At 36.8% G+C, this 72,089-nt stretch overlaps 1 protein-coding gene and 2 pseudogenes across 1 annotated transcript; 1 reads left to right on the top strand and 2 right to left on the bottom strand.

Moving 5' to 3' along the window:
- Nucleotides 1–16,463: 16,463 nt before the first annotated feature.
- Nucleotides 16,464–18,012, top strand: LOC149222812 (uncharacterized). Its single transcript, XM_089383171.1, has 2 exons — nt 16,464–16,945; nt 17,408–18,012. The coding sequence occupies exons 1-2, from the start codon at nt 16,628–16,630 to the stop codon at nt 17,882–17,884; spliced, it is 795 nt and encodes a 264-aa protein (XP_089239297.1). The 5' UTR covers nt 16,464–16,627; the 3' UTR covers nt 17,885–18,012.
- A 39,100-nt stretch (nt 18,013–57,112) lies between these two features.
- Nucleotides 57,113–58,402, bottom strand: LOC149222811 (mannosylglycoprotein endo-beta-mannosidase pseudogene; annotated as a pseudogene).
- Nucleotides 58,403–58,873: 471 nt separating this feature from the next.
- LOC149222810 (protein DJ-1 homolog D pseudogene) lies at nt 58,874–59,290 on the bottom strand (annotated as a pseudogene).
- Nucleotides 59,291–72,089: the final 12,799 nt, after the last annotated feature.

Raw genomic sequence — 72,089 nt, 5'->3', positions numbered from 1 at the left:
AGAAGAAAGCCAATCCTAAGCAGAAATCCAAAAGCTGGAAGCCTCATGATCCTCCCCCCATGGACGATTTTGATTTCAGCTCCGATGAAGAGGAAGAGAATAAGGAAGGTGTGGCAGCAGCGTCGGAACCGGATCCATCCTCGACAGGTCCTGTGGATTCATCCGTCCTACCAGTCTCACAGAAAAGGAACCATGAATCCTCCACCTCAGACTCAGACAAGGAGACCTCTCCGTCAGCTCATCTCAGTTTGCAAATCATGCCAGCTCAGCAAAGTCCTCTTGAGTGGGTCAAAGTTGGTAAAAAGAAGGGGAAAAAATGCCGAATAGTGGATTCTGCACATGTTGGGTAGAATCCTCTGTTCAGTTCTTGCTCCTCTGTTCCTCTTGTTTCTTCTTGCTCAGCTCTGCTCTCTTCTCTTTCTCTCTTAGGAGCCGAGGTGGATAGCCAATCCTTTCCGGCTGCCTATGTTCTTGCTTCTCTTGTTTGTAATCTCGTATTGTACCATACGTTCTCTTAATAGAATTAGTTTTTACTGAGAAAAAAAAAAGAAAAAAAAAATCAATTATACATATGTATTCCATAAATTATAACCCTAAGGGATAGCTCAATTGGTCGAGTTCTCATTGCTAAGTACCTTGTCAATTGGTAGGTCACGATGTCAAATCTACTCAACGCCCTTGAGGTTAGGCTTGACATATTAGGCCGACAGGTAGATCCCTTTGGATGGATTTGCCCAGATTATTGCCCATGGATGTATTCCATAGATTATAAAATTACTATTGTCTATTTTATAATAGGGTTGTTAGAATTTAAATTTAATTATCAATAAGTAATAGATGGATGATACCTTTATCAAATATCCACAAAATATTTATGTTTATAGGCATGTCTATTTTGGAATATAGATTTTATTTCATTATTGATAATTAAATTTAAATTCTAGAAACCCTAATCCAAAATTGGTTCGTAAGGTGGTTCTCTATTTCTGTTTCCCTCTCTTCTTAAATAAGTCTCTGATTTTTTACGTGAAATATTTTTGTGTTTATCTGTTCTTCTTTTTGTGGTTTCATAATTGAATCTTTTCTTGTAAAACTCCACTTCCTTCTCCAAGTTTTTAACCTCCTCCTCCCTTTTTACAAGTACTTCATTTAAAAGTTGCAAAGCTTCTTGATCATATTTTTTTGGTTCCTCCATCATCCTTTGGTACTACAATGCCTGCATTTTTATTTGTGATTTCTCCTCCTATGGACGTGTGATCATGGCCATAGCTTGACTTAAAACAACTGCAGAAGCACTACGCTCTTCTTCTAATTCTGTGTAAAGATTATTTAGAGACTTATGCTCTAGCTCAAGTTGTCATTTCAAACCATCAATTGCACTTTCACCCCAATTTCACTTAGACTAATGCCATCCAAAGAGTTAAAACCATAATCATTTCTCTCAACTAACAACCTCTTATGTAGGATACGAAAACCTTCTACGAAACTTGGTGTTTCAAGAGTTCTATACTCATCTACAATTGGACCACCTAATATAGTTTGATCCAATTCCTTAGATAAGCCTCTTTGCAAAATTTTAACTTCTTCTTAAGGTTTGTTTTCTTCCTCCCTTTCAGCAAAAGGATTCACATGTATCCTATGTGATTCTTCCTGCCTATTATTCGATTCAATATTTTCAGACCCTGCATCCTCAACCAATTCTATCTCATTCAATTAGCATCTTCAAGACCCACCGCGGGTGGAACTCCACACTGGAAATGAAATGAAATGATATTTTAAGGTCCACGAGACTAAAATAGTTTATGAGACCATTAGTTCCCTGTTTTTCACTTTTTGTAATTCAATCCTTTTTCGATTCAAATTGATGATGAGTTGGCCCAACCTTTCAACAATCCCCTCGCTAAAAAGACAATGCCAAGAAATTGATGCTAACATGTTCTCATAACTTTCTCTGATGTCTTTGAATGCATCACATTCCAAAATGAAATATTTTTCCGATTCCACTGCCCCAAACGTGTCAAATGTACACACCCGTTCTTCCCAAGCTTCTTTAGGCCTTTTCCGCCGTCCTATTTCACACCGAAGTTGATGTAGGTTGGTCCTTAATTGAGCAACAAAAACCTTTGCCCTCCACAGAATGCTAGCTCCAATGAACTATTTTTGTTGTAGATCACACATAGGGTTGAATTCCTCAATGTAGTACTTCTTCTTTCTACCCAACTCTTTTCCCCATACCTTTTTATGAAACTTCTCCACAACAAACTCCTTTATCTCCTTTCTATTTGTGGGACAAATATTGAGGTAGATATTCCATTTTTGCATCCATATGTAGTTTTGTTTCATCCATTTTTTCTTTCTTTCACTCATGCCTTCATTGAAGATAACATTAGGTCATCTACCTACTCTCATTTGTTTAGTTATTTTTAGAGATACTATGAGCTACACCATGGCAATTGCTTCGATGGGAGTTGCTCCTATTTCAGTCAACATTATCTTGTAAGGTACTGAATTTTTTATTTTTAACTTGCTCATGATCAAGCGTTTTAGGATTTTCTCAATTTGTTTCCATTTCGAGATGAGGGTGCTACTAGTCCACAATTCACTCCCATATAGCGTCACTAGACAAAATAGGAGTCCAAAAAACACTTTAATCATTTTCCAATCCCATAACTCTACCTTTCTACATCTTTTTTGAAGAGCATATAATTCTTTCCACCCTCCTAAAATTATCTTCTTTCTATAGTCTTCCCAATTGAATTTGTTGTTGAAATCAATCCCGAGGTACTTGTAATCATTTACCTAAAAAATGTTGTCTTCAAAGAAGAAAGTATGCTGGCTCTGCTTCCTTTTATTAGATAAAATCATTATTTTGGTCTTGCTAGTATTGACTTGCATCCCCACTGCTCTACAAAAATTCTCAAGGGCATATAAGTTCATTTGCAATCCATGGGCTGATTTAGAAATCAATACATCATCATCAGCATATAAAAGAAGCTTTATCATAAACTCCCCCAACTAAACACCATCTCCACCTTGCAGATTTAGCCACTCTTCCAATTTATCAATATATAAACCAAAAAGAGTATGGGATAAAGGGAAACCTTGCTTGACTCAAATGTCACTTCTAAAGATTTCTAAAATACCTGCTGAGGTTCTAATCTTGACTTTCACCTCTTCATAAAGTCTGTACATAGTGGCTCTATAATGCACAAGAATTTCAAGTTCTTCCATTCTACGCCACAACTTATCTGTAGGGACTGTGTGAAATAATTTTTTGAAGTCAACAAAGTAGCAAAATACTTCTTCTTTGTCCTCCCAAACATTTTCAACAATGTGTCTCAATGTGATACCCTGGTCCACTGTAGAATGCTTCGGCCTAAAACTCGCTTGTCCTCTTTCCCTCTTTTATTTTTGTAGAAAATCCTATAGATTCACAAGCTAATGCAATTTTATAAAGCAAGAGACAAGAATCTACTTCTACTCTTTACAGCGGAGGCCCGTAAACATCAAGAAAAAAATAATCAATAGAGGAAGAGAATCAAAGACACATAACACAATAAATATCTGAGGAAAGCTACAACTCAAAACCCCACTATCTGTTTTGTATTAACCCGGAAAATCAAGATGAAATTACAATGCTTGTTCTCTATAGAACAATCCCAGCACTCAACAACTCCAATCTCCAACTCATAAGAAAGGTCAAGGCCAAATCTTAGCCAATTCACAAGCTCTCCAAGTCTCTATTCCAATGTGTAATTCCTATGAAGAATAGCTTGTATTTAAAGGGAAATAAAGCCTCTAAAAATAGCGCAATCCCTCAAGGATCAATTCCTAATTGCATGCACTATCAATGCAACTTAGAAAAATCTAAAACAAATCGTACATTGTCCCTACACTCTAGTCTTAACTGGGTATTTCTCAGAATCAACATGCATGAGTTTCTAATGAGTAAATATTCAGTTAACTAGAGTAGCACCGATGGAATTCATTACTGTCACCACTGACTGTTAACTCACTATTAGTTCTCTCAATCAGTTTGAGAACTAATTTAACTAAACTGACTCATGAAACTGAGTCTTCTATTTTACAACTCACAATTAACTCACACTGGACTCCTACAAACTTGGGAGAACATATACATGAATTCCAAAAGACTTCCAACATGAATTTCCTAAGTTAAGTAAGTTTAATAAACTTAATTTAACTATTTTAAGTTGTTATGAGAATAGAATTCGAATTTAATTCACAGTTTAATTCAAGGACAAATTAAACTATAATTTCTTGTTTCCATTTATCAACACTCCCTCTCAACAAGAAAGGGATTATCAACTGCCCCGATCCTGTCTCTGTGAAACTCGAATTTACATCTTGACAATGCCTTTTTCAAGATGTCAGCATCTTGCTCCTCCGTGGGAATGTAATGTAACAACATGATTTGCCTTAATACACAATCTCTAAGATGATGATACCAGATATCAATATGCTTGGACCAATCTTGAAAGACTTGATTTTCAGAGAGTTTGATACAACTCTGATTATCACAATAAATCACTGTCATATCCATCTGTTGACCAAACAAACCAACTAGGATCTTCCTCATCCAAATAACCTCACATGTTGCCTAACTTGCAGCCATGTACTCTGCCTCTGTCGAACTGAGTGCAGCCAATATTTGTTTCCTACTATACCAAGAAACTGTCGTTTACCCAATACTAAATATCTCTCCTAATGTGCTCTTCCTGTCGGATGGACTCCTTTCTCAATCAGCATTGGTGAAGCCATCAAGCTTCACTCCCTCTATCTGTCTGTACCATAACCCAAACTGAGTAGTGCCTCTGAGGTATCTCAATGCATGCTTTGCCGCCTTCCAATACAACTTGGTAGGCCTAACCATTGCTTGACTAAGTTGGTTAACTACATAGCACATATCTGGTCGTGTGTTCACCAAGTACATGAGTGAACCCACAAGCTCCCTGTAAACAGTAGCTTCCACCACTTCCCCCGAAGTAGCATCCTCCTTCCTCCAATTACCAGCTAGAGGAGTCTCCATGGGTTTACCAATCTCCATGCCGAATCTCCTGAGTATCTTGTTGGAATACTTTCCTTGAGATACAAACAACTCCCCATCTACCTGCCATACCTCCATGCCAAAAAAGTAATGCATGATCCCAATTTCCTTCATCTCAAACTCTCTTGCAAGGTCCTCCTTGAAATATTTGATGAACTTCTCATCACCTATTAGTATGATATCATCTACATAAAGTACAATGATCAACAACTTACCTTCCACCACTATGTGATATAGGTTCTCATCTGCTTCACTCTTCATGAAGCCCAATCCAGTGAAGTAGCTATCTATCCTAGTGTACCAAGCATGGGATGCTTGCTTCAACCCATACAACACTCTCTTGAGTCAGAACACATGCGACTCATGGTCAAAGGTTTCAAAACCTTCAGGCTACTCTATGTACACCTCTTCCTCAATCATGCCATTGAGGAAGGCAGTCTTCACATCCATCTGATGGATCTTCCAACCCATCTGTGCTGATAGTGCAAAAATAGATTTGATTGATGAGTACCTTGCAATAGGAGCAAAGGTCTCATCATAGTCAATCCCCTCTACCTATGAAAAGCCACGGGCCACAAATCTAGCCTTATGCTTCTCCACACTACCATATTCATCTTGCTTTACCTTGTAAAGCCAACAAGAGCTCACAACTGACTTGTCCTCCGATCTCGGGACCACATCCCAAACACTGTCTCGAACTGTGGAGTCATACTCCTCCACCATTGCATCAACCCAAATCTGTTGCTGCATTGATTCCTAAAAGGAAGATGGCTCTGTCACAACACACACACCCATAAGTGCCATGTATCCAGTGTACTTCTTTGGTGACCTCCTCTGTCTGTGCTAAGAAGAGGGTGCTCCCACATTCTCCCGTGCATCATCCAACAATTTGTCAGCCTCTCTAGTGTGCTTTCTTCCCTCTCTGGAAGACTTCGCCTGAGTGGATGTCTCCACTCTCTGATCCTCTACATGTGGCTACTCCACATCAATCTGAGTCCCCTCAATCGTAGGAGCTAAAAGCTCCTCATTCACATGTAGATTAAGCTCCCTCTCAAGGGATACTCACATGGTCTTCTCCTCATCGAACCTAATATCCCTACGAACCATTGTCATCCGACTGGTCTGCATGTACACCTGATAGTTGTGGGGTGTATTAGTGTACCCCACAAAGTAACCCAACTCTGTTTTTGGCTCAAGCTTCTTTCGTGCATCTTTGGTCACATGGCAATAAACCGATGACCCAAAAATCCTAAAGTGACCAACATCTAGCCTCTTACAGAATAAGCCTCCTCTAGTGTCTTCATCTCAAGTATCCTATATGGGCTACAGTTCTGAACATAAACCATTATGTTGCATGCCTCAGCCCACAAGTGTAGTGGTAGGCCCTAATCATGCAACATCGCCCGTGTTGCCACTACTATGCTCTTGCTCTTCCTCTCGGCAACCCCATTTTGTTGAGGGTTATGGGGTGTCCTCAATTCTCGTTTAATCCCTTCCGTTGCACAAAAGTTCTTAAACTCATTTGAGACATTCTCACCACCATTATCACTCTGTAGAGATTTAACCTTCTTGCCAGACTCTTTCTCTACCAATGCTTTTAACTCACAAAACTTTGTGAAAGATTGATCCTTTTTCTGCATAAAAAATACCCAGAAATTATGAGAATAGTCATCAACAAATATAACATAATACTTTTGTTTGGCCATGGATTCTCTCGAGAATGGTCTACACACATCTGAATGGACTCTCTCCAGAATAGACTTTGCTCGAATGTCGTTGTCTCCAAAGGAAGGCTTGGTGTATTTTCCCAAAGTACAACCCTTGCATGTATCAAATTTCTCAAGCACACCTTTGGGAAGATAGGTAGATATTTGCTACAATATCTTCAAATTCCCATGATGAAAATGGCCCAATCTCCTGTGCCACAACTCGTCGATGTCTCATCTCAACATCTTTTCCGCTTTTGAACTCAAAGTAGCACAATCCTCTACCTCTATCTTATAGAGATTCTGAACTCGAATCCCTATCTTCTTTACTTGACCTATGGCTATATGTTGAAGGAATGTCTTTCCTTTGAAAAGATCACATCATAGCCTCTATACTCAAGCATGGCAACGGATACCAAGTTCTTCGCCAGTCTGGGTACATGCAAACATTCTTCAAGGTGAGTGGAGCCACATGCTCCCTCTGAAAAGTAATATTTCCCACACCAGTAACGCTATACTTACCATCATCACCCATCTTGATATGCATCTTAAGATCTTTCTCCTCCAATTCATTGAATAACTCTTTGTTGCCAGCCATGTGGAAAGAAGCTCAACTGTCTAAGTACCAGACACTTCTCGTCATTGAAGACACCATGCATGCAATGAGGGAAAAGTCTAATTCGAATTGGGAGGCCAAAGCCTCACCTGCCGCTCCTCTCGAGGAATTCTCCTTAGACTTCTTCAATGGACAATTTGTAGCAAAGTGACCCATCTTGTGACAATGAAAGCATTTAACTTTCGTCATGTCCTTCTTCTTACCTTCATGATAAGAATCTGATTTGGAACGAGAAATTTTACCTTTCCCCTTCCTCACCTTAATCGCTAAGGCACAATTCTCTTCATCATCAGTCTTTGATGAAGAGCCATCCCTGGTGTTCCTCCTGATCTCATCTTGCATCAAATCTGACCATAGTCATTCCCAATCTTGAAACTTCTCTCAACCATTGACAGAAACCTAATAACTATGCTAACTATTTGGGAGTCCAACAAGAGCAAGGCTCACCATATCCTCCTCAGAAAATGTGATTCCAACACTTCTAAGTTCATTCCAACATTGAGTGAACTTGGTCAAGTACTTTGGAATCATCTCGCCTTTCTCCATCTTGATTTTACGAAGTTTATCCTTCAGTGCCAACTTCCTTTGATCACTACTATTATAATACAAGTCCGTCAATGTTTTCCACATAGCATGCAGGGTTTCCTTTCCATGGAGACTCAAGACAATATGATCTCGAACTCCCTCAAGGATTATCCGCCTTGCCTTCGCCACACACTTCTTCCACTCAGCCAAGTTTTGTGCATCAGTAGTTGTTGGCTTAGGAATTGCTTGTTCAACAAATTCCTTCAAGCCATTGTCCTCTAGCACAACCTCCATCCTATCCCTCCAAGCTATGAAATTCGAGATGCCTTCCAAGGCATACTCAAGCCTCAACCCATGGAATGCCATCTACCGATCCTGAAGTATGTATTGCAAATTCGACTTTCACCTATAACCCAGAAACTCAAAACTTCGAAATCTCCTCTAGAGAGTTTATTTTAAATCAACGATATCTCCTTCATCCGAACTCTGATTCAGCCAATTTTTTTTTGAATTTGGCTATCCTTTTCCAAGGAATCCAGATCTACAATTTTTTTTTCTTTTTGAAAATTTTGCACATAAATTCTCAGATCTTCTCTGCAAACTCTCAGCCAAAAAAACAATATTTCTCCGATACCATATAGAAAATCCTGTAGATTCACAAGCTAATGCAATTTTCTAAAGCAAGAGACAAGAATATACTTCTACTCTTTACAGTGGAAGCCCATAGACATCAAGCAAACAATAATTAGTAGAGGAAGAGAATCAAAGGCACATAACACAATAAATATATGGGGAAAGACGCAACTCAAAACCCCACTATATGCTTTGTATTAATCCAAAAAATCAAGATGAAATTACAATGCTTGTTCTCTCTAGAACAATCCCAACACTCAGAAAATTTAATCTCCAACTCATAAGCAAGCTCAAGGCCAAAGCTTAGCCAATTCACAAGCTCTCCAAGTCTCTATTCCAATATGTAATTCCTATGAAGAATGACTTGTATTTAAAGGGAAATAAAGCCTCTAAAAATAACGCAATCCCTCAAGGATCAGTTCTTGATTGCATGCACTATCAGTGCAACTCAGAAAAATCTAAAACAATTAGTACACTCTCCCTGCACTCTAGTCTCAATTGGGTCTTTCTCAAAATCGACATGCATGAGTTTCTGATGAGTAAATATTCAGTTAACTAGAGTAGCACTAGTGGAGTTCATTAGTGTCACCACTGACTGTTATCTCACTATTAGTTCTCTCAATCAATTTGAGAACTAATTTAACTTAACTGACTCATGAAACTAAGCCTTTTATTTTACAACTCATGATTAAGTCACACTGGTCTCCTACAAAGTAGGGAGAACATATACATGACTTCCAAAAGACTTCCAACTCGAATTTCCTAAGTTAAGTAAGTTTAATAAACTTAATTTAACTATTTTAAGTTGCTATGAGAATAGAATTCGAATTTAATTCACAGTTTAATTCAAGGTTAAATTAAACCGAAAAGCTTTGCAAACAAAGGATTGATCATAATTGTTCTATAGTTGGATGGATTATTAATGTCTCCACTTTTAAAAAGGGGTATTGCTAGGCTAGTTGTCCAGTTGGGAATCCTCACTGAATGATGTTGTTGAATATTTCCATGATGTGCGTTGCAATAACGTTCATTCCCCATTTTAGATACTCTGCTTGAAGTTCAACCAAGTCCTTTGCCTTTCTTGTTTTCAACTTCTTAATTCCATTATCCACCTCTTATAACGTGAAGAGCTTTGAAGTTGTGTTGATCCTGGGGGGCTCCGCCTCAAATTCTTTCTCATAGAGTTGTCTTGCATATTCAAACCATTGATTGGCTGTAATATTATTTTCAATTTGCTTCTTCTTTGGTTGCAGTTCCTACCAGAAAAGCTTTGGATTATTCTTGCTTCAATATATTAACTATTCTCTCCTTGTTTGCATGAACTCATCTTTTTTCCTTTTTAGTATCTTGAATGAATTAATTAAATAAAACATACTTGTTGCTCTTGGATTCGTTAAGGGTAGACAATGAACATCGTTGGGGAGCTACCTTTTATAAAAACACCTTGGGTGTAATATATTAGTTTTCATATTTTTTTATTTAACTTATTAGAAATAATGTTAAATTAAATTAAATTAAGTTAAATTATATATATATATATATATATATATAAGAGTTGTTTTTAGTGCAAATTTTTAGACTTTCCTGTGCAGGAATACGACGCAAAATTTTTAGGTGAAATATTGATTTATGTTATTTAAACTGGTTTTTTCATTGTATATATGGATTCAACACCCTAAAAAACCCTAGAGCAATTTGATTGTGCAAGAATTACCCAACAAGGTTGTGATTTCAATAAATTCCTGACAGATTTTACACAAATTAGACTGAAAAAAAAAACCAGAAAAGCTTCCAAAAAATCGCACTAAAGACAAATATATATATATAAATATATAAATAAATTAAAAAGTATTGTTTTTGAAAAATATAATAATAAGAAAGGAATTTTTGAAAAATATAATAATAAGAAAGGAATAAATGTTCATGCTAATTAGGAGTATTTTCTAACAAGTTTGTTTTTTAAAGATATTATTTTAACCAGTATATTTCATTCAAAAAAGTTTCTTGACTCATTTATTATGATAAGACATTTGCAATTTGGATTAAAAATTATATTTAATCGAATTACACAATTTAGTTGAAAAATAAATTAGATTGAATGGTTCCATATATTACTGCATAACAACAAATGGATTAAATTCCAAAATAAATATATATATATAAATTAAAATTGTTTAAAATTAATAGATAATCTGTCAACCAACCAATTTCTTAATTATGAGCATGTTAATCTTTTTGTATTTCGTACTGAAAAATCTTTTTTTATTTGATAAATCTCTTTGTGAATGGATATTTTGAAATTGTAAATTGTGAAAAACAAATTATTGCAGCGCTCTGAAAATGGATGATCTATTTATATTCAACTCATGAGATTACATGGATTATCCCATTTGTGTAACCTTGCCATATTATTTGATATAAATAATATATATTATTTTTTATAAATCAAATACAATTATCAAATAATATATATTATTTTTTATAAATCAAATACAATTTTTTTTAATTCATAATATTGTAATAATAATTTAATTTAAATCAAGCTGTAAGGATTAGTATTATTGGTCGAGTCTTTATTATTAAAGTAATTTCTCAATTGAGAGCTCACTTTCTCTTGACAATCTGGGGGCTAGGCTCCATATAAATCTAGAAAACTTGAATTTGAAATCTCATAATTTACATAATACTTCATAACATAACTAGTCACCAACGATATAGCCAGATATAAAGTTCACCTAATTGACTTTCACAAGGTTTATGATGACTTTTAGAAAATTTGTGATTATTTTTGTTAAATTAAAAAAAAAAATGAATATACTAAATAATAAATTATGATTTTTCGTAAAAGAAATTGAGAAAAAAATATCTACTCATCAGTTATTTGAAAGATGAAAGTCTGAAACAAGTTTTATTAGAAATTTCCAAAAAGTAAAAATAAACCTGTTAATTTTCACAAAATAATTGTAAAATTTAATAAATTTTACAGATGTAACCAGATACAAAGTCTACTTGATTGACTTCCCTTGATTTAGTAGACTATATGGTATTTTTTTCTTTTAAATTAAAGAAAAATTATTTTTATATTTTAAAAAAGATAAAAGTGAAAATATTATATGATTAGGATTGCTATTAAATTAAACTAAAACCAAATTTTATTTTTTGGTAATGGATAAGTTGTAAAATTGTTTTTGCTGAGCCAAAAACTTGTTTTCCTCACACATATATTATATTTGATATATTAAATTATAACTTCGATATATTGTATTTGATATATTAAATTATTTATATAATGTAAATGGATTAATTTATATACAATTGAGTTTTTATTAAATTTTAAATGTAAATTAAATTTCATGAGAAAAGATTTAAAATTTAAATTATATTTTGTGAGAAAAAATTAAAAATATTTAATTTATGTGAAATTTAATTTTCATTAAACTTTAAATTAAAACTAAATTTTAGAAAATAAAATTAAAAATAAAATATTATATTAATAAATGTTAAATTAGTTTTTTATTAGCTTAATACTTAAAATAATTAATATATATTTGATGATGATAATGATGGTGGTGGTGGTGGTTAACGTCCGTTCAGACCAAACAATGGTCTATCGGACCTAAAGAAACAAATTATTTATTTTGATTTAAGATTTTATTCCTATGCTCAAAAAGCTTGGAGAGAAGCCTCCCGAGCTCACTATAATTTTGACATTGTAAAAGGCTAGGAAAGTCAGTATTGTAACAAAGATTGTGAAACTGAGATCTAATGTGGTTGTACACGGGGCACTCTAAGAGGAAGTGGTTTTCATCCTCGATGTTCCTATTCTCACATATATAGCAGATCCTTTCCATCCATGGCGTTTTAGGAACTGCCCAACGACCTGTTTCACTATGGAGCTCATGAGAATTCGTTCTAATCTTTGCTATATTAATTTTCTTCTTTGAGCTAGTTAAAATAGAGAGATATTTTTGATCTTTTAGGGTGGGGTTGATGACCTTCTTATAATAACTTAATTTTCTTTTAGCCGCTAAATCTTTCTCACACCACATTTTTTCTTTGAACTTAGAAGTAACAATATCTTTAATGTTATTTATGTTTTGCAATGCATCATTTTCGTTGATCTCCCAATAGTTTAACCAGGCCCTTGTGTCTTTATGCCACCCTCGATTGAGCCTTAGGTGGTTTTGGCTGGAATTTAAAGCTAGCTTAGGAAGTCTATGATTGTCTATGTTATTGAGTTTGTGCTTGTACAACAGAAACCTAAGCATAGCTAGGCTCTCAATAGGGGGAAGACCTGCTTCTATAAGAAGAATGGGATAGGGTGTATTACTTTTAATTTTCAGGTTATAAGTTATAAAACGCTTCTGGATTTGCTCAATATTTCTCCATGATTCTCTGGAGATGCTACAACCCCAAACCTCACAACGATATAAGATAACAGGAGTTACTAAAGTTTCAAAGAGGAACTTCTTTTTATCCCACATTACGAGGTTTGCTATTTTACAATTATTTTCAAGACCAAAATAAGCTTTCCACCCCCCATTAATCCTTTTCTCAATGTTATGGTTCTAGTTGAGCTTGTGATGAATATCAATTCCTAGGTACTTGTAAGAATACACTTCCTCCAAGTTATTATTGTCATACATAAAATTAGCGTAAGTGTCCTTCTTGGATTTGATAATCATAACTTTTGTTTTGTCAGTGTTAACAGTCATACCAATGGTAGAGCAAAAATCCTTAAGAAAACTGAGTTGCTTATCAAGATCAGATGGGCACCTTGCCAAAATAACAATATCGTCAGCATAAAGAAGAAGGATGACGACTATCCCAGCTAATATTGTGCCATCACATCCTGCTTCCTCTAAATAGCCTTCGAGCTTATTGATGTAACTTTTGTTTTGTCAGTGTTAACAGTCATACCCATGGTAGAGCAGAAATCCTTAAGAAGCTTGAGTTGCTTATCAAGATCAGATGGGCACCTTGCCAAAAGAATAATATCGTCAGCATAGAGAAGAAGGATGACGACTATCCCAGCTAAGATCGTCCCATCACATCCTGCTTCCTCTAAATAGCCTTCGAGCTTATCGATGTAAATGACAAATAGGGTAGGGGAGAGGGGGCAACCTTGTTTAACTCCGATGTTACACTTAATATCTTTCGACCACCCCTCATTGCTCTTTAGCTTGGCAATTACATTCTTGTATAACCTTATAGCAGCAGCTCTCAACTCGAGAGGAACCTTTAGCTCTTCTAATCTATTCCAAAGGTTGTATCTAGGAACCGTATCGAAAGCCTTTCTAAAGTCCACAAAGCAACAAAATAAATTGGATTTATCATTATGACATTCCTCCGCAATGATCCTAAGCGTAACAAGGTGGTCTGTTGTTGAGTGATGCCTTCTGAAACCTGCTTGGCCTTTAGCCCGCTTACCTTCACTTTCAAGCCATATGCTAAACTTCTTTTCCAAAATACTACCATATAACTTGGTTAAGAGAGGGCTGATCATAATTGTCTGATAATTAGAGGGGTTATTTGTATCCCCACTTTTAAAAATAGGGATAATGAGGCTCTTAGTCCAAGTTTTAGGGAACCCTTGCTTAATTGCTTGATTGAAAAGCCTGTGGATGTGGGGGATCAGGACAGGACCTCTAATTTTTAAGATTTCTACCTGGTAACCTTCAATGTCCTTAGCTTTCCCATTAGTGAGGCGATTAACCCCAAACTTAATGTCTTCTAAAGAGAAAACTTCTTTCGTTGTGAGAAGGGTTTCCAAATTATCCATGACACTTGGAGATTCATAAAACTTTTTAAGATAGGAATTCCAATCGTGAAGAGCAATTTTATTATTATCCTTAGTGTTCCTAGTCAGAATCTGCCTCCAAAATTTCTTAGGAGCTACCTTAGAGAGGTGTAAGAGATTCTCCTGTCTTTGACGAATGTACTGCCTCTTTTTTCTTTTAGTTAAGGCTTTGTATATTTTTATCTTGTCCATTTTAAGAGATTCATCAACAGCTTCCTTAATTTCTCTCCTCGCACTTTTACAATTTTTGTCATACCATGGATTGGTTTTGCTATTTCTTTTATTATTTGAAACTTCAATTGAGAACTTGTTAATAGAATATGAGAGGGTTGTAGTAAAATTATGATATACTAGATAAATGAAGCAAATTAGTTTTTAATTCATTTAGAAAGAGATCATTTTTATTTCTATCAAATATTAAGTTCTTTTGGCTGTAAGTATTATTTTCTAAGGGAACTCTATGCATGACAAAATTGAGAGTTATAAGTAAAGGCCTATGATCAGAGTCAGGTTCGTGGTCGTTTAAGATGTCAAAATTTATTATTTCGTTGTATAATGGGAGATCAGAAATAACGTAGTCTACCACGCTGCTACCAAGTCCATGGATACAGGTCATCTTGTTGGAATTGGACCACTTCTTTAGACCATTGCAAATTATGAGATCCTGAGCACTATATAGCTTGACTAGCTCCGAGCCAAACAATTTTCCCCGAGGTCTTCAGAGCTCCTTTTGTACCTGCTAGCCAGAGTAGGGTCTTCGTCTAACCAAAGAGGATTAGGGTTGGAATGATTGTTTAGAATAATAGCTTGGTTGTTTGAAGTTCGAGCATTAAAGTCACCTATTAAAAAGATGTTACCGTTATTCCTTAGACTAGAAATATCATTCTCTAAACCATTGTAAGGGTTAGTTTTATCTAGATTCTTCTTCTTATAGAAGTTAGAATTGATGGGGGGAAAATAACATATTGCTATGTAGGACTTTTTATTATTAATGTCTTTGATCTCTATCCAACTATATTGGTTGTGAGGGTCGTTTTTATAAATCCTAACATGGGGGGAGATGTTCTTCTTAATGTAACAAGCTATTCCCCCAATGCCTCTACGGGAGGATCGCTTGTTCCAGGTAGACCATAGCGTAAAACCATCTATGTTAGGGACCTTAGATTCTTCGTGCTCCCAAGTTTCAACAAGCAAAATAATATCAACATCATTTGAAATCCAACTTAGCTTGGGGCCTTTGTTCCATGGGAAGCCCCGATATATATTTATAAAATAAATAAATATATATAGTAGGTTAAAGAATATAATCAAATACATTGTATGTGACATTTAAATTATTTATGAAATATAAATGAGCTTCTGTATATAAAATTTATTTTTCATTTAAATTAAGGTTTAAATTCCAACCAAAAAAAGTTTAAACTCAAACCAAAAAAGTTGAAAATGAAAATTAAGTGTAAACTCAACCTAATTTATATTTATATTTTTTTAAATAATATATATGATACTACTTTTAGTTTTGTAAAAATTAAAATATTATTTCATTTCAAATATCTCCACTCCATTGAAAATTCAGTTTTATCTTTTTGTTGTTTTTTTGGTTAAAATATCATTTCATTTCAAATATCTCCCCTCCATTAAAAATTCAATTTTACCCTTTTTGTTTTTTTGTTAAAATATCATTTCATTTCAAATATCTCCACTCCATCTCCACTCCATTGAAAATTCAGTTTTACCCTTTTTGTGTTGAAGTATTTGATGTATTTAAAACTTTAAGAAAAGCCTCACCTATCACTTCACCTCTCCATTATTTCCTTTGGTATTTTAAGAATTACTTAGGCACATCGAAAACATGAGCCATGGTTGATATATTGGGATATGCGCGTGCCAACATGAGCAAATCCAAAGTCCGCCACGTGAAACCTCGCGCTACCTGCTTGCTCTCCCTTCTAATTGTCCACCTGTACACACTCTTTGACGAACACCAGACATTCTCATAAAGCCATATGGACGCTACTCAGCCAACCTGTCAAATACACGTAATCAAATCCATTTTTTTTAATTTATTTATATATTTAGTTTGTCCACGCTGTCAAGCCTTCCTGAATAAGAAGGGGAGGAGAACCATGTGTTTGGTGTACAGACTGCACCCTCATCTAACTTTCTCCCCCAATTGCTGCATCTTCTTCACACGCCATGATATTCAGTCTGTTACAGTGAATCTGTAAGCTCTGCCAATCAAGAATTGCTCTAACAGATCCAAATCCAGAGGAGTATTGATGGCCTCACAGTGCATGGAATCTATTCACAGCTGCCATTTCCAGCTCAAGACTCAGAGTTCAAGTTCCAGAAGGCAGTCAGAAGAATCATGCAGAAGCATAACCAGAGCCTGCAGGTTGCCATTAATTCCATCAAAGAAGAAATTCATGATTGATGTACCCGTTGTCTGCTGCAACCAGAAATCCCATGACCCATCAAGGGAGTTACAGGCTAGATCCATGTTCATCTCTTCTCTATCAGGCCCTGCAGACAGATTTTCTCCTCCTCCTCCCACTGGAGAGAAACTTGATCAATGGATGAAACAATCAATAATTGAGGTATTTATAATTTTATCATCATTCCCTAGGAGCAACATGTTGGGTTGAAACTAATTGTTTCTTTTTCATGCTATTTGTTTAGGTTGATTTATTTTGTTTTTTTGGTTAATTAAGATCAAATATTGGCATATAGAGTTCATAGATTTATCTGCTCATAGTTTCATAGTTATGATCTATCATAAGAGAAACTAAACCAACGACAATAAAAATTACTTATACTAGTTTTTTATCTATCAAAATACTGAAAGATATAAATTTAATAGTTGAATTGAAGCTTCTGTAATCTATAATGGTTGAAAAAATAACTTCAGCGTAAAACATAAAACATATTTGTCTACATATGATTTACCCCGAAATTATTCTTTTAAATATAGATTCAATGTTAACTATTTTACATTTAAACTGTCTCTGTTTATCTATTACTGTAAATGGTTTTATTGAATTCTATGAGTGGTGAGGCAGATTGTGAATCATATACAAGATGCTCCTTTTCTACATTACGTGTTCGACAAAGAATCTCCATTGCCAGGGAGATGGCAGAAAGTACCTGCAACTTATATTTCCCAGGAAGGAGGAGGAGCAGAGGAGAGGTGGGGCATACTTAGAAATTATATAGCACATATTTGTCCAGATGCAATGATCTATGTACAGAAGTTGAATTCTGGCTGCAAATGCAAATACTGCACTGCTCATGGTTATAACAGGAGAGGATCAGGAGAAGGAGAGCAGGAAGAAGGCAACACAGATATATGGGGTTTGATTATCCAAGGTAGAGGGAGTGGGGTCAGTTGCTGTGCTTCCTATATTCTGAAGACCACAAGGTTTGTATCAGCAAATGGGTGCTGGACACAATTCTCTCTGGTCAGAGCAAAATGCTTTGGTGAATGCCCATGTACTCAGTTTATTCGTTCATGGCTTTCCCAGTCCCACCAGCTCTGAATTTTGATTCACCTTCATGCAATTCATAATTGCTGCATCTTTTACTGTATTTCAATGGATGTTATATGTAATTATTGCTTGAATTTTTTCAGCAGAATAAAGGTGCATCAGATGATTTGGATTTTATATGTCATTATTGATTGAATTTTTTAACAGAACAAAGGTGCGTCAGATGATTTGGATGTTATATGTCATTATTGATTGAATTTTTTCAGCAGAATAAAGGTGCGTTAGATGATTTGATAACTTAGTGGTATATTTGATTTATATTTTGGATTTTTTTTAATTAAATTAAATTTGATTATTATTATTATTTATTTCTTTATTCATATTATATGAATTAAGTTACAAGTTTGTTAAGTAAATTATTTTGAAAAATAATAAACATAAAATTGGTTAATCTTATACATCATAATTTTTTTTTAACAATATTAATTTTAATATTTAAAATAAAAATAATTATATATATTATTATTATTCTATTATTTTAAGATTTAAAATAAAAATAATTATATATATTATTATTATTATATTATTTTATGGTCACTCTAAGTTAGACACCAAATTGGTGTGAAATCGGGAAATGGACCCATCTTAATGCAATAATTTGATTGCTATGTCTATGAAGGCATACATACTATATTCTTTCAATTTTGAACCTATAACTTCTTAAAAAGAAACACATACTCCTAACCAATAAACCTATATATATTATAAAGATAATATATTAATTTAAAATTATAATTTTTATTCTTTATAAGATTTATTTCCAAATTTTATTTATTAATAGTATAGCTATAACTACACACATACATACAAAAAAATCCAATTTACAGATAATCAAAAATTAAAATTAAAAAAAAGAGACAAACAAATACCAATTACTTATTACTTAGTTCCCATTTACAAATAATCAAAAATAAAAAATAAAAAAAAGAGACAAACAAATACCAATTACTTATTACTTAGTTCTTAGGTTGATGCATATCTAATGACAACATTGTTAGAATTAAGATTTTCTTATTTCCTATGAATTGCTTTTATTACTAAAGTGGCAATGCTGGCTTTTATTACCAAAGTTGTTATGAATATATTCAAAAGTAAATATATGATATTTAAAGTTAAGGTTGTTGTTGTTAAAGTTTATTATTTTTTATAATTTTAAGGTTAGATTTGTATTTTATTTTATGAAAAACAAAGAGGAAGAGATATAGAAAATGTTATTTTATGATAATAGAAATGATGTGAAGATGAAATGTGTATGTTTTTCTAATAATGAAATATAGGAAAAGAGGTGAAAATTTTGAGGAAAGATGAAGAAGGAAAAAAAAAGAGAGATGAGAGAAGATGAAAAAGAGAGCTGAATGGGCATGAATTTTTTCAGAAAGAAAATAAGGAAATATTGAAAAAGGAAAACTTGGGAGAGAAAATAATATGGGAAAAAATGGGAGAAAAGAGAAGAGAAGGGGAGGGGAGGGCAGCGGAATAAGAAAATGAAGAAGAAGGAGAGAAGAGAATAGGAAGATGAAGGAGGAGGAATAGAAAAAACGAGGGGAAAAAGAGGGAAATAAGAATAGGAAGAGGAAGGGAGGGGAGAGGAGGTGAGGAAAGGGGAGGGGAATAAGAAAATGAAGAAGAGGGAGAGAAGAGAATAGGAAGATGAAGGAGGAGGAATAGAAAAAACGAGGGGAAAAAGAGGGAAATAAGAATAGGAAGAGGAAGGCACAAAAGAAGGAGGATGGAAGAAAAAGGAAAGAAGGGGACCTAAAAAGTATTTGTTTCAAACCCAAATTCTCCCAATAAATTTGACAACTAGGTTCACACAATCTTTAGACAAATCTCAAATGGAAAAAGACTGCATGAATAATTTGAAATAAAGCTAAGAAAGTGACTTCAAAGTCATTTACATTCAAAAATGCAGTAGGAGGATCTAAAATAGGTTTTTTATCCCTATTGTATTTATGTCTCTCCCACATCCTTCATATGCAACCCTCTTGTCTCCTTTATGAGTTTCCTTCATCCATTGTCAATGTATCCTACGAGTGAATCCCTCTTGCATCCTCCCCATGTCCTTGTTTGATCTTGGTTGTATCTTTTTGGCATCCTCTTTTCAGCTAAGATATTTAACTCTTTTATATTTCTTATTTGTTAATTAATTCATTATTATAGCAAATTTAACAATCATCAAATTTATTAGTTATGTACTTAATTATTCACTTAATGAATCCTGAAGAGTTGCCTCAATCAATTGAACCCTCCAACCCAAATGATCCAGGTGGATATTAGTGGCCACCTGCCTATTCCACTTAGACCCCCAACATTGTTTCTTTCAGTTTATTTAATTGTAGCACAATTTACTATTTTTGGCAGTTATTTGGGTCGAGAACTTCCAGAGCGGTTTTGAGGCCCTAAACGACTTTTTTTGGAAAATAGACAAACTTGGAGCTTACTAAAAGAATTTGTAGTCAAAAGTTGTAGTACTCAAATAGATATTTCTAATGAGGTATCAATTTTTCAAACGGAGATTGTATGCCAAAATTATGACCCCAGGAAGTTTATGTACCAATTTACCCCAACAGAGGCTATAGACTTTTGGTGCTTCATCTCTTAGGGTTAGGTTTTTAGATGTTTACAGTTTTCAATAGTGTCTCAATAATAAATAGGCCTTTGAGCCTCATTGTAACACAGTTAAGAAGACATGTAGCTGCCACATCTCTTCTCAGAGATAAGCTACCATCGCCTGAGCTAGTTTATTTCCATTCTGCATGTAACCATTTTTAGTACTTTGTTATTAATGAATTGAAGTTTTGTTTTCATTGTAGCTTTGTGTTTCTGTTATATATGTATTTCATTTCATTCCTTCATCATAAATCTAGATTAGTGGTATTAAAGTGGTCTAGTCTTTCTTAATTTTTTGTGCATGTCCCCAACAAGGTCAGGGTGTAAGGAGTTGGGAATTGAATTAGTTGAGCCTTTGAAAGACCATCGCCACTGACACTGATGGCCTCCCATGGCGGAAGAAAATAAAGACGAGGGACCAGGAGATCCTATCAAATTGTTGTTCGAAGAAGCCCTCGAGCGGAAAAAGAACAAGATGATAGACAACTTTTCCCAGATCCTTTGGCGAATGCCCACGGGGGATGCATCTTCATCCAACAGTCATTTTGGAGGCACCACCCCATTCAAGGTACATGTTAACTTCGATATCCTTATATTTGAAGGTCAAATAGATGCAAATGTTGTAGATAAATGGTTGAATCTATTGGAGGGTTATTTTTCAATTCATAGTTTCTCCGATAAGGAAAATATTACTTTTGCACTGCTTAAGATTGCCCCCTATGTCAAGAACTAGTAGGAAACTTACTGTGAGAAAAGGGTTGAGGATCCCTCTCTGTTTATAGCCACACCCTCTTGAAATTGTTTCCGAGACACTGTCGAAGAACAATATTACCCTATGTGGAGCTATGAGGACAAGTACATACAATGGACCACACTATGACAACAAAGGGACCAAGATGTGCATGAGTTCACAAATATTTTTCATACTTTATGCATAAAGCTAGGGGTGAAAGACTCTTAGCGACATTTGGTGCTCAAGTACTACGATTATCTACACAAATACATTCAGGAAGAAATGGAGTTCCTCAACATCTCCTTGCTTGGTGCAACATATCGATATGCTGCCAAGATTGAACAAAAATTTGAACAAAAGAAGTGCGACTTTGGATCTGCGAATCATAAGTAGAGAGAGAGTACCCCCAAACTGCAGAACAAAGGATAGAGCCAAGGTGGAGTAGCCCAGAACAACCCATCGAAGCCGCAAGCAAAGAATGTCACCACGAAGACAAATAAGGGCATAGGAAAGTGGCGTGATTTCCACTAGAGCCCCACTCACAACACAAATGAGTGTCGTGCCAAGCAGTCATTGGTGGTCGAGATTAAAGCTTCAGAGTCCAATGCATGCTCTGATTCTAAGCTATAACCCAATAAGGGTAATGACAAGGGGAAGCAAATTATTGACACAAAATCCAGTACCATTGTTGCCACCACTAAGTTCTAGAAGGTCGAGCCTGAAGATTGAGAGGAGGGGGAGTGTCTCTTCCACTCACAGATGTGGGGGAAGGATTCTCCACTATAATTCATTATCTACACTGGGAGCCAAAAGAGCCTCATTTCAGCAAAGGTCGTTAAAAGGTCGGGTCTGCCAACCACACCACACCTACAACCATACACCATCGGGTGGCTCCACCAAGGATGAGATCTCTGTGTCAGCCAATAGTACTACCTTCCCTACAACATCAAGCCCTTCACAGATGAGTTACTGTGTGATGTTTCTCCTCTTGAAGTTTGTGATGTGTTATTAGGCCAACCATACTTGTGGAAACATCATGTTTATGTATGAGTTTGGGCCTTGCACTGTTATTATTACTTTAGGAAATAAGTTATAAAGGATACCAAAGGTAGCCCTGCCTACGGTTATATCTTTGATCTCTGCTAAGAAATGTAGTAAGATCATCTCCCAGACTAGGAAATTTATTTTCTTTCTGATTCAATCTCAAAGTAAGGGGAAGATAATGGCCACATCCATGGCCCTTGAGAAGGGTTCCTCCATGTAGCAGAAGTAGATGGATAACATCTTGAAGAATACAGGGACATCTTCTACTCACCCACAGGGGTACCTTTTAACTATCAAGTCAAACATTCAATCGATTTGACTCCCAGAGCACCTCTACCCAATGGGTCGACATACCAATGCTCCATTATGGAAAATGAAGGAAACAAGTGACGGATGTAGGAGTTGGGGGCACATCTGATGAAGTTCCTCACCTTGTGGGATCCCTATTGTACTTGTACAAAATAAGGATGGAACCAGGAGGCTCTGTATTAATTGTCGGGCACTAAACAAAATCACTATTAGGAATAGGTATCTAGTCCCACATATTAATGACCTTCTTGACCAGCTCAAGGGGGCCAATTATTTCAGCAAGATCGATTTGAAGTCTGGTTATCACCAAGTTCCAATCAAACCCACATATATATGGAAGACAACCTTCAAATCCAAGGAGGGCCTTTTTGAGTTGTTTGTCATCCCTTTCAGGTTGACAAATGGCCCTACAATTTTTATGAGGCTAATGGATGACATCTTGCAGTTCACCAACTCGTTCATGGTTTTATATCTGGATGACATCCTCATATTCAACAAGAGGTGGGAAGAGCACATGTAACACAATCGGTAGGTCCTTCAAACCCTGCGACATCACAAACTACGTGCCAGCTTGGAGAAATGCACCTTTGGCATGAGCCAAGTTCAATATCTAGGCTACATCATTGATGAGCAAGGTGTGCATGTGGATCCGACTAAGATCCAGGTCATTTGGGATTTCCTAGCCCCGAACACTTTGAGAGAGCTTCATAACTTTTTGGGCCTTACTAAGTTTTATCAAAGGTTCATGTTGGGATTATCTCATATCACTTTCCCGTTCAGTCAATTTACCAAGGGTGGAGCGAAAGCAAAGTTTTCTTGGTCTGAGTCTCAACAGAAGGCATTCGTTGAGCTGAAGCACCACCTTTTCTCTACAGTATTACTCACATTTCCAGACCTGCAACAACCATTTGAAATTGAGAAAGACACCTTCGACTATGCTATTGGTGCAGTTCTCACCCAACAAGGAAATCCAGTGGCCTATCATAGTGAGACACTTTCCAATACAATTCGGAAATACCCCGCCATGATAAAGAGATGTACTTTATTGTGAAAGTGTGCTAGCAATGGAAACACTACATTTTTGGGAAGGAGACAACCATCCACATAGATCACTGACCTCTTCAGTTTATACAGACACAAGGGAAGCTACAGAAAAATTGACATCAGAAGTGGTCTACATATTTGCAACAATTCCACTTAAACATTAAACACAAGAAGGGAAACACCAATCATGTTACAAATTTCCTTAGTCAGCCCCTAGTTATAGCATTGACTACTATTCTCAGCCCTTATGGCCATGAGACCTCTGGATGTCCGCAACTATACAAAATGATCCAAATTTCGCCACCACATACCAGATGCTAGTGGATGGAAAGCAAGTTCCATATTTCCAACTCTAGGATGCATTATTATGCTGTTGAAAATAGCAACAAGAAATGATAAAAATAGAAGTGCTAAAAATAACACTGCTATAAATAGTATTTTGGGCACTGGTGTTGGATTGAGCAACAGGGAATGAAAAATGGAAGTGCTAAAAATAGCATTGCTATTTTTAGTAGTTCGGGATGGATTCATATTTTAGTCAATCCCTAAACTAAAATAGTGAAGTAAAATTCAAATTTGAACTTAACAACTGTTTGAAAATAAATTAAATAATTCACCATGAGTTAATTAGTTGTGAAAAATCAAACATGAAGTCTATGTGAGGACATGCAACAGTTTCTCCATTAATTGAGGAATTTATCCATCCGTTAAAGAGATAAGGATGAGTTCTAATTTGAGTTGTAATTAGTTGGTTTAGTTAACTGAGTCAAGTCCAGTTAGATTGATTTAAATAGTTTGTTTAAATTAATGTGAGTTTAGTTAGTTAATGCATACTTGCATATAACTGTTGCACTTCAGATAACTGAATATTATCTCATGAATAATTCATGCATGTCAGTTCAGACAGAGACCCAGTTGAGATCAAAGGAGGGATAGTGTACTATCAGTTGGATGGATTTTTCCTATAAAGGAAACTCATCCATGGAGAAGGATTTATCTCCTTCAGGATTGTGCAGTTAGATCAGAGGTTAGTGAGTGTGTGAAGAGGCCAATTCACACATGTGGCTTCACTAGACCCCAAGAAAAATTGCGCAAAGAAACAGGAGGCTTGGAGGGCAGAGGAGAAGGTTTGAGAGAGGCCTTTGGTTGTCTATGAGAAGAAGAGGGATTGCAGAGAAAGCAGGATAGCTTGTGAGCTGATTCTTTTTATAATGCGGACTATATTTCCACTTGTATGATAATATAGAGTTGGGGTTTTAGGCTGAGGCTTTCCCTGGGTTATTTCTTCTGTGTTATGTATGATTGATTTCTCATTCTCAGTTATATGTGTTCTCTTGATCTTGCTCAATTCGATTAAGCTTCTGCAAAGTGTTGTAGAAGTAGATCTTGTATTGTGTTTTAGTTTATTGCATAATCTGTTGATCTACAGTGGGAATTTCTACATGGTATCAGAGCAAAGGTGATCAAGGCGAAGAACAATATACAAGAAGGAGAAGTTCAAAGTTTGTGGTTCCTAAATAGAAATCGAGTTCTTATCACATCTCAATTTCACCAATGGCGCTCAGCGGTTTAAGACTAAAGTATGCCCTTGATGGCAACTCGAATTATATAGCCTAGAAGGATTGCATGGAGGCAGTATTAGAGGATAATGGTCTAAAGGACTTCATTGATCAAGAGGTCCCTAAGTTTACTGATGCTATTCAACTGGAAAAATGGAAGAAATGTGTGGCTAAAGCAAGGAGAATCCTCCTGGAGGGAGTTCGAGACCACATTGTCTCGAGCCTCCATGGGAAGGAGACATTGTTTTCGATGTGGAAAACATTGAAAGATTTATATTAGAACAAAAACGATTAGAGGAAGCTGGCGCCAAAAGACAAGCTTCGTAAGATCAACTGCGAAAAGGGTGACACGATCTCTAAATATCTGAACAAGCTCACCACCTATAGGGATGAGCTTGGAAGTGTAGGGATCATGACAACTAATGATGACATGGTGAGTCTTGCACTCCTCAGTCTTCCTAAGAGCTGGCATAGCTACTAGGACTCGATTAATGGAAGAGAGAAACTTCCAGATTGGCAACGACTTTGGTTGGATCTGATGCAGGAGGAGATAAGAAGAAACACCAGAGATGGTTCTTCATCCATGGAGAATGAATAAAACTGTGCCTTAGCGAGTAAGGCGAAGAAGGGGAAGGAGAAGGATTCTCTTTCCCAATCCAGTTCTTCCCAAGGTGGGAAGAAGTTTGACAAATCAAAAGTGTGATGCTTTCGTTGTCATGAGGTGGGCCATTTTGCTACAAATTGTCCACTGAGGAAATCCAAGAATGGATCCATGGAAGGATCAGAAGGTGAGGCACTGGCCTCATAGTTTGAGTTGGATTTCACACTGTTCACATGCATGGTTTCATCCATGGTGGGAAGTGGTTGGTTTCTTGATAGTGGAGCTTCTTTCCACATGACCAGCAATAAGATTTTGTTCATTACTTTGGAGGAGAAAGATCTCCAGATACTCATAGCGATGGGTAATTATGAAAAGTATAGTGTCTCAGGTGTAGGCATGGTTGTTTTTTAGAGGGAGCATGGAGCTCGCATTACCTTGACCGATGTCAAGTATGTACCAGGACTAAATAGAAATTTGGTGTCGATCCCGATGCTAGAATATAGAGGATATGATGTAGTCTTCAGTAAGGGAAAGGTTTTCCTTAGACACATCATCACTAGACAGGTGAAGCAAATCAGTTCATGGGTCAAGAACCTATATGCTCTTGAGGTTCAAGATGCATGCAAAGCCTTGAGGAGCAAGGCAACTGATGGAGACTTGGTGGTTGAGAGGGAGAGTACATTACCTCTCAACATGCAGTGCCAGAAGAAGTCTCAGACGATTATGGAGGAGCCACGATTGGTGAAGAAGCTTCAAGAGGTTGTGGAGTAGCCATAACTAGAGAAGCTGAGAGGAGATTGAGTAGAGACATCTACTCATGCAGAGACCTCTAGTAGGGGGAAATTTCAAGCGAGGTGGGCAGAGAGATCACATGTATCCATACCTCCAAGTAGGAGGTGGGGCGATGTGGAGTGATCGTCCCAAGAAGGTTGCAATAGGGGAAGGATCCTTGAGGTACCCAACCTCTTTGATTCAACTTTGCTATAGGAGCCCTGACGAGGAGTAGCAGGACTGGCTGATTGGGTAGAGACAAATGCGGATGGAGTGGCAGAGAGAGCTATAGTGCAGGAGTCCCAGGACTGTGTAGAGCTAGCAAGCTGCAACAATGCGAGAGGCACAGGAGTGTTGCACCAGCGCTGGATGGCACAGAGAGGTGTGCAATGGTGCGAGATGCATGGAGTGTTGCAACGGCTCAAAGGTCAGAGAGGGAGCACTTGTCAGTAGTAGGTAGAGCTTCAGCATCAGAGTATGTTTCTAGCCCAATAGAGAGGTTAGTTGGGAGTTTTTTTTTTGTTTCGAGAGTTGTTGGAGCAACCACACTTGGTAGAAGTGTTGCATGCAAAACATTTCAAAGGTACAAGATCGTGTTCGAGTTGAATGCCTTCTTGTTGAGAGGGAGTGTTGAAAATAGCAACAAGAAATGCTAAAAATAGAACTGCTATAAATAGCAGTTTGGGTACCAGTGCTGGATTGAGGAACAGGGAATGAAAAATGGGAGTGCTAAAAATAGCATTGCTATTTTTAGTAGCTTGGGATGGATTCCTATTTTAGCCAGTCCCTAAACAAAAATAATGAAGTAAAAGTCTAATTTGAACTTAATAGCTATTTGAAAATAAATTAATTAATTCACCATGAGTTAATTAGTTGTGAAAAATCAAACATGAAGTCTATGTGAGGACATGCAACAGTTTCTCCATTAATTGAGGAATTTATCCATCAGTTAAAGAGATAAGGATGAGTTCTAATTTGAGTTGTAATTAGTTGGCTCAATTAACTTAGTCAAGTCCAGTTAGATTGATTTAAACAGTTTGTTTAAATTAATGTGAGTTCAGTTAGTTAATGCATGCTTGCATATAATTGCTGCACTTCAGATAAATGAATATTCTCTCATGAATAACTCATGCATGTCAGTCTAGATAGAGACCTGGTTGAGATCAGAGGAGGGACAGTGTACTATCAGTTGGATGGATTTTTCCTATAAAGGAAACTCATCCATGGAGAAGGATTTATCTCCTTCAGGATTGCGCAGTTAGATTAGAGGTTAGTGAGTATGTGAAGAGGCCAATTCACACATGTGGCTTCACTAGACCCTAAGAAAAATTGCACAAAGAAATAGGAGGCTTGGAGGGTAGAGGAGAAGGTTTGAGAGAGTCCTTTGACTGTCTTTGAGCAGCAGAGGGATTGCAGAGAGAGCGGGAGAGCTTGTGAGCTGATTCTTTTTGTAATCCGGACTATATTTCCACTTGTATGATAATACAAAGTTGGGGTTTTAGGCTGAGGCTTTCCCCGGGTTATTTCTTCTATGTTATGTGTGATTGATTTCTCATCCTCAGTTATATGTGTTCTCTTGATCTTTCTCAATTCGATTAAGCTTCCGCAAAGTGTTGTAGAAGTAGATATTGTATTGTGTTTTAGTATATTGCATAATCTGTTGATCTACTGTGGAAATTTCTACACATGCTACCTGGGCCACCTTTGTGTTCTTTCAAGTGAGCATGCCAAGCTGATTTGGGAGGAAAACTACATTTGGGTCATAGGACACTTTGAGGTGGAGAAAATTGTGGTCATACTACAGAAGTATTTTTATTGGCCAAAACTCTGACTAGATGTTGGAAAATATATTAGATACTGCACTACCTATGCCATTTCCAAAATGACCATTAAGAAGCAAGGATTGTACACTCCTCTTCCTACTCCCATCTAGCCTTGGGAATCCATCTCCATGGAATATCTATAGGGACTTCCTTCTACCAATCATGGTAATGATTGTGTATTTGTGGTCGTGAAAATTTTCTCTAAGATGACTATATTGGTGTCTTGCAAGAAGAGTATCACAATAGAGGATACAACCAAACTAATCTTTGAATGAGTGTGCGTACATTTTGGGATCCTGTAGACCATTATATTATATCATGATAGTAGGTTCCTAAGCACATTCTAGTTAAGCCTCTGGACATTATTGGACACCAAGCTCACCAAGTCGATTGCATTCCAAGCCCAAACTGATAGCCATACAGAGGTCGTCAATAGAATGATAGCGTACATAATACACATTTACAACTCCAAGAATCCATGAACTTGGGATGAGATCCTTCCTTATGTGCAACACAGTTATAACATAGCTTTCCATAACTTGACTAGCCACAGTCCGTTTCAAGTGGGTCTAGGATTTCAACCATTATATCTGATTGATGTTGTCATGAATCATGTGACTACATAGACAAAATCCACACACGTACAATATGAGGCTGATAAAGCAACCAGGTTTATTGAACACATCCAACACATGTGCCAACAGGTGCATGGAATATTTGATAAGTCCAATGCCAAGTACAAACAGTGACATGATTAACGCCAGGTGCCACATAAGTTTTTTGTGGGCAACAAAGTTTGGATGCATTTGCAGAAAGAATGCCTTGTCGAACCCCATCTAAAGCTCTGACCACTCCGATACAAGCCTTACATTGACACCAAGGTTGTGGGAGATAATTATTTCATGCTCAACATTCCCCCAATCCCTGGAATGCACCAAATGTTCAATGTGGACCACCTTCAACCATACTCTCCACCATTGTTGGACACATCAGACATTGCAAAACAGCTAACACCAACAGAGCTCAACCCAGATTGCATGGAACACACCAAAACTGATCAGATCATGGACACATAGATTAATGACACTCTCCAATAGAAGATCCAATTGTATTGAGTTGTCAAAGCTGGCCAGCTCCTGCGGCAGGGAAAGTAGCTCACCAGGGACCAATTCAACATAAGTGTCCTCATCTCATGGAGGCACTGAACATAATGGGGACCATTGCTTCCTAAGGGGGGAGGATTGATCCAAGTGGATATTGGTGGAAACCCACCTATTCCACTTGGACCCCCAACATTGTTTCTTTCAGTTTCCTTGATTGTAGCACACTTTACTATTTTGGTAGTTTTTCAAGTCGTAAACTTCCGGAACCATTTTGAGGCCCTAAAAGGCGTTTTTTTGGAAAACGGGAAAAACTTGAATTCTACAACATGGGTTTGCAATTGAAAGTTGTAGTCCTCGGATAAATATTTCTAATGAGGTATTGTATGTGTCAAACGAATATCATGCCAAAGTTATGGCCTCGGGAAGTTAATGTACCAATTTACCCCAAACGTTTAGCGCTTCATCTCCTAGAGTTATGTTTTTAGATGTTTAGGGTTTTTCATTGTTTCTTGATAATAAATAACCCTCTTGGCCTCATTGTAACATAGTTCAAAAGGCATGTAGCCACCACATCTCTTCTCATAGATGAGCTACTATCGCCCGAGCTAGTTTATTTCCATTCTACATGTAACAATTTTCAGTACTTTGTTATTAATGAATTGAAGTTCTATTTTTGATGTAGTTTTATGTTTCTATTTACATCTATATTTCATTTCATTCCTTCATAAATCCAGATCACCAAAACATGTTTCCAGGAGAGGCTATAGGTCATAAGTTCAAATCTAGATGACTTCTTTAGGTTAGCTAGTCACTATTGTGATTGGAAATTAAGCCTCCCTCCATTTAGATATTCTAGAGAATAAGGAAGATTCGATAAGGTTTTCCTTGGATTTTTTTTTTTTTTTTTTACTTAATGCGTAAAGCCCTTAACTCTTGTCCCCTGATGTGTAACCCATATCCTTGATCCATTGCAGGGCCTACCCATTACTTCTTGATAATATATGGTAAAATAAATAATAACTTGAATTTAACACACTAGTAAGAAAGCATGATCATACAAACTAATATGATATAAATTCAATTTCATCACTATGTATGGATCTCATCATTTATGCACAATATGGAAACTACCCATAATTTCCAACATTTAAGTTTGAAGTATGCTTACAAAAATACTAGTTAATGAAATAACCAAAGTTTAACATCTAGTAATGCAATAATTCACTGAAGAATACGCATAAAAATATGTCAACTCAATACAATTTCTATACTATAAATTTGATTTCCCAACTACGCTTTACCCATACTTTAAGTTTATTCATTGAATTCTTTCCACCCTAAGGGTTCATTTTAAACCCTTCACCCTCTAAGCCTACAAACTAATAAAGAACATGATAAAAGATACCATGGCCAACAAAATATCACAACCCATAAAAGAATCAATGTTATTTTTGCTTTCTTTTGTTTTATTTCCATAATGAAATTCAATCAACAATGCTAAATTCCAACAAGTGTGTTCCCCTCTTTCTTTTCTAACCTTCCTTATATAAGAAAAATTGTAATGAAATGATATAAGTGGATATCAGTGGCGAGTCACCTCTTCTACTGACTCAATGGTTCTTTATCTTCTTGATAGTTTCTTTATGGTTTTTTAGGTCCCAAATTTTGAGGGCCATTTTAAGGCCATAAATGATGTCTTTTGGTCATTCAAGGGGTTGAGGGTTGCCATAGCATACCTTGGCACCAAAAAAATTTGTAATCCTTGGATAGTTCTTTAAAACGGGCTATTGTGTGCCCCAAATGGACATTGTAGGAAAACGTTGTGCCCCTAAGAAGTTGACATACCAACTAACCTCCTTGGGGTCCATAGACCTTTTGGTGCTTTAACTTCTAGGGTTGTGGTTTTGGACCTACAGGGTTATTTATTTATGTAAAATTCCATTCTTTTAGCCTCTTGTAATAGCTTTTTGTGAGTGCATGTAGCTTCCATCATGCTCCCTGGAGAGATAGTTACCACCATTCTAGCCATTTTGTGTTTGACAATATTCTATTATTTTATTTATAATGAAAAGTTGGGTTTTCACTTTATTATTGTGCTATGTGATATATTTCTTTGTGTATGTGTTCCATTTCCTTTCCTTCCTATGTTCCTTGTATAACCCAAATCAATGGTATTAGAGTAATCTTCTCATTATTGTTTCTCAATCCATTTCCCCAAAAGGTTAGGGTACAAAGGGTTGGGTCTTAAGTTGGTTTCTCTTGGGAATGATTGCTCTCAATAACCAAAAAAACCTTCTAGAATATAGTAGAATATAAGTGACCACTGAATAGAGAGTGACCACTATATTTCAGAGCCTATAAAAGGAACCGAAGACCTATATTCAGTGGTCACTTATATACAGTCAACAATAAAATTCACATTCCTGTAAAATTCAAAAACCAATAAGATCTGTAGCAATGAAGTAATAGCACATTGCATCTTGTTCTAGAATCAACATCATTGGAAGAAGAAACTCTAGGAAGCATCTACTACTGTCAAGAAAATGGCATCCAATATTTTAGGAACCAACTCAAAGTCTTCATTAAAATTCAAGTAACTATTGTTGTTGCTCTTCATGCTTTAGTCATCTAACTAATGTGTATACAACTTACAAGAAGAGGCAACAAGCTCTATGAAAAGGTATGTAAGTTTTGAGGTATGTTTCTAGAGTTAGCTACTAGTGTATCTCTAGGAATAAAAAAACCTCATTAACATTGTTAATATCTAGAGTAATATATATTTCAGTCTCTCTCTCACATACTTGTGTTCTCAATTGTCTAGGAATAATCCATATATGATGACAGGAATAAACCATATATGATGATTCTTGGCAATAGTAAAATTAAAGGTGTCTAGATTTTGTAGCTCAAAACTCTAGAAACTCTCTTTAGATTCTAGATAATCATCACACTATTGTACTTGTATATTTTTGTTGTATTTATCAAGAAATATTGGAGGTTCTTGCTAAATCAAATAAAGATGCAATCATATTTAAGAAGGATCCCTTTCATAAGGAAACCTACCAAAGGAGTAACCCAAGGAATGTCTTATATTAGAAGTTTTTTTGCAAGGATCTCTTCATAGAAAAAGGTACGTTCATTCTCTTTTAAAATTTTCTTTATATTACTAACATCATTGTCTAGGGTTTTGAATCACAAAGATTCTTGTTAGGGTGATTAATCATCAGATTGGATCTACCCTCATTATATTATCGTTCTTGTGGAACCCTAAAAGAGTTCACTGTAAAACCCTATCCTAAGGGTATATTTATGAAACCCTACTCTACTTCGGGTTGTTGATGAAGTCTAGAAATCCTATTCTATTTTATGTTTAGGGTTTTGGTATTGTTATGGAAATCCTAGTCCTTTAGGGTTTGTTTTCAATGTCTATATACTTTAGGGTTTGATAATTTAGGGTTTATAAGCAAATCCATTGTAATAGTCATAGTAAGTTCCAAGGAGTGAACCTATCTAGGCTCTTATGAACCTATTTAGGATTAAGTGTTTGAATACATGTGTGTGTGTGTGTGTGTGTGTGTGTGTGGGTGTGGGTGTGGGTGTGGGTGTGGGTGTGTGCGTGTGTGTGTATTTGGATGTAATTGCTATTAAAAATTTACAAGTACATGATATTCAATATATTGAAGATGTTCAAAGTCCATAATGTTGAGCACGATGAAATAAGCTATAAGAATGATGATGATTAAGATCACCTTGATGTTATGAAGCATTGAAAGTATGAAGTGTCTCCTTTTGTGTTATCAATCAGAGTTTTCCTTAGAATTTATCAGAAGAAGGAAGCATCCGAGGTAACCACAAACCAATGTTTTAGGCTTAGGCTCTAGCCAACCTAAGTCCAGAGAGGGCTCTCCCTTCATGATTTAACTTTTTTTTTATGGGATTTCAAGCTAGTTCTTAATGCTCGTTGGGATTTTGGTTCTGAATTGAAGTTTGGGTAGTGGAATTCTTGGAGAAAATGGATAGAGCTAGGTCTTCAAGCCATTGGGCTATGGAGTCAACAAATGGATAGCATAACTAGATCAGATCATTAAAGGGAATGTTCACAGGGTAGACTAGCAAAGCAAACCTCAAATCTTTAGGCCTTATGGGTGAAGTAATTCTAACCAAGGTGAAAGGGCACTTAAGAATCCTTGGACCGGGATCAGAACGAATAATAGAGGATGATCATGAACAAAGGGCAATTAATAATACTTTGCAATAGACCAAAGGAGAAACTACAAAAGTTGAGGAGCAGTTAATAATTCCCTAGCTAAGATAGTTTAGGAGAAAACATTCAGAATGTAAAACAGTCAAGACAGAGTGCATTTAAGGAATTTCTGAAATATCATTCTTGTTATACATTTAGATTTTAGAGATACAAATAAAATTATGGAAAAAACATAAGGAAAAACAACATTGAACATGAGAGAATACTTATTTGTATTTCGCTTTACACAAGAATCTTGTAAAATATCTGATCTTTATTCCTTGATCCAACAATCCAATCCAGTAATTGATACAATAGAATTTTGATTTGAGAGAAAAGTCTATACAAATGTTTTGGAATCCACACTACATACTACTAAATGTGAAGTATTTATTAAAAAATATTTACAAAATATCTCAAAACAAGTTGAGAGTTAATCTAGGGAATAAAAATATCTTCTTCCATGAAGATAGAGACAAATGTTGAACTGTTTCATGTTGTCCCTTTTATTGTGGTGTTGCTGGCTATTTTAGTTGAGTTTGGAGCCCTTTAAGCTAGCTGATATTTGTAGCATTTCTATGCTGGAATCTTCTTTACTTTCTTCTTTTAACTGTTACTCTTTGACCCTGCTACTCTTTGACCCTACTGCTCTGCTTTTACTTGTTTCACCTAGCTGCCTTCATTTACTATGCAATAACTTTCTAATGTAAATTTATTACAGTAAATCTGTCATGTTTTGCCACCATTCCGCATCAGGTAGTTTTACATTCATCATCCTTTTGTAGATTTCATCGGCCTCTGTGTACTTTGCAAAATTTGGCTTAGTGAGGAACAAGTGTTTCACCTCATGCTCCAGGAAAAATAAATTTTCAAATGTATCATATAACACTTTGCCTGTTGGCAAAGCTTTAATAGCTGAAGAGCTAGCTTGTTCCTTGGCCAACTTCCTGAGTCTATCACTATAGTCTAGCTGAGGCATGAGCTTGTCATTTATGACCATAGGACTGGGAAGACCCTTCTCCCTCAAAATTTGAAACTTAGCCATGAATCTATCAATGGCTATTGCATGTTATGGCACTTCTCTTCTAAGTTAAGCATATGGTTTCTTTTGGAAAGAACCTTCCTAATCTCGAGAATGGCCTTAGTCCTATCTTCTATGTTAATCTCATGGATCTCATATCAGTTCTTGCTATTAAAGAACTCTGGTTTATTCCCGAGTTCTTCACTTACCTTTTGGATAGCTTCAGTAGCTACCTTCACTAATTCTGTTTGCTCAAATATAACTTGAATTGATGGTCAAATATCATTGACAGAGTCAATGATATTGGCCCAGAGCATTTTTTTGGTTTGTCCCAGTGGTTTCTGTAGTGTTAAATCCTTCTCCAGGATTTTGATTCTCTCACCCATTCTCAGTGCTTTTTGTGTTTCTTCCTTTTGCTGGAGTTGAGCAAGTTTACAATTAGTTTCTAGACTTGCTACCTTTTCCTTTAGTCTCTTCATCTCTGTAGCCTGGATAGACATCTCTTCCATGGCTTTTACTAACTCTGCTGCTTTCTCTCCCTGGGTACTTGTTGCTTCTATAGGTTCTGCTATTATTGGCAATGGTGTAGAAGGTGGAGCTGTGGGTGCCAATGATGCTGCCAGTGTGGAAGGAACAACTGTAGATACTGTGGGGATGATAGTTCTAGAATTTGTGGCCAGGTCACTTTGCTTCGACTCAATTAAAGTGTCCAGCTCCTTATCTGTCTACTTAAGTTGATCGTTTAGCTTTAGGACCAAGTCCATGAGCTCTTCATGTCCTTGCTCTGCTTCTAGGACTTCCTCTGTGTGTGGGTGATGCAACTGGGGTATCTTTAGCTACTTCTTGAGTGCAGCAATGTCATCATTTTTCTTCTTAATCAACTGCTCTACAGCTTTTACATCTTTGAGATCGTGTCCCAATTTAATCACTAAGTCCTCTAGGGACTTGATTCTATTATCCTTGGCCTGTGAGGAGGCCTTCTCCAACTGAAATTGGGCTGATATATTGTTTAGGGAGTTCTATAATTGGTGGGAAACAATGGCCTTCAATGTTAATGTGGGGTATATCATCTCCCCTATTTGCTTGTGCAGTTCAATTTGGTCAATGGGATGAATATCCCTCGCCAGTACTTCAAAGTCCACTTTCTTAAAATTTGATGTTGTCATTCGCTACTGAGTGGTTGGCTTGATGAAAGTCATCTACATTTTCCAATATTTGACATCAAAGGTTGATATTAGCCTTGTTTGATTGGTGGGGGTCATCTTCAGATACTGTGCATATGTTTGGGCCTTAAGCTTCTCATTCCTAGCCTTGATATCTTTGTATCTCTCCTTAATATCTTGGTCCTTATCTGCAGGCATTCTGAAGGAAGATACCTCAATACTTTACTGCCTTTCCAACATCTGAGTTTGTGATGTGGAAGGCTCTGGCATGCCTCCAGATGGAGTGGCAGGCCTACTCCTATTTCCTTCTGCATTAGTGACCTCTGTTGTTTCCTCTGTGTATTCCTGTTCAGAGACAGGATTCATTCTCTGTCTTTTAGCTTGGCTTGTTTCTGCATAATCCTGTGAAGTTTCCCTTGTTGAAGTAGTGGTACCTTCCCTATTTCTCTTTAGGCTTTTCTCCTCATTTAGAGGAGTCTGTACAACTAGGGGGGGTTCTCATGGTTGTATCTAGTCTGTTTGGTATGTCTGATTGGTCTGGCACCTTTGATTTCCCTGGTACCTCTGATTGGTCTACCACATGCAAGAAAGAATCCTCATCAAGTTTTTTTTCCATATCTATTAATGTGTTTTCCACAACAACTTCAGTATTATCCCTGTCCTCTAAACTATTTTCCACCCATTGCAATTGGTTGGCATACTTTTCTATCTCAGGGATGCGGTGATGGATATAGGGAGCCATCTTGTTTTTCTTCCTTCTTTTGCAGATGAAATCGAAGGGATCATATCTCCATATGAAGCTTTGTTTTAATCTTAGTCTCTGAAGGATCGGGTCTGCCTCCTTTCCAGCTTCTCTACTATTACAGCTGGAAGGACCCAATTGGTCTTTGATCTTGAGCTGGGCTTTCTTTTTGGCTTTAACTATTTTACCTCATCTGAATTTATTGTTTGCGTGTAGTACTCCAGGGAAAATAACCTCATTGGGAGGTATTTAGGTAGTTTGTATGGGGCCAGATCATAGCCATAAATCTTGTTTTCACTGTGGTTTTGGTACAAGTACCAATCTCCCACCCGATGATTGATGTTCAGACGAAGGACTCTCCTAATCTTGGGACTGATTCTTCGTGGTGGGGTTCCACTGAGCATGGTCATCACAGGGTGGACAAAGGAATATATGAATTCATTATATGAATAGGGGGAGGGATGTTGATGAATCAATGGGGTACAGAAGATAACTGATCTTGGTTGGCCCTTGGTGTCCAATTTTTGCAAGTTAAGTGGGAATTTGTCTGACTGGTAATATAGGAAAAGGTGATACAAGAACGAGGAGTATTTGAAAACTCTTTCATTACTCATTCTGAGGAACTATTCATGCATCCTGTCAGCTATGAACTAAGCATAGTCATATATGACAATAGGAGATTGTCCTGGAGTGTATATGGACATGATGCTAAAATAATCTCATCAATATATTCACTGGTGGTATAACCCAGGACAGTAGATATCATATCTACAATACTTCTGCCCCAAGGAGAAAATAAAGTTGCTACATATGGAGGGGGGTCTTTTGGGGTATACTTCTCTTCTAGGATGAAGGTTTGGATTACTTGGGCCAATCTTGCAGGGCTGAGCTTGGGAAATAAGTCCAACAGGTCTCCAATTGAGAGGGGAGTCAAGTTTTGGCGAGGCTGGAGTTGTAGCATCTCATTTATAGATTCAACAGTGGTAGTGAAAAGTATGGCCTAGTTGGGGGACATGACTGCTCTTTGATTGGGGACATAGTTGGCATGGCAATAATGTACAATTTTTGGGAAAATGTGGACTCTGGGGAATTGGTACTTGGGCAAATTGGACTCCCACAGACCAATTTGTCAGCCTGGTTCAAGTATCTATCCCTACTTTGGCAGTATACTTTGAGCGGCGATTCATTGATAGTGGTGTCCTTTATCTGGAAATCTCTATCAGCCAAGGGGAGGTGATCCAGGTCTAAGTGTGGTGTAGATATGGGTCTCACATCCATGGCGATTAGGGCAACCATTCTCAGTTCTTGTGGATTTGAGAATGGGGGAGGTAATTTGCAGTGTCTTAGGGCAATAATGTTCAACACAAAGTGGGTTTAAGTCCTTGATCTTCTTTGATTAATTTTTATCCTAACTAAGAAAACTCAGTAACTGGTTTCGAAATTAACAAGGTTTTTCGGTGAATTGTGGCTTAAATACCTGGAATTGAGGTAAAATGGCTCTGAACAGGGCAACTGATAACTGTAAATGGTGGAAAGGGCTCTGTGTAGGTTGGAAAGCAAATTGGGTGCTCTGTGGCATCTTTGGAGTGCAACTGGATGTGGGTTGACAACTTCAAATGTTTGTAGACGACGTGCATGCATGCAGAGGTTTACTATTGAAATTTTAGAGAAAACAAATGATTTGGGGCTTTTTGGCTTTTATCTGCGAATTTCAATTTTGGTGGGTACAGGGTGAACAGTGATCTTTTTTTCATGTAGTGGGTGGGCAGTAAACGATTTCTATCGCACCGCTTATGGGCGCTCGGTGGTATTGGGGAGAGGCTGCCCGATTCCACTCATCGGCGGACATGTAGCATCGGGGGCCAGTAGCAAAATCATTTTTTCGGGTGGGTATAGTTCAGCGGATGGGTTGGCCTGATATGGATAAGGGTCGTCGGATGTGGAGGGAAGCGATCACACGGTGATCGGGTAGGGAAACTACATGGAGGGTAGTGGGGGGCCCGACGGGCGCTTAAGTGCAGCGGTATCGGGGTTAATGACGTGTTAAGGTGGGATTAATGACTAAGGGTGGGATTTTAATATTTTTTGAGGGATAAGGGGTAATACTATAGTTTATAATTAAACTAATGGGTGTGGTTATTTTATATAGAGGAGTTAAATATCTATGAGATAGTGGGTTTTCGGGAATTAATATATAAAGTTAATAATTAATATGAATGGGTGGAAAAGGGACACAACACACTAAGAAAATGATTTTTCACAATTTAAATGCTTTTCACATATTAACATTAATACTTAGGGTAATGTGTTTTTGTGGGTTTTTTGGGAAAAGGGGTTTTCCATGGGGGTGATTACTTTCCCTAGGCAAATAGTGTTTTAACCTTAGGAAAAGGGGTTTTATTAGGGAAATGAGGGGGAATGAAGGGAGATGAATTGTTTGATGAGGGGGAATCTAGTACTTGTTGTCCTTAAGTCATTAAGCCGAGGGTCTGGTCCCTCCAAAAGTCAGAGAAATGCTCTGAGCCTCTTTGACTTAAAGGTTTTTGAGCACTTTGAACTTTATTATGGGAAATTAGTTAAGTAAAAGGTGAAATGAATGGAGGAAGTTAATTAATTGACCTTGAAGTCCATTTGCATGCTTGATTGTCCATTCACATTTCAAATACATGTTGAAAGATGATAGATGTGCTTTTGTCTAATCAACCATCATACTTCTGCAACCTTTCTTCTACTTACCCATCTACTCATCCTACCATTTTTACTTCTCTTTATTAGGGTGCATTTGAGCTAGCAAACCCTTATCAAATATTTTTTCTTTTCTTTACAATAGTAAAATAACTAAATCTAACCTTATTACATCCACAGGCCTAAACTAAGCAGTTGAGCTCCTTTTATTTACTCTACCTATCTAATTATCTGCCACGGTTACACTGTTTGGCCAGATTTTTATTCTCTATCTATAGACATGAAATTGAAAACATGAAATAGCAAGTTTAAATAGTTTGACTATCATGGATTGTGGCAAGGATCACAAGCTGCACACAATATTTTATTATGCATAAAAGTAAATAGTAGTGGCATTATGACTTGCACACTTTCATGGTCTTTTGTTTTTCTTGGGGTTCATATTTTTTCATCTTTTTTGACCTTTTTTATTCTTTTTGTCCTTTGAATATTATTTTAGGACATACCCTCTTTAAATTTTTTAATTTTTCAATATAGAAAACATTGCAAAAGCAAATGGTATGTACATATTACAAGTTTTAATCTCAGTCATTCAAAAATTATGACTCCTATTGGTATAGGAACCTAATAGTGGCTCCACTTGAGGATGGCATTTCCTAGTGAAATGTCAAGAACTTTGTAGATAAATGGCCTTCTGTATTGATGTGATATTAACCTACAACATTTTCCTGTGGTGCTTCTTCATTATTACTATTTATGACAGTAAAAATTTTAAAGCTTAGGGCCTTCTCTCCGGGCTTCAACTTCAAAGTCACCATCCAATCAACCATAGAATTTTGAAAGTAAAGTATGTACAAATGATAAGTAAAATTAGTAACTAGGTTCAATATAGTGTTTGAGCATTCGACCATTCACTGGTCCTCCTTCTGCTTCTGTGCCATCCATTTCTCTTAAGAAGAATGCATTGTTACCTCTGAAATCATAAATGATGTATGGGCCTTTCTACATGAAATCAAATTTCCCATGCTTACCTTTATCTTCTCTCCTTGTATCCCATTTTAGAACTTTGTCCCCTAGGTAAAAATCTTCAGCTATAGTCCTTTTATCAAAAGTATTTTTGATCCTTTCCATTATGTCGTATTTTAAGGGAGCATCCCTCAGGGCTTTGCTAAAAAAGGCAATAGGTTGGTCATAACCCTGATCATTTTTCTGTAGTAGAATTGCAACAATTGTATGTTCTGAAGCAAAGGAAAATAAAATGAAATCTCTGTCAAATTTTGGACTGATCAAAACAGGTGTTTTAGTTAGGGCTACCTTAATGTCTTCAAAGGATTTCTTAGCCTCAACGGTCCACTTTATGGTCGAATCCTTTTTCAACATATTTTTCAATGATCTAATAAATTTTGCTAGGCTAGAAATAAATCTCCTAAGAAATTTAATTTTCCCTAAAAAGGCTTTCAATTCTCTAATGCACCTAGGGTGTTGTATCTATAAGATGGCTTCTATTCTTGCAGGATCTATTCAGATACCATATTTTGAGATTATATGCCCTAATAATTTTCCCTCTTCTAACCCAAATAAAGATTTCTTGGGATTTAAATAAATTCCCTACTTTCTGCATTTGATGAAAACCTACCTTAGATGATCTAAGTGTCGATTATCAGATTTTGAGAATACATTGATGTCATCTAAATATATTACTAGGAAGTCATGAATTTCCTTGGCAAAAGCTATGTCCATGGCTCTTTGGAAAGTGGCCCCTACATTCATCAATCCAAAAGGCATCTTCACATACATGAATGTGCCCCAAGGAGTAGTAAACGCAGTTTTGGCCTGGTCATCTGGGTGAACCAAAACCTGATTATAACTAGAAAACCCATCCAATAATGAGATTCTGGTTGACCCAACTACCCTTTGTAAGATATGATCCATTTTAGGGAGAAGGAAATTGTCTTTGAGTGAAACTTTATTAATATTTCTAAGATCAACACAAAGTCTGGTCTCACCAGTTTTCTTCCTTGTTGGCACTAAATTTGAAACCCAATCAAAGAATCTGATTGGTGCTATTATCTTGGCCTCATACATCCTTCGGATTTCCTTTTCAATAGAAGGTAATAGGATGGGATTAATCCTCCTAAGCTTTTGTCTGAAAGGTTTCTGGTTTTCTTTTATGGGGATGGTGTGTTGTATGATGCTGGTGTCATAGGACTTGAGGTCCTCATAACTCCAAGCAAAGACATCTTGGAATTCTTTTAGTAATTCAAGGTATTTCACTTTTTCGGTAGGAGGTAATGACTTTGAAAGTTTGATTAATTTTGGATTTTCCTTAGTGCCTATATTACACTCCTCTATATCAGATTTTAAGGGTTCCATCTTTGGTTTTCTAGGGACATCATTTGAGTCAAACAAGTCTTCCAAAGGGGTTAATCCTTTGGGTAAAAAGTTGTCTTTGAGATTAATGACTTCAGAGTCTTCGTCAATTGCTTCCTCAATCTCAACTTGCTTTAGGTTTTCTACATCTGATTTTGTAAATTTAGTGGGATAAAATCTATCTATCTTTTCATCTTCTATTTCATTAATTTCTATTTCATTTTTAAAATCAGGATCTAATGTTATGTCAGTATCTATATTACTATTTACAAATTCTTCTTCTAAGGTTAAAAATTATTTATCTGTTTGTCATCAGCAAATACTTGCTAGTTTTTCAAGTTATCTGGGATAGCAGGTCTATGCCTGACCTTAGCAGTGTACTGATGATTAGGTTGAAATGGTAAATTACAAGTGCTGGAAAACATTGCCAAACTATGAGCCTGCATATTATGTTTCCTTAGGATGACTGCAAGCTTTGTTTCTAGGAAAGTATTCATTATTTCTACAATTGTCCCTCTATAAAAACTTAATCTAGGATCTTTGGTCATATATACAACATTAATTTGTTTTATAACTAACTCAGAGTCTCCCATAATAGAAACTCTTTTGGCTCCTAAATTCTTAACTAGTTTGAGACCTAAAATTAGGGCTTCATATTCAGTCATGTTGTTGGTGCATTTAAAATTCAGTCTTTAAGCATGGCCTTCTAAGTGATCATTCTCCAAATTGTATATCCACACTCCTGTTCCTGCTCCTAATTTATTCACCGATCCATCAAATTCAAGTTGCCATAATATCTCATGTTCATAATTTTCACTGTGAGGGGGAACAAAATTTTCATTTTCTGCTGCATTTTGATTATCTTGTTTATTAGAAATCTCTTGAGTTTGGAAAGTTTCATTTTTAGCTGTTACTGCAATTTCTTTTGGTTCTGAAATAATACTATTTGAAGTAGTTTGTTTTGTTTGTTCAGCATTATACAAAATAAAAGAATCAATGTCCGAATGTATGGAGTAGATAGGAAAGTTTTGAGGCCTATCCTGGCTACTCACCGCATATTTCATTAGGGTTTCTCTGTACAGCTTTTTTGGTTGTCCAAAAACAAATATTGTGGCATATGACATGTCAAGTTGTAAAGATCCTTGGAGTTTATCCCCCCATGATCTAGACAATAGCATGCCATATTTAGGTGGGATGTCAGCGGCTACTATATCCATGAGAATTCTTTTTGCAGGATATTGTACTAAGGTAACACACAGGTCTTTGATTAACCCTAGGCACTTTACTTGACTTGAGTCAAATGAGAATAAGTCCTTGTAAGGTATTGTTATGTCTAAGTTTAATTTTTCCATCACTGATTTGGGCATTAAATTGTGTGAGGCCACAGAATATAACATTGCATTGTGTAAGATTTTATCATGAATGCTAAGGCTAATATAAAAGGGTGGTATCCCTCCTTCTAGTGGCTTTCCGTTAACATCCGGACCAAATATAAGCTTTGGCTAATCATCAAACAAGTTGACAGAATCTTCATTCCCAACAATGTTTAAGGGTTGGTTTATTTGAAACTTATAGGTTTCACTTTTAATCAACTCTGTTAAGGGAACTGAAATTTTCAGTTTAGCTACCTCTGCTCCCAAATTGAAAGGCATAGGGGCTTTATTTGCTTGAGTGCTTGGAATTTTCATAGCAGGAATTGGAGTAGGTTGCTCTTCTTTTTCTGTATTTGGGGTCCTTTTATGTGGATTTTCTAGTATGGTGTTTGGAGATTTTTCCACTATTTCCTTGGAGGGGATTGAAGTGGAAGGTTAATCGGTTGATCATGGGTTATATCTACAATGGTGGGGCCAGGAGGGTTCAGATTTGGTCTAGGGAGAATTTGGAGAGTTTTAGTAACTGGAGCTGATTTGATTTTTCTAGGTTGATTTGGCATTGTTTTCTTGGTTTGGTCAAGAGCATCAACATTCTTTTTACTCCTTAAGTTGTATTGTTTGTGTACTTCAAAGATGGAAGAATCATATCCTTGTTTATAATCAAATGGTTCTCCAGATTGGGTCTGCAATTGCTGCAACATATGCAATTCTTGCTCATCTTGGGTCAAGAAGACAGTTTCCTCATCATCTAATCCCATCAAGTTAATGTGTGTGTCTTGTTGAGGGTCTTCTGAATGAGATGTTTCAGCATAGTTTTCTTGAAAGGGGGGGCTAATATTCTGGTCAGGTCCATTCTTTCCAGTATTTTGATTCTGATTCTTTCTAAAGTTTGGGTTTCTCACTGTAGGTGCTTGTCGATTATCCCATTGAGGCTTCCTCTCCATATTATCTATTCTATCCATAAGTTTTTCCATACTCTTGGCCAGAACATCTATTTTAAGGTCAGAGGGTGTAGCTTCATATTTCGCAGATCCTCTCCTTTCATTCCTAACCCTAGCTCTTTTTTCTAGAAAATTGGCTTCTACACTAACTGCTACACTCTGCATGTCTTCTAAAGTTGGGGGATTTCTCTCTCTGAGTTGGAATGCCATATCAGTATCAAACCCATCAGGAAATTTTATTAAAGCTAGGTTAGGTAGGGGTCTAAGATTGACTGGTAGTGCATTGCATATATTGCTAAATCTGGTGCAATAATCTTGGACTGTTTCATTTGGTCCTCTTTTAATATTTTCGTACTCTGAAAGGATCTGCAAATGGTTCTTTTTCTTTTCCCATCTATTTAAAAATTGCTAATAAAATATATCTAGACTATCTATGATATTAGCAGGTAATGCTCTGAACCATTTCCTAACATCACTAGCTAGAGTCTGAGCAAAAAGTCTCATTTGAACATCTCCAATATCAATTTCATGCAATTCAAAGTAGTCTGTCATTTTGTTTACATGATGTTGTGTTGTATAAGGTCCTATGCCATCAAATTGGACAATTTTGTTTTGGTAGTCTTGTGGCATGGCACCAAGTGGGGCAGGTAACACAAGAGGAGCATATCTATTTTCCATGGCTCTAAGTTGGGCAGGGCTAAGACGTGGGGTTGAGGTACTTGGAGATGATACAGTAGTCGATGGAGAACTAGGAGTAATAGGTGATTGATGGGTAATGGTAGGTTGGTAGGGAAGTGAAGGTATAAATGGAGGTGGGGAATGAACTTCAGAGGTTGAAGGGAATAATGGTGAACTAAGGGTAGTGGACACTAGTTCAAAAAGCTCGGGGATCTTAGCAGTAGTAAGGGATGACTGAGGGAAATTCAGAATATACTCATCAATTGACTGGTTTGCCTTTTGGACTTCGAGGTCTACAATAAACTCTGGAAATAGAACTATGTCATCAAGTGCACTTTCAGACCTGGTTCTAAATAGGGAAAGGTTAAATGATAGATCAAAGGGAAGGTCTTCTAAAAACAACCACTCATCAGGGCATGAATCTTCTTTGATTGAAGGTGTTGCACTGACTGAACTTTCTTGTCTTTTGGATCTTCTCGAAATCAGGTTGGGATTATCCACCACTGGGACAGGGTTTGGATCTGGATTAGCCCTAGTATAGTGAGTTCTCCTTGAAGCCAAAATTTCGAGATTTTCTAATTACTTTCTTTTTGTGAAATTTTCTAAATAACTTCAAATAAACCCTTCAAGAAAAATAAAGATTCGAAATTCTCTCAAAGGTTTATTAAAACTGAGGATTTGAGTCCCCAGTATGGTCACCACTATGTTATCACTCAGAGTTTTCCTTAGAAGTTATCGGAAGAAGGAAGCATCTGAGGTAACCACAAACCAATATTTTAGGCTTAGGCTCTAACCAACCTAAGTCTAGAAAGGGCTCTCTCTTTATGATTTAACTTTGTTTTTATGGGATATCAGGCTAGTTCTTAATGCTCGTTGGGGTTTTGGTTTTGAATTGAATTTTGGGTGGTGGAATTCTTGGAGCAGATGGATAAAGCTAGGTCTTCAAGCCATTGGGCTATGGAGTCAAAAAATGGATAGCATAACTGGATCAGATCATTAAAGGGAATGTTCACAGGGTAGGCTAGCAAAGCAAACTGCAAATCTTTAGGCCTAATGGGTGAAGTAATTCTAACCAGGGTGAAAAGGCACTTAAAAATCCTTGGACCGGGATCATAATGAAGAACAAAGGATTATCATGAACAAAGGGTAATTAAGAGTCCTTTGCTATAGACTAGAGGAGAAACTACGGAAGCTGAGGAGCAGTTAAGACTTCCCTAGCTACGATAGTTTAGGAGAAAACATTCAGAATGTAAAACAATCAAGATAGAGTGCATTTAAGCAATTTTTGAAATATCATTCCTTGTTATATATTTATATTTTAGAGATACAAATAAAATTATGGAGAAAACATAAGGAAAAACAACATTGAACATGAGAGAATACTTATTTATATTTCGATTTACACAAGAATCCTGTAAAATATCTGATCTTTATTCCTTGATCCAGCAGGCCAATCCAATCATTGATACAATAGAATTTTGATTTGAGAGAAAAGTCTATAGAAATGTTTTGGAATCCACACTACATACTTCAAAATGTGAAGAATTTATACAAAAATATTTACAAAATATCTCAAAACAACTTGAGAGTTAATCTAGGGAGTAAAAATATCTTCTTCCATGAAGATAGAGATAGATGTTAAATTGCTTCATGCTGTCCCTTTTATTGTGGTGTTGTTGGCTCTTTCACTTGAGTTTGGAGCCCTTTAAGCTAGCTGATATTTGTAGCATTTCTACGTTAGAATCTTCTTTACTTTCTTCTTTTAACTAATACTCTTTGACCTTACTGCTCTGCTTTTACTTGTTTCACATGGCTGCCTTCATTTAATGTGCAATAACTTTGTAATGTAAATTTTAACCGTGTATAATCACAAATTGCAAGAACAAATATATAGAACCCCTCAAAAAGCAGCTAGAACAGAGATACAAAGCATAAAGTTAGTCTCCTAGAACTATCTACTCAAATGGCACGTACAAAATCCAAATAAATACAAAAAAATGAAAATTATTATACCTCCTAATAATAACAAAGATTGTTATACCTCCCACTAATAAAAAAACAATGTTCAAAAGACCAAATTAAAAGGATGGAATACTACAACAACAAATAAATAAATCCAAACCATAGAGGCATTCCACCTTACCTCGTTATCAAACTTGGAATCCAAAAGACATTTGGCACACACTTCTATGCATACCCTCTTATGAACAACATAATAACATCTTATCGTAGTTACCGATTAAATAGTTTTAATTCGCACACGTAAAACGTATTTATATACATTTTTTAATTCACTGGATATTCCCTACGTCGATGTAGATTGCCACTGATTTAGTAGTTGCCACAGTGCAAGTGAAAAAGCTTATTTTTCCATTTTTCCATAAACCAAAAAAATGTGCCATTTTTCTATAAACCAAAAAATATTTCCCTAGTCTAATTTCGATATTTTTCAGATTGCAAAACAAATTTAAAATAGCAAAAAAGGAATGGAGTTGTCTATAATGTCACTTTTTGGAGATTCCATCGACGGATCCGGCGGAAGAAATTGAGGTTAAATCTTGATTTGTTGCGGTTAAAATGGTTTTTTCGCTGCATATTTGAATTCAGCACCCTGGAAAACCCCTAGGACGCTTTGATTGTGCAGAAACTAGCTATAAAACTTGCAATTCCAATAAATTGCTGCCGGATTTTGACTGGAAAAACCCACCGGAAAGGCTTCCAAAAAGTCATTATAGACAACTGCAAAAGGAATTACGTGATTAGTATCTCTATAATTACAGTGACACAACATCCCCACAACTTTGCTCTCTGATATAATAAATGAAGATTTATGATTATTTATATTATTAATTTTTTTTACCACTTGATTTAAGGAGGCTTTAAATTTGCTCAGAAAACAATGGAATTTCTGGTAAGTTTTTGATAAAATCTCATAGAAATTTTGAAAAAATTGGGTTACAGCAGTCAAGTTTCAAGATTTTGGGTGCCCTGGAGATTTTTGATGGTGTTGAATCCATTTCCACCATCAAAAACATGATTTAAGCACTCCTATCAAATTCATTAGTACTTTTTTTTTACCTCCAAAGAATTTGCACCTCTATGGACAATATTTTTTTTACTTTCAATCTTGAAATTGTATTCTTGTCAATTTTGTTTCTTGATTTATTTTTTTAATTGTATTAATCTCTTGAACTTATTAACATGTATGAGTTATTTAACTTATATAAGTAAACTAATTTTAAGAAATATGATAAACTAATGTCATAATATCATAAAGATAGATTATGAAGTTTGAATAATAATTTTTATTAAAAAAGCTTAATTTGTAAGATTGTAAATTTTTATTATTTAAAATCAAATTTTAAATATATAATTATATTTAATATTTTAAAATACTTGAATTGAATTGTCTACACCCCTCAAACTTAAAATTCCAAAATATTCCTATAAAATTTTAAACAAAATTAATCTCCCAATTATCAAAAACCTATGGAAATAGACTATAAAGGTACAAAGGGTTTCTTTAAACAGTTTAAAGAACTGGAAGCATTTTCATCTCCTGTGATCATTATACAATGACATCACATAATCCTTGAGGTCTGGGAGAACCATCAAAGTCTGGAAATAGACAGCAAAGTCAATCTTGTGCCTTCACCTTTGACAGGTCTCTAGAATCCTTGCACAGTGGCATAACACACAAGCTTCCTTGAAAGGTGGTACCCTTCTACCTCTGCCAAGCTTCTATCAATGAGGGAATCAATGCACAGAGCACATATATTTGGTGAGTTGTTAATGTCATCAAGCATTATTTTGAGTTGCACCGTAGTGGTAGTTGAAATAAACTGTGTGATTTGAACCCTCCCTGTTCTGTATCTTATGATGATGCTGGAAGAAAATGACAGTTTGAAATTGGCACCAAATTCAGTGCTTTTCAATATTCAAGTTCTTTATGATGTTTATTTTCTTTATTGGTTAAGTCCCAATGATCATGATTAGGGTAGGAATTTCAAATCTTAATCATTGAATGGTTTTTTGCAACTTTTTAAATTGTATTTGCAACTTTAGTATTTATTTTGATAAAAAAATTTGATAGATATAAAAATAAATAAGTCACCCCAAAACAGACCATTTACCCATCAAATTCCTTCCCTAGTCATGATTTACACTTTGAGCAATGACTATGCAAAATTTTCCCATCTGGCCAGAAGAATCTTTGAAATCTTTGAAAGAAATGACAGTGAAGAATCTGGCCAGAAGCATGTTCATGGAGACATTTTCTGACCCATTTTCCTGTAGCCTCTGGTCTTGTTGTCAGTACTGGTGAGTACTGTGCACAACCTGCAACGCCTGTGCTTTTTCTCATCGCGCAGGCAAGGATTTGCATGTTATATGTTCGTTGTGGAGCAATTGTCACAACATTTATTGTCTGCTATGCTCTTCCATCATTTATCTTCTGTTACCTGAGCAGAAACCTGTACTCGCGCAATGATGATAAACATCTGTTGTAGTCAATGATTACTTACAGCATCATTTTTCTGTTTGGATGCCTTGGAATTGGCTTCACATTGGACAATGGCTATATTTTATCAATCCCTGGCTGTCTGCTATTCCTTTTGGCACTATGGTAGTTGTATTTATAACATGAACTTTTATTTCATTCCCTTTAGCTTTTTTGAAACAGGTGTCAGAGGAAATTGGACTACGGCTTCTTTGAAACAGGTGTAAGAAGAAATTGGATTATGGCTTCAAATAATTTGAGGAATATTTTAGAAATCTAACATGTCTATGTAAGAAGAAATTGGATTATGGTTTCAAATTGTTTAAGTAATATACCAGAAATCGGTTTGACCTTCTCTCTAGCTATTTGAATGAATCCATGGCTAGCATGTTATTATTTTTTAGTTTCCTTCTTGCTATTATTTACATCATGCTTTGGATTTAGCTTCCAACACATCCTTTGATGTGATCATAAATATTACAATAGTTGTAGTGGTTTGTTGTATCCTTACAATGATGTGTAGTTGTTGTTTTCTCTTTATCTTTTCTTTTCCACTTCTTTCCTCCTTGAAAGCATTTTAATTGTCTTTATACTTGGAAGCATTTGATTTCATTGTACTTGTACGCAACCTTCACCAACTATCCTAGGTTTAAAGAGCATCACTTGCCTTTGTCAATAACTATGTAGACCACCCAAATACTTAACAAGTGTATTCAGGTTTTTGGGAGATAAAAGAAACATAATTATCATTTTTTTAACTTGACGGTGTACCCATGCACACTTTTCTTTTCTTCTACAAAAAGTAATGCAAGTAGATACATTGGTCCTCTTCATACCCAATAGGGTAGAAGTGGGAGTTAATGAGGGTTTTAAACACCTCTCACTCAATTCCTATAGGATCACCCTCCATCCTATGCATCTCTATGTGACATTCTCACCAAGTTTGGTGGTCTTCTCACTTTAATTGGATAAATGAAATATTTTTCTCTTATACCCTGTTACAAACACTAAAATAGACATCTAGTTATTAAAACTAGTGACTCAACTTAACAACATTAATCTCACCTTGGTAGTGTTTGATAACCACTTTTCCTTCCACGTTAAATAGATATTAGGAAGAAGTGGTGTCACTGGAACTTGGTCTTTCTTTCCATCTCCCTTTTATTGACTCATTTTCTATATCTTTATTATCTCCATATTTCTCATCTGATCTAACTTATGATTTAAGAATGAAAATATTGCAAGTGATATTAGTGACTTATGCTTAATTCTTTGAAAATTTCTCTTTTGACTCATCTTGTGGATTGTTACTATACTCATCCACGATGGATATGGATTTTAGACTCTACACCAATTACTAGATCGTACAACTTCCCTCAAAACCCCCAAAGAAAATTGCTTTGATGTCCATATGATTTATAAATTTCCATGGCTATTCCACTTTAGTAGGCCATCCCAATAAAGCTTCTAGTATTATACAACCTTTTACTATGCATTTTTTTACATTAAGTTATAGATTTAATATTACAAGATCAACATATAGATTTCCAAAATAAGTTGGAACTAAAATGAAAGAAACTAAGAAAATAATAGAGTATTCACACAAAGAACATAAGATATACCTTGGGAAAACCCAACTAGAAGGTGATAATTATGCTTTTCTCTTTTCTTCTCATTTATAAAATACAAGTACAAAGAAATTTTACTCACTATGGAGTTGTCATGGATAGTATGGATATCATGGCTAGTACGTGCTCTTCTACTTCCTCTGTTATGCTACAATATCCCACTTATAGATTGTTTTCTCAACCATGGAAAAAAAATACAATAAGAATGGAACACCTTCCTTTCCTAATTGCTCAGTATTTAACATAGCCTAATAACCATTTAGGATAAGGGTTTTGGTTTTTGTATGCTTAAACCCCTAATTAATTTCAAGGTTGTTAACCCTCTAAAAGCTTCTTGGAAGTTGATACATGACTAGCTCCACATGTGTGAATGTAAGTTGACATGGCATCTACTCAATATTATGGTGGTCAACATGATAGTCAACTTGTAAGAGGCATATCTTCTACATATAAACTTCTATTAAGGTGCATTCATACCATTAGAATTCCCTCAAACTATAAAAAATAACTAAGAGCCTAGAATTTCAACCCCAAAAATGGACTTTTGATTTCTCAAATGGGATTCAAAAGGTTCTAGATCCTAAATCACCAAGGTGGTATATAAGCTTAAATGGGCCCTATAAGTTAGTAGCTCCAACTTCTTCACCTAAATGTACCAAGATAGATGAAAATTTATATGATGATCCATTTTGAATCACATCTTTCCATTTAGGGAGGATTTTGGTCTCAAAATATTTTACTAAAAGAGGCGAAACTTTTTTCTTTTTCCTTCTCTCTAGAGTACCACTTGGCCTTGCCTAGAAGTTGTCCTTTCAGCCCAACCTACAAGGGTTCATTCTATCATTTTCTAGTTGTTATCAACTTCTTTTGCAAAACTATATCTACTTCTAAATCTACTTAAGCTTTTAGTGCTAAGTCCTCTATGGTAGAATACTTTTGTACCTACTCATTAGTTTTCTAGTTCAACATGGAAGGATTATAGACTTTAAGGTTTTTCACATTCATTACTAAGTAAATGTGCATATATAAGTACTAAGTTTGTAAGCAATATCACCCACCTTCTCCAACACTTCAAAAGGACCATATCAAAGATCATGATCTTCTTACTAGTATAATGTAGCCTCTTTTCATTTAGACACAACCAATCTTTGTCTCCCATGCTAAATATTTTCTCAATTCTATGTTAAGCATTCGAGGCCTTGTAATTTTCCCTTTATTTCTCCAACTTCTCTTATTATTTTAAATGGATATTTCTAAACTTACCAATGAATTTCTTAGCCTTCAGTGCTTCTCCTTTTGGTCCCTTCCCTCTCTCCTCCTTATTTCCCATATAGAACATCTAAGGGAAAAGTTGGTAAATGCTTAAACAAGTTTCAAAAGGGGAATTACCAGTAACAATATGGACCAATATTCTATGTTAGTGCTATGTATAAACCAATTTTTTATCCCAGGCACTTGGATGCTTCTAATTGCAACCCTTCAAAAGACAAATTGAAGTCCCATCCACTACTTACATTTTTCCATTTATTTGTGGATAAAAAATTGCAATATTTTTTGACTTGGTGTCCATCTTTTTCGAAAGTGTAGTCCAAAAGGAATTGAGAAATCTAGTATCCCTACCTGAGGTGATTCTCCTTGGTAGCCCAAAGATGCCACTAGACCTTTTCAAAGAATATTTTTTCTACATCTTGCCCATTGATGGTATTTTTACAAGGCATGAGAATGCACAATATATAAATAACATATTTACCCATTGCCTTGGAAAATCTACAACACGTATATGGATGTGAGGCTATCTAAAACATCAAATTTCAAGTTAGTATGTCAGTTAGTATGTCAGTTAGTCAGCAATTAACATATTAGGATCTAGTGCATCTATCATTTCACAATTCTAATATCAACAGTTTCATACAACATGTAGTTCACAATCAAAATGTTACAAGAAACAAACATTGCACACAACAACCAATTATTTATTTATTTTTGTGCAAGGCTTATTCAGACTGAGTGTTGAACTTGGGAACTCTAATGCCACACTATAACGCTCCATCCCACCCCCTTAGAGTATTCTAGGTTTATGGGAGGTGTTATTTTTAACTAATATGGCCTCCATGGTCTTCTTATGAAGACAGGCTTATAAAAATCCTTCCTTCCCATATTTAGCGAAATTTAATTTAGATGGCACCGTTGTGTTCAACTCGTCAAGAGTTTTCCAACGATATATTTTCTTCTTGATCCACTACATGGATAAAAAATTATGCTCATTTAAAGTTTGGCCCTTAAATCCCTAGCACATCAGCATCACCACCATGTGGCATACATGGATCTACCACATCGCACATAGTTTCTGCCATGCAAACGCATCCATTGCCATCGTGCCATGGTGAGAAGTGATCACCACTCCAAACCAACGTGGCGAGATGGGAATACTGATGTCATTTTATGGAGGGATTCTCTATTCCACACTTTCTGTCAGTCTATGCTCTCTGTCAATCTGTCAAGTTCTATGAAAATTAGATGAAAGGTGCTAACATGAATTTTCTCATCATTCACCGTCAAATTTGACGTTACACCTTATATCAATCATGTCCAAATCCAAAGGTCGTGTCTTGCCAATGTCATGCTAACATCATAGTGACATCACCCTACTATGTGGCATCCAGTGAAGGTCCCACATTTCATCCACAATTGGACCCCCTTGCCTATTTGAAGTGGTCATGTCTACCTACCACGTGCCACACCACACAATCCCACTTGACCTATGTGGCACATGTCACCTCAGCCTATGCCAGGGGTCCCACAAAGCCAGGCTCTTCATGTAAAGTCACTTTTTCTCATTATACGAAACTTCAAGGGGTCAACGTGTAACTTCCCCTATATGCCTCCACGTTAACGCACCTAGTGCCATCGCACTGAGATGCGAGGTAAGTGTTATTCCAAACCAAGCATGGTGCAATAGCAATTTCCTCATCATGTAACATGAAAAACTCCATCCTGCACTTTATGTTGACTTTGCACCAATCCAAGGAAATATCGCCTGGCGACAAGGTTGTTGAAAAATGGCAACAAGAAATGCTAAAAATACCAGTTTGGGTACCAGTGCTGGATTGAGCAACAGGGAATGAAAAATGGAAGTGCTAAAAATAACATTCTATTTTTAGCAGTTCAGGATGGATTCCTATTTTAGTTAGTCCCTAGACTAAAAATAGGAAGTAAAATTCGAATTTGAACTTAACAGCTGTTTGGAAATAAATTAATTAATTTTCCATGAGTTAATTAGTTGTGAAAAATCAAACATGAAGTCTATGTGAGGACATGCAACAGTTTCTCTATTAATTGAGGAATTTATCCATCAGTTAAATAGATCAAGATGAGTTCTAATTTGAGTTGTAATTAGTTGGCTCAATTAATTGAGTCAAGTCCAGTTATATTTGATTTAAACAGTTTGTTTAAATTAAGTAAGTTCATTATTGTTTTGAGGCTTCTACGATTAGTACTTTGTGTGTAGTCTTCTTTCAGAGTTCTCACATCCTTGGTTGTTTGAATCAACGTTTTGAGCCATCCACCATGGCTCATCATCAGGATAGATCAATAAGTGTGTAAGACAGATCTCATTGGAATGGTTAAATAGAGTTGAGGGATGTAATGGGATGTAATGGGAATGGAAGCCGACCCTGCCATAATTGTTTTTTAATATTTGGTTTTAGTTTAATTATATAATAAGAATAAAATGATTTCAAATTGAAATATCTAATTATATAATAAGAATGAAAATGATTTTTAGTTATTTTCAATTTGAGAATAAAAATAAATAAATTTAAAGGTTTTTTATTAATTTATATTTGTTTTTATTTTATAATTATTTGTTTTGGTTTTGTTTTTTTACTTTAGAATAAATTAATTAGAATGATTTTAATAATAAATAATGATTAAGATCCAATCTCAATATTAGTGTTAATTAATCCTAGTTTTTAGTAGTAATGTTGTTCATATAGATTTTTTATAATTTTAATATTTTAATATTATATTTATGATCTATAAACTGATTTCAATTTTGACTAGGAATCCTAATAATTTAATTTAATCTAATTTTCTTTTAGCTTTGGTTTATAGTTATAAAGTACTATGTTTAAATAATATTATAAATAAGGACATTAATATTAATGTTGATATAAGTAAGTTCAGTTAGTTAATGCATGCTAGCATATAACTGTTGTACTTCAGATAACTGAAGATTCTCTCATGAATAACTCATGCATGTCAGTTTAGACAGAGACCCAGTTGAGATCATAGAAGGGACAGTGTACTATCAGTTGGATGAATGTTTTTCCTATAAAGGAAGATCATCCATGAGAAGGATTTATCTCCTTCAGGATTGCGTAGTTGGATTAGAGGTCAGTGTCGTGTGTGAGGTGAGAATCACATAGGTTGCAGCTGGAGGACCCAGGAGAAACTATGCAAGGAAATAGGAGGCTTGGAGGGCAGAGGAGAAGGTTTGTGAGAAGCCTTTGACTCTCTATGAGCAGCAGCGGGATTGTACTGAGGGTTGGATAGCTTCCAAGCTAAGGCTTTGTGTAATCTGGACTATTTTCCACTTGTATAATAATACAAAGATGGGGTTTTAGGTTGGTGCTTTCCCCTGGTTATATCTTCTATGTTATGTGTGATTGATTTCTCCATATCAGTTATATGTGTTCTTATTGATGTTGCTCATGTTCGATTAAGCTTCCGCTAAATTGGTTGTAGAAGTAAATCAAGTATTTTGCTTTAGTATATTGCATTATCAGGTGATCTACAGGTGGGAATTTCTAGATGGTATCAGAGCACAGGTGATCAAGGAAGAACAATATACAAGAAGGGAGAAGTTGAAGTTTGTGATTCCTATATATAGAAATCGAGTTCTTATCACATCTCTACTTCACCTATGGCGTTCAATGGTTTAAGACTCAAATATGCCCTTGATGGCAGTTCAAATTATATAGCCTGGAAGGATCGCATGGAAGTAGTATTAGAGGATAACGGTCTAAAGGACTTCATTGATCAAGAAGTCCCCAAGCCAACTGGTGCTGTTGAATTGGCTTAATGGAAGAAATGTGTAGCTAGAGCAAGGAGAATCCTTCTGGAGGGAGTTCGAGATCACATAGTATTGAGTCTCCATGGGAAGTGTTAGCGCTTGAAATTTCACCTCAGGCTGAAGAAGGCAAACCTCAAGGCAACATCAAACCATTCAGCCTCGTAGCTAGCCCTATGGGGCAGGAGAAGGCTCTCTCCGGTCAAATCTCATCAAATCTTCAATGGGATGAGATGACCAACAAAGGTAACACTGATATTAGGCTAGTAAACTGATTATAAAGATTGATTTGGGGTTTTTAATTAAATAACGGGGTTTTTCTGGGCTGCATGGGCAAAATCACAGCTTGAAACAGAGAAATATAATGAACAACACAGGTTATTGACTGAGGCAAGGTAGGCAAGACATTTAGCATCAAATCTAGATTTTAAATGGGATGGCAAGACTGGTGAGGAGCTGACAAGGGCATAGAACTGAATCCTTGTCAAACAGAAGAAAACATTGAATTGAACAAACTTATAGGCAGAGCATATAATACTATGAATTCTACCTAAACACTTCATTTGCTCAATTAGAAATGATCATGAAGTGAATGAAACATAACAGTTTACATATGAGACAAAGGGAAAACTTATGCTAAATTAACATACCACATGAATCTCAGAAGTTAGAGCTGTGAAATTTTCATTAAAAATCCCTCTGTCAAAGACTGTACAATGGAGCTCAGTTCTCCTCCAGCACTCTCAGCACTCAGAAAATCTCCCCTGACTAACTCTCTCTTTTTTTTTACAAATAAATTTTTTAATATAATAAATACATGCTGCTAAAACAAATCGACCCAAAATCAGCGATTTGTTTTATCATTATTAATATATAAAACTAAAAAAAAAAAAACGATCGGCGCTGCTGAGATGGAATAACGCATCCTTTCACAAGTAGCGTTCACAGGTGTCAATCTGAAGATATAGGCAATCTAATCGTATATGCCATTTTGCAACTGCTCCCCAAATCTTGCCATCTTGCAATGCGTTGGCCATTTTACCGAACTTAGGAAAAGATTTTGCTGATCTGGAGTAAATCCACCGCATATTGAATTGAATGCCGGAGTATTCAATTGCCAGAACACAGAATCTTTCTTATCCAATAATGATGGGCATATCTGTTGAGCATGGTGCGATACCGATGAAACTAACACATGAATCTACGCTTTCAGGCATCTGCGGCTTTTGTTGAATGAGAAACGGCAAAGACTGCTCTTTCCAGATGTCCCCAGCCCCTTTTATCTCTGTCACTTGAATGTTTTTGTTCTTTCTAAAAAAAAACATGACACCCTTGAACGCAATCCCTCTGTTGTCTCCGTTGCAGGTTCTTCTACATTCATACTTCCATATTCACAATTATTCTCGATGCTAATGGGCTCATGTTGGTTGTCATGATCTTCAACATTAGGGAGAGAATGACTTGGCAAATGGAGCCAATAAAAGTTCCTCGATAAAGGTTTTGCTGATGTATCAAGAAGCATGAGGAGAAGAAAATAAACCGGCTTTGCATTATGTGATTTTGGATACTGCATTTCAAAAATTGGAAGTGTTATTTTTGATGGCACTGATATATTTTTGTTGATTTTGTGGTATGGACAGGTCCCTTCCAAATCCCATACTGAGACCTCCACTGTAACATTTGACAGGGGACTTGATGTTGTGTTCACTATCTCAATAAAATATGTTGCCAGATTCAACTGCACATGGATTGGTTCTGTAGCTGAACGGACACCATAGAATCCTATTGTCTGTTCATGAAAATAGTCATAAAATTGACCTCTCAAACCCGGCCATGGATTCTGGGTTTTCCAAATTAGAACACCTGTGTATTTTGTCCACATCCTTGACGTCCACCCTTCCAAAGTGCCTTATATTGAACATAGTTGACAAGTTGTGCCTTCTCACAGAAATCATCCAGACTCTTTGGCTCTCCATACATTTCAATTTGATCATGGACCGTTCCAGGGTTAGAATATGGGATATACTTGTGATAGTCCCAAACAGGATTTGGCACTTCTTTAATGTAGCCATTTGGGAGCTTCTGAAACAGTGGAATTCGCCATGCTTCTGGAGGCATTGTTGCTCTGATAGTGGTTGCAAGTGGCATACCTACAGAACCCACCTCAGGATTAAACCCATATTTATAAAAGTCATCCTTGAAAAAGTCTTCTGGATTTTGGATATTATAGGGGCTATCTGTAAATTCTCCATCTCCACTGGCAAATCCATCCCATAAAGATCCTTGTATGTATACACGGGTTCCATCAAGGTATCGGCTAGGATCTTCAGAGGCTTTGGGCCATGTATGTGAATTCATTAAATTTGTTCCAATGTCAGTGGACCTCGAATAAGGATGAAGCTGCAAGTCATTCTTTAGAGCTGCATTGATGTCATCTGGTGGGTGTTGCTCATTACCTCCAACCCATAGTGCTAAAAGGAATGGCAGCCAGAGAACCATAGAATGATGTTTCAATACAAATCTAATGCCAAAGCGAAGAGAGATGCCGTAAGAACCATTGGCTTTGTCCAGCGTTTGCCATCATTTACAATTGAGCGAACTCGGGTAGCATATGAAAGAAAATTATGGGTCTCATCCATAATGGATTCCGCTGGGGATATATTTGCAAACATTAATGTTTGGCATCGCCACCAAGTGCATCACTCATAAGCATCGTGAGCTTGTGATTTCTGTATGCCGCCCTTCAGAAGCCAGTGCACTAATAACATCCCCCAGGGCTGAAAGAGACCGATTGATATTTTGAGCCACTTTCATTTGATTGCTTGTTGATCCCTTTATTTTATGTTAACTTAATGAAGACATCAACTTACACTGCAACTGCAACTTATTATATCTAGTGGTCCTCTACAGCATAGTAGTTTTTATACACACGGAGTAGAAATTGAGTTTACAGACAATGCGCACAACTCCTCAAAACGACACTTTAATTCCCAATGATGCCATGATCTGAGAGATAAATTGTGGGTGTGCAGGCCAAGCTGTTGCTGTCACTAGATTCCCATCTCTGAAACACATAGTTATAGGTTCTGGCTCTAACCATTCACCGCCAGAAAGCAATACATCAAGCTTTACAGCTGGATACGCAGTACATGTTTTCTCTTTCAATATACCTGCACCAGCAAGAATCAATTGCCCACGACAGATAGAAGAAATGAGCTTGTTTGAATCAGAAAACCGCTTGACCAATTTAAGAACAAATTCATTTAGAGCTAGGTACTCGGGTGCCCTTCCTCCAGGAACTATCAACCCATCATACATGCTTGCATCAATGTCATCGAAAGATGCTATCAAAACAAAATAGTGGCCTCGTAGTTCTGAATAAGTCATGTTTTTTTTCTTCAAATTGTTATATTATCAAAACATAAATGAATTTGTAGCAGATTGTCGAGTGAAGCTAGAATGCGGGTTTGTTGAGCTCTTGCTCTTGCTAGCCACCAATTTGGCCTCTCTCTATAGTAATGCATGGTCTAGTCCTTGTTCATCAGCTGCGGAGAATGTAAATCCATGTCTAACTTTTGCAGGGATTGTCTCATCATCCACATCAAAACACTGTCATTTGAAGAGCTGTAGAGCTATAGAACATCATGACAAATTACATATTAATGATTTCTTCTTCAAAACGGGGTTTTGAAGAAGAATCTATCTCTGACATGAGACAGAGTCTAACAGGAAGGAGACACTGTTTTCAATGTGGAAAACATTGAAAGATCTATATCAGAATAGAAGTGATCAGAGAAAGTTGGCACTAAAAGACAAGCTTTGAAAAATCAAGTGTGAAAAGGGAAACACGATCTCTACGTATCTAAACAAGCTCACTACATGAAGGGATGAGCTTGGAAGTGTAGGGATCGTGACAGCTGATGATGACATGGTGAGTCTTGCACTCCTCACTCTTCCTAAGAGCTGGCATAGCTACCAGGACTCGGTTAATGGAAGAGAAAAACTGCCAAATTGGGAATGACTTTGGTCGGATTTGATGCAGGAGGAGATAAGAAGAAGCACCAGAGATGGTTCTTCATCCATGGAGGATGAAGAAAACTGTGCCTTAGCGAGTAAGGCGAAGAAGGGGAAGGAGAAGGATTCTCTTTCGAATTTGAGTTCTTCCCATGGTGGGAAGAAGTTTGACAAATCGAAAGTGTGATGCTTTCATTGTCATGAGGTGGGCCATTTTGCTACAAATTGTCCACTGAGGAAATCCAAGAAGGGACCTGTGGAAGGATCAGAAGGTGAGGCACTAGCCTCATAGTTCGAGTTGGATTTCACACTGTTCGCATGAATGGTTTCATCCATGGTGGGAAGTGGTTGGTTTCTTAATAGTGGAGCTTCTTTCCACATGACCGGCGACAAGAGTTTGTTCAGTATCTTAGAGGAGAAAGATCTCCAGATACTCAAAGCAATGGGTAATGATGAAAAGTATAGTGTCTCAAGTGTAAGCACGGTTATTTTTCAGAGGGAGCATGGAGCTCGAATTACCTTGACCAATGTCAAGTATGTACCATGACTGAAGAGAAACTTGGTTTTGATCGCGATGCTGGAAGATAGAGGCTATGATGTAGTCTTCAGTAAGGGAAAGGTTTTCCTTAGACACATCATTACTAGACAGGTGAAGCAGATCAGTTCACGGGTCAAGAACCTATATGTTCTTGAGGTTCAAGATGCATGCAAAGCCTTGAGCAGCAAGGCAACTGATGGAGACTTGGTGGTTGAGAGGGAGAGTATAGTACCTCTCAACATGCAGTGCCAGAAGAAGTCTCAGATGATTATGGAGGAACCACAATTGGTGAAGAAGCTTCAGGAGGTTTTGGAGTGGCCACAACTAGAGAAGCTGAGAGGAGATTGAGTAGAGACATATACTCATGCAGAGACCTCCAGTAGGGGGAAATTTCGAGCCAGGTCAGTAGAGGGATCACATGCATCCATACCTCCAGGTAGGAGGTGGGGCGATGTGGAGTGATCATCCCAAGAAGGCTGGAATAGGGGCAGGATCCTTGAGGTACTCAACCTCTTTGATTTGACTTTTCTACAGGAGCCCCGACAAGGAGTAGCAGGACTGGCTGATTGAGTAGAGATAGATGCAGATGGAGTGGCAGAGAGAGCTACAGTGCAAGAGTCCTAGGACTGTGTAGAGCCAGCAGGTTGTAGCAATACGAAAGGCACAGGAGTGTTGCACCAGTGCAAATGGCACGGAGAGGTGTGCAACAGTGTGAGATGCATGGAGTGTTGCAGCAGCTCAGAGGTCAGAGAGGGAGCACTTGTCAGCAGCAGGTAGAGCTTCAACATCAGAGTATGTTTCTAGCCCAATAGAGAGGTCAGTTGGGAGTTTTTTTTGTTCCGAGAATCGTTGGAGCAACCACACTTGGTAGGAGTGTTCCATGCAGAACATTCCATAGGTACAGGATCAGGTTCGAGTTGAAGCCTTTTTTGTTGAGAGGAAGTGTTGAAAATGGCAACAAGAAATGATAAAAATAGAAGTGCTAAAAATAGCAGTTTGGGTACCAATGTTGGATTGAGCAACAGGGAATGAAAAATGGAAGTGCTAAAAATAGCATTCTATTTTTAGCAGTTTAGGATGGATTCCTATTTTAGTCATTCCCTGGACTAAAAATAGGAAGTAAAATTCGAATTTGAACTTAACAGTTGTTTGGAAATAAATAAATTAATTTTCCATGAGTTAATTAGTTGTGAAAAATCAAACATGAAGTCTATGTGAGGACATGCAATGGTTTATCTATTAATTGAGGAATTTATCCATCAGATAAAGAGATAAGGATGAGTTCTAATTTGAGTAGTAATTAGTTGGCTCAGTTAACTGAGTCAAGTCTAGTTATATTTGATTTAAACAGTTTGTTTAAATTAAGTAAGTTCAGTTAGTTAATGCATGCTAGCATATAATTGATGTACTTCAGATAACTGAAGATTCTCTCATGAATAACTCATGCATGTTAGTTCAGACAGAGACCTAGTTGAGATCATAGAAGGGACAGTGTACTATCAGTTGGATGAATGTTTTTCCTATAAAGGAAGCTCATCCATGAGAAGGATTTATCTCCTTCAGGATTGCGTAGTTGGATCAGGGGTCAGTGTTGTGTGTGAGGCGAGAATCACACAGGTTGTAGCTGGACGACCCAGGAGAAACTGCACCAGGAAATAGGTGGCTTGGAGGGCAGAGGAGAAGGTTTGTGAGAAGCCTTTGACTGTCTATGAGCAGTAGAGAGATTGTACTGAGAAGCTAAGGCTTTGTGTAATCTGGACTATTTTCCACTTGTATGATAATACAAAGATGGGGTTTTAGGCTAGTGCTTTCCCCTGGTTATATCTTCTGTGTTATGTGTGATTGATTTCTCCATATCAATTGTATTTGTTTTTATTGATGTTACTCATGTTCAATTAAGCTTCTGCTAAATTGGTTGTAGAAGTAGATCAAGTATTTTGCTTTAGTATATTACATTATTAGGTGATCTACAAGTGGGAATTTGTACAAAGGTGTGGTGCGAGATTAAGATCTAATCCCTGAACTACAATAAACTCACATTTAATTACCACTAAGTTTTGTGATTAAGTGGAAACCACAAGTGATTAACCTATGATTAGGGTAATCATGAGGATTACCTAATTCCTCCCCCCTTTGTAAATTTTGATTTTATTTTGTGAATTTAACCAACCTCCTTCAGTATGAATACAAACCTAACACTCTACGATTTCAGGTTCAATGTCTCAAGGACATCAATGACCCTTCAAGTCATTCCTAGTATCGCACTCTGCTCAAATCCTTAATTACGACAACAACAACCTTCATACATTGTAACATTGTTTCAGACATAACGCGACCAATTCCACGAAATGGATTCATCAACTATGTCCACAAATCATGCACCACAACAAAATCAACAACCATTATTATTCCAATAGTTAGTAACATCCTATTAGCCACAAAATGTATTCCATCAACTCTAGAGTTGTAACATGGCATACACTATATTAACCACAAACCTTCAACAATCTTTAAACAATAGATACTCATGATATTCATACATATAATATAATGGAAATAACTGTAGAAATTCTCACTGTAGATTAACCTGATTATGCAATATAACTAAAGCAAAATACTTAATTTACTTCTACAATCAAACTTGCGGAAGCTAAATCAATTTGAGCAAGATCAAGCATAACACATATAACAGAGAAGAAGAATTAATACACATGAAACACAGAAGAATACTCTGGAGAAAGCCTAAGCTAAAAACCCCGCTATTTGTATTATCATACAAGTGGAAATATCTCAAGGTTACACATAGCTTTAGCTCTCACAGCTATCTAGCTCTCAGTAATCCCTCACTACTGCTCATAGACAAAATAGACAACTCATATGCCTTCTCCTCTGCCCTCCAAGCCTCCTATTTTCTTGCGTTGTTTTCCCTGGGTGTTCCAGCTATAACCTTGTGTGACACTGATCTCACACACTGCTCCAACACACTGTAAAACTACGCAAATCTCAAGGAATCAATTCCTTCTGCATGCAAAAGATTTTCTTATAGGAAAATTCTTGCAACTGATAGTACATTGTCCCTGCCTTTAATCTCAACTGGCTCTTTGTCTGAACTGACATGCATGAGTTATTTATGAGAGAATCTTCAGTTATTTGGAGTACACTAGTTTCATGCATGCATGCATTCACTGATTGAACTCACAATTAGTTCCTCAAACTGTTTGGAACTAATTTAACTAGACTTAACTCAATTAACTGAGCTAACTAATTACAACTCGTCCTTATCTCCTTAATTTAGGGATAACTTCATTAATTTAAGGGATATTTGTTGCATGACTTCACAAAGACTTCTAGCTTGAATTCTCCAACTAATTAACTCAAGATGAATTAATTAATTATTTTCCAAGCAGCTGGTGAGACTAAATTCGAATTTTAATTCTCAATTTTAATTCAATGACAAATTAAAATTAGAATATTCTTGTTGCCACATTTCAACACTCCCTCTCAAAAAGAAAGAGATTATCTGTCACCCCAATCCTGTCTCTATGGAACTTGAATTTACACTTGGAAAATTCCTTAGTCAAAATGTCAGCATCTTTCTCCTTGGTTGAAATATACTGCAACAACATGATCCTCCTCGCCACACAGTCTCTGAGATGATGATATCGAATGTTGATGTGCTTGGACCTGTCATGAAATACTGGATTCTCAGAGTGTTTGATACAACTCTAATTATCACAATAGATCACAGTTGGATCCATCCTCTGATCAAACAAACCAACTAGAATTTTCCGCACCCAAATGGCCTCACATGCTGCCTAACTTGCAGCCATGTATTCAGCCTCTGTTGAGGTGAGTGCAACCAGCCTTTGTTTCTAGCTGTACCAAGAAATTGCAGCTGACCCAAGGTTGAAAATTACTCCTGATGTGCTCTTCCGATCTAATGGACTCCCTGCCCAATCTACATCTGTGAAGCCCTGTAGCTTCACTCCCTCTATCCATCTGTACCATAATCCATACTGAGATGTGCCTCTGAGGTATCTCAAAACATGCTTAGCTTCCTTCCAAAACATATTGGTAGGCTGAACCATAGCTTGACTCAACTGGTTCACCACATAGCACAAATTTGGTCGTGTGTTCACTAAATACATCAATGAACCCACAAGCTACTGATACAGAGTAGCTTCTACTACTTCTCCTGAAGTAGCATCCTCCTTCAATTAACTCCTAGAGGAGTCTGCATGGTCTTGCACTTCTCCATGTGGAATCTCCTGAGTATCTCATTGGCATACTTGCCTTGAGACACAAACAACTCCCCATCCTTTTGTCACACTTCCATACTAAGGAAGTAGTGCATGAGACCCATGTCTTTCATCTCGAATTCTCTTGCAAGGTCCTCCTTGCAAGACATAATCAACTGATCATCACCTATCAATATGAGATCATCAACATAAATAACAATGATCAACTGCTTACCTTTTACCATGATGTGTTACAAGTTCACATCCACTTCACTCTTTGTGAAGCCTAACCCAGTGAAGTAGTTTTCGATCCTGGTGTACCAAGCATGAGGTGCTTGCTTCAACCCATAAAAATATCTCTTGAGTCGGCACACATGTGACTCACGATCGAAGGTCTCAAAACCTTCTGGCTACTCTATGTACACTTCTTTCTCAATCTTGACATTGAGGAATTCAGTCTTCACATCCATCTGATGGATCTTCCAACCCATCTGTGTTGATAGTTCCAACATTGATCTGATAGATGAGTACCTTGCTACAAGAGCAAAAGTCTCAGCATAGTCGATCCCCTCGACCTGTGAGAAACCACAGGCAACAAATCTTGCATTATGTTTCTCCACACTACCATCAACAGCTTGCTTTACCTTGTAAAGCCAACGGGAACTCACAACTGACTTGTTCTCCGGTCTTGGAACTACATCCCAAACATTGTTTCTAACTATGGAGTCATACTCCTCCACCATAGCATCAACCTAGATCGGTTGTTGCACTTCTTCCTCAAAGGAAGATGGCTCGGTATCAACACATTCCCCAACAAGGGTCGTGTATCCAGTGTACCTCTCAGGTGACCTCCTTTGTCTGCGCTAAGAAGATGGTTCTCCCACATTCTCTCTCGCATCTAACAATAATCTATTAGCTTCTCTTGTGTGCTTCGTCCCTCTCTAGAAGACTCTACTTGAGTGGATGTCTCCTCTCCTAGAACCTCTACATGCGGCTGCTTCACATCAGTCTGAGGCTCCTCCTCCTTAAGAACCAAAAGTTCCTCCACAACCTATAGTTGGAGCTCCCTCTCAAGGGAAACCCGCATGGCCTTCTGCTCATCAAACTTGAGATCTCTACGAACCATTGTCCTCCAACTAGTGGGAAAGTACACCTGATAATTGTGGGGTGTATCAGTGTACCCCACAAGTATCCCCAACTCAGCTATCGGCTCAAGTTTCTTCTAGGCTTCCTTGGTCACATGGCAATATACCGATGAGCCAAAGATCCTAAAGTGTCCCACATCTAGTCTCTTCCCGGGGAAAGCTTCCTCTGGTGTCTTCATCCCAAGTATGTGATGTGGGCTTCTATTTTGCAAATACATGGCTGTGTTGCATGCTTCATCCCACAAATGAAGTGGTAGGCCTTGGTCATGCAACATCGCATGAGCTGCCCCCACAATCGTTCTGTTCTTCCTCTAGCCACCCCATTTTGCAGTGGGTCATGAGGTGCCGTCAACTCCTGTTTAATTCCTTAGACTCTTGAGAGACATACTCTCCACCATTGTCACTTCTCAAGGCCTTGATCTTATTCCCTAGCTCTTTCTCAACTAAAGCTTTGAACTCACAAAACTTTGAGAAGATTTGGTCCTTATTTTGCATGAAATAAATCCAGCGTTTACGAGAAAAATCATCAATGAAAATCACATAATAACTTTGTTTCGTGGTGGATGTTGTCGAGAATGGTCGACACACATTAGTATGAACTTGCTCTAAGATTGCTTCAGCTCAACTGTCTCGATCATGAAAGGAAGACTTGGCATACCTTCCCAAGGTACAACCTTTGCATGTGTCCACTTGCTCAAGTTTACCTTTGGGAAGTTTGGTAGAGATCTGCTGCATTATCTTCAAGGCCCCATGATGCAAGTGGCCTAACCGCCTATGCCATAACTTGCCAATGTCTTGGCTTTGCACCAATTCTGCTTTCGAACTCAATGCAACACAATCATCTACCTCTAGTTTATAGAGATTCTTCACTCAAATCCCAATCCTCTTGGTCTGACCCGTGGCTATGTGTCTCAGGAACGCCTTTCTTTTACTTAAGACAACATCGTAGCCTTTCTCCTCCAACATCGCGACTGATACCAAGTTCTTCTTTAGTCCATGCACATACTTTACATCAGTCAGGGTGAGAGGAGCTCCATGCTCCCTCTGAAAAGTAATCATGCCTTATCCTGAAACACAGTACTTTCCATCATCACCCATCTTTATGCGCATCTTGAGGTCTTTCTCCTCCAACGTACTGAATAAACTTTTATCGCCGGTCATGTGGAATGAGGCTCCACTGTCTAGATACCAAACACAACCCAACATTGATGAAACCATGCATGCGATGAGGGTAAAATACAATTTGAACTGAGAGGCTAATGCCTCACCTTCCGATCCTTTCGAGGATCCCTTCTTGGATTTCTTCAATGGGAAATTAGTTGCATAATGGCCCACCTCATGACAATTAAAACATCTCACTTCAGATTTGTCAATCTTCTTCCCTCCATGAGAAGAATTAGAATTGGAATGGGAAGCCTTCCCTTTCCCTTTCCTTGCCTTACTTTCTAAGGCCAAATTTTCTTCATCATCATGCTTAGATGAAGAACCATCTCTTGTGCTCCTCCTAATCTCCTCTTGCATCAGATCTGACCACAGTCATTCCTAATATGGTAGTTTCTATCTTCCATTCATAGAGTCCTGGTAGCTATTCTAGCTCTTTGGAAGACCAAGGAGAGCGAGGCTTACCATATCATCATCAGCTATCATTATTCCCACACTACCAAGCTCATCTCTGCAGGTGGTGAGCTTGTTCAAATATGCAGAAATAGAATCGCCCTTCTCCATCTTGATTTTCTGAAGCTTATCCTTGAGCGCCAGTTTCCTTTGGTCACTACTATTTTGATATAGGTCCTTCAATGTTTTCCACATTGAAAACAGAGTCTCCTTCCCATGGAGACTCGAGACAATATGGTCTTGAACTCCCTCCAGAAGAATCCTTCTCGCCTTCGCCACACACTTCTTCCATTCAGCCAATTCTAGTGAATTAGATGCAGCTGATTTGGGGATTTCTTGATCAATGAAATCCTTCAAACCATTGTCTTCTAATATTGCTTCCATGCAATCCTTCCATGCTATGTAATTCGAGCTGCCATCTAGAGCATACTCGAGTCTCAAGCCATTGAACGCCATTGGTGAACTTTGAGGTGTGATAAGAATTCGATTTTGCACCTGCAACCAAGAACTTCAAACTTCGAATTTCCCTTCTCAGTATATTGTTCACAACTCTGATCACCTTTGCTCTGATACCATGTAGAAATTCTCACTGTAGATTAACCTGATTATGCAATATAACTAAAGCAAAATACTTAATCTACTTCTACAATCAAACTTGCGGAAGCTGAATCAATTTGAGCAAGATCAAGCAAAACACATATAACAGAGAAGAAGAATCAATACACATGAAACATAGAAGAATACTCTGGGGAAAGCCTCAGCTAAAAACCTCGCTATCTGTATTATCATACAAGTGGAAATATCTCAAGATTACACACAGCTTTAGCTCTCATAGCTATCCAGCTCTCAGTACAATTCCTCACTGCTGCTCATAGACAGAATAGACAACTCATATGCCTTCTCCTCTGCCCTCCAAACCTCCTATTTCCTTGTGCTGTTTTCCCTAGGTGTTCCAGCTGTAACCTTGTGTGACACTGATCTCACACACTGCTCCAACACACTATAAAACTACGCAAATCTCAAGGAATGAATTCCTTCTGCATGCAAGATATTTTCTTATAGGAAAATTCGTGCAACTGATAGTACATTGTCCCTACCTTTAATCTTAACTGGGTCTTTGTCTGAACTGACATGCATGAGTTACTTATGAGAGAATCTTCAACTATCTGGAGCTATCTTCAGTTAATGCATGCATGCATTAACTGACTGAACTCACAATTAGTTCCTCAAACTGTTTGGAACTAATTTAACTGGACTTAACTCAGTTAACTGAGCTAACTAATTACAAATCAAATACAACTCATCCTTATCTCCTTAATTAATGGATAACTGTTGCATGACTTCACAAAGACTTCTGGCTTGAATTTCTCCAACTAATTAACTCAAGATGAATTAATTAATTATTTTCCAAGCAGCTAGTGAGACTAAATTCGAATTTTAATTCAAGGACAAATTAAAATTGGAATATTCTTGTTGCCACATTTCAACAATAACAAATAGTAACAATCAATGGTTCGTGTCAAACAATCAATAATAAGCATATAGTTAAGTCTACAGTTCAAAAACATATCAACAACACAGGGATCTGCAAGTCCCTTACAACCATGAGATTCATTCACATAAACCATCACATTGCAACACATAGGAACACATATTCCTCATTAATAGTGCTGAGACACCCATTATCATATAAAAGCATTAATCATCATTCATATTGCACATATATGCATAGAGATACAAGTAAGAAACTTATCTAAATAATTGAATGATTGAAAACTAATATAGGGACTTCAACTCTCCTCCCGATGTATGCCAATTGCACTGCTAATCTTTCTTTTAGTTAACCACCTCCAAGTCATGTTCAAAGCCTAAGGAGTGAAGTTATCAAGGGAAATTCACACCAGTCTAATTAACAAATCACATGGGAATCCAAAGCACACAGTGCCTACACATGACAACCAGGAATCTAGAGTACACAGCCTCTCCACCCAAAGAACACTTCAGGGAATCCACAACACACAATGATCCACCCAATCAATCACTACAACAATCTAGATTCTAAAATATCTCCATGCACTTCACACTTCAGAATTCCATAGCCTATGATTCCTCCACCTATCACGCACAAGAATCTAGAGCCCATTATGTCTCCACCTGATAGGCTCCACGAGAATCCAGAGAACTCGGTCTCCAATTGTCAAACAACACAGGAATCCAGAGCATTAACCAATGGATCCACTTGTTGTTTGTTTCTCTTTGTGAGCTTTCCTTCCATGTATGTGCTTGCTCTTCACATTTCTCTTCTACCCAACATCCCCTGTACACCATATTGTGATGCATTTTTCCTTTTCTAGCATTATTTTCCGTTGCATGCTTACTAGAGATAACATGTCCCATGAGACTAGCTTGTCCTTTGCTAAGGATCTCATATGCCATTTTTAATCCCTCTACATTTTGCTTTTAATTCAATAAAGGATATGGTTGGAAATTAAATGTGTAATTCAAGGTTTTCCTATTTCCCCAAGCCATTCCCATGAAACTTCTCCTCCCAAGATCTGAATTTGTATCCTCTCCTCAGTCCATTCATTTTTAAATGTATAACCATTAATTAAAATTGTAAATGAAAATAGTTGCATGAGGGGGCAAACAAAAAGGGTTGTCACAAAGGTTGATATTATTATTTATCTTTCATATAAGTGAAAATTATTATTGATTTACATTTGAATTTCCCTTATTTTTATAATAAAAGATTTTTTTAGCAAATGTAAGTGAATGTACTAAAGGAAAGTGAGATAGCCTAGAGAACTAGATAGACTCTCATTTCTTATATTATGAAAGGTTAAGGGGGAAGAAGAAAGTAATTTTGTAACTCTGAATTTCACTTGCCTGAAGTTTTAAGTTTTTAGTTTGTAATATCCCCAATTTTGTGAGCATGGGATTTTTTCCCAATTTTGGTAATATTAATTACAAGGGGCAACTAGTATTTTGGAGAAAGGTGGCAAGTATTATTTTATTGCATTGTGGAAAAAGTAACTAGTAGAAAATGGCCCCCATCAATAAAATAATATTAAAAGGAGTCTAGAAGGATGGAGAGAAAATATAAGAGGAGGATGGACTCATTTTGTGGATCATCTTTTGACTACTACACTTAACATTGCATCTTCTCTTGGAGTCGTTTAGCGCAAGGCTAGAGTGTTGTTTAGCACGGGAATTCCAGGCGAGATTCCACCCAATATTTGGAGAACTTTGAGTGACTCCCTAGTTGGGAATTCGGAGAGTCCATTGTTGGGATTTCATAGAGCTTCATTGACATCAGTACTTCTAGCTATGCATATTTTCCAAGCGTAGAGGCAATTCAAGTTATTCATTGTGGTCCAACATACAACGAGTTGGAGTATGAGTTTTTTGTAGGAGGATTTTTCTACTTGGATCTAAGAAATTTGTGGTGATTTTGCAAGGATAGAGCAAAAAATCTATGGGACGAAATTCTCTTCATTTGGAAGTGTGTAGGGTTTTTTGGCTTAACCCGCACAAGGGAAGAAGGGAGAATAATTGTGGAGAGATAAGGGTCGAAGATTGGAGGTACACCTCAAGGGATAATTTAGCTAGTGGTAGATTTTGGCATAATTCCGTAATAATATCAAAATGTGGGGCATTTTCTGGCCATAATTGGCAATTTGCACTTGTTGAAGGTTACTGGAGGTTGGTTGATTCAACCCAAACCCTTTCTAGGTTTTTGTGGGTTTTGCGAGTGGAGTTTGGGGTTAATTTCGTAGAATTTTCTGGGCAATATTCCAAGCAGAAATTAGTGTTTCATTTAGTAGATAGAAGCATAAATTGTTGGAGAAGGGTGCATTCTACCTTGGGACCATTTCGATCACTTGGGTCCATGAGATTTTCCTTTGTTATTTTGGGTTCCTTGTGAGGAGGCTCCAGTTAATTTCTTGGAATTTTCTGAGTAGTTTGGAGGCCCAAATCATTGGTTCTGCTTCTGCAGTAGTAGCAGTTTACAGGGCCATGATAGCTATTAGTCATGGCCATTTACAACATTTGAGACTACATCCTTCCACTTCGGTTTGACGTGCTTGTGGTAGAAATTCCAGGTTCTATGATTCTCATCCCATTGTACTTGATTTACTCATATGAATTAATAAAATGGCTCAACTTATTTGCCTAGTTTCTTGGTGTGTTGATGGTGCATGCATATTTGTGATTTTATTTGCTATAGCCTAGTTCATGTGTCTATTATTAGCTGTAAATTTCAATTCGAAATATTACAGTGGTATCATAGCATGATCTTGGCCAAGTTGTGGGTCTCAAGCCAAGTGATGACAAGACCATAATATAAAGCTAAGAAATCATGGTATCCAAAGAAAGGTTAAAACCAAACAACATGGCAATAACCTTGAATGAGGTGATTAGGATGTAACAAATGATGATTAATGTGGGGGAGAAATTGATTCATACCACAATTGGGAATCAGGACCATTCTCAACTATACAACAAATCAACTATGCCCAAAATTATGGATAATGCATCAAGATGGCAAGACATGATTGCAATTAATGTGGAGTTATTGGTAGCAAATTAGAGGGCATACCAATCATTAGGACATGGCATTCAAGCGTCCCTCTCCT

Source organism: Pinus tabuliformis, chromosome Q (genome assembly GCF_031772625.1).
Source record: "Pinus tabuliformis cultivar Carrire ecotype Pingquan chromosome Q, CPIR1, whole genome shotgun sequence".
In the NCBI taxonomy this organism is placed as follows: Eukaryota; Viridiplantae; Streptophyta; class Pinopsida; order Pinales; family Pinaceae; genus Pinus; species Pinus tabuliformis.
The sequence above is the reverse complement of the archived record's forward strand: the minus strand, read 5'-3'. Positions and strand labels throughout refer to the sequence as shown.

What these genes read in the sequence shown, in the direction of transcription:
- LOC149222812 (XM_089383171.1), top strand. Translation starts at nt 16,628, where the DNA reads ATGGCCTCACAGTGCATGGAATCTATTCACAGCTGCCATTTCCAGCTC. An exon ending in TGAAACAATCAATAATTGAG is followed by an intron (nt 16,946 to 17,407) that starts GTATTTATAATT and finishes GTGGTGAGGCAG; the next exon opens with ATTGTGAATCATATACAAGA.